At 35.5% G+C, this 65,137-nt stretch overlaps 1 protein-coding gene across 1 annotated transcript; it reads right to left on the bottom strand.

Annotated features, from left to right (window-relative positions):
* Nucleotides 1-16,355: 16,355 nt before the first annotated feature.
* Nucleotides 16,356-40,748, bottom strand: LOC117315099. Its single transcript, XM_033869245.1, has 10 exons — nucleotides 40,705-40,748; nucleotides 36,996-37,093; nucleotides 34,555-34,631; nucleotides 33,385-33,456; nucleotides 33,056-33,218; nucleotides 23,083-23,165; nucleotides 21,029-21,100; nucleotides 20,259-20,373; nucleotides 19,077-19,992; nucleotides 16,356-16,978 (listed from the first exon to the last, which is right to left on the bottom strand). Exons 1-9 carry the CDS (start codon nucleotides 40,746-40,748, stop codon nucleotides 19,550-19,552), a joined length of 1,167 nt encoding a protein of 388 aa, XP_033725136.1. The 3' UTR covers nucleotides 16,356-16,978; nucleotides 19,077-19,549.
* Nucleotides 40,749-65,137: the final 24,389 nt, after the last annotated feature.

Below are 65,137 nucleotides of genomic sequence, written 5' to 3'. Positions count from 1 at the left end.
GGTATGATCCTAGGGAGGTATCCTACAGATGTTGATGTGATATGATCCTAGGGAGGTATCCTACAGATGTTGATGTGGTATGATCCTAGGGAGGTATCCTACAGATGTTGATGTGATATGATCCTAGGGAGGTATCCTACAGATGTTGATGTGATATGATCCTAGGGAATTATCCTACAGATGTTGATGTGGTATGATCCTAGGGAGGTATCCTACAGATGTTGATGTGATATGATCCTAGGGAGGTATCCTACAGATGTTGATGTGATATGATCCTAGGGAGGTATCCTACAGATGTTGATGCGATATGATCCTAGGGAGGTATCCTACAGATGTTGATGCGATATGATCCTAGGGAGGTATCCTACAGATGTTGATGTGATATGATCCTAGGGAGGTATCCTACAGATGTTGATGTGATATGATCCTAGGGAGGTATCCTACAGATGTTGATGTGATATGATCCTAGGGAGGTATCCTACAGATGTCGATGTGATATGATCCTAGGGAGGTATCCTACAGATGTCGATGTGATATGATCCTAGGGAGGTATCCTACAGATGTCGATGTGATATGATCCTAGGGAGGTATCCTACAGATGTCGATGTGGTATGATCCTAGGGAGGTATCCTACAGATGTCGATGTGATATGATCCTAGGGAGGTATCCTACAGATGTCGATGTGATATGATCCTAGGGAGGTATCCTACAGATGTTGATGTGATATGATCCTAGGGAGGTATCCTACAGATGTTGATGTGATATGATCCTAGGGAGGTATCCTTTTCTGTGCTGTTTTTGTCTTGGTGTGTGTCAGGACTATTCTTAAAGGTTGGGAACACTCCCAGTTTTGGCTCTCAATTTAGACATGGATCAGTAATTTTAAAAAAGGCAATTGGTGTGCAAAAGCAGCTTAAATGTGTTGTTTTAAGGGAAAGTTTGTTAAGGAGTGGTATATAATTGATTGTGTAAGAAGAACAGTGTATGGTCATTTATCAGTATGGGTATACTGATTACTGATCAAGATGGGTATACTGATTACTGATCAGTATAGGTATACTGATTACTGATCAAGATGGGTATACTGATTACTGATCAAGAATAATTCGCTAGAAAAATCAGTAATAAATGGCTGAGAACTAATTATTCATGACAACAATCAGAAGAATTCTTAAAATCAGAGAAGAATCGGCAAAACATATATGTTTATATAATTTAAACATGCTACAGTGTATATGTTTATATAATTTAAACATGCTACAGTGTATATGTTTATATAATTTAAACATGCTACAGTGTATATGTTTATATAATTTAAACATGCTACAGTGTATATGTTTATATAATTTAAACATGCTACAGTGTATATGTTTATATAATTTAAACATACTACAATGTATATGTTTATAAATTAAATATACTACAATGTATATGTTAATTAAGAAATAATTAGCGATGATTCATGTATTGTTGCAGGATATATAACGAGGACGAGGATATTTTGCAATTAAATTAATAACGAAGGCCGCAGGCCTGAGTTATTAATTAAAATGCAAAATATCCAACTCCGAGTTAGATATCCTGCAACAATACACGAGTCAAAGTTGATTATTTCTATTCTACCATGTACTGTTTACTTCTGAGATCTACCTCTTTCTAATAGAAAAAACGGCAAAGAAACCCCGGGAAAAACTTGTGTAATTTATTTCTTGAGTATTGCATTATTTTGTTGATAAAATATACACTTCTTTACAGGCACTACAGTACTACAATCAAGAACATCTATCATATGGCATTGATTTTTTAAAATTAAAAACAAAAAGGGGATGAAAAAAAAACGGCCTTCGTAGGATTCAAACTCGCGTCGTGATAAAAAATGAGCAAAGACTAACCCATTAGCCCACTCGGCTACAGTAACCGTATTCTTTCTGGGTGAATATTAGATACATAACATTGTAACAGCCGTGACTCACGAGCGTGTGTTATTGACACGAGCATGTATTATTGGAAAATAATACATGGTTTTAAACCAATCAAAACTGGCATTGCATAGCAAACATGGTAGAATATAATTTAAACATGCTTCAATATATATGTTTATATAATTGAAACATGCTACAGTGTATATGTTTAAATAACGTTAACATGCTACAGTGTATATGTTTATAAATTAAATATACTACAATGTATATGTTTATAAATTAAATATACTACAATGTATATAAAGAACTTTAACATGTATGTTTATTGAAGCTATGGTCCTATAATTCTCACAGAAATGCAGAAAAATTTGATAATGCTCCTGAGATATCCAACCTGTAGTAGTGTTGTCGCATTCTAAATTCAAATTTTGCACTTTCAGTGGGACCTGTTCTTGTGACGTCATGACTACAAGCGACCGTATATTGCACCATGAGGATATTTACCTTTTACACAAAAGAGCTACATAAATTGTGACAAATTATATTAATCAGTTGGGTTTTTTTTTATCCAGACATAATATTTTTTTGACATCAAAATACACTTAATTAATATAGTGACATGAAACAAAATGACGTCATTTAGTGGTGACTTCCCGAACATTGTTCTTCATATCTCTACACAAATGGGAATTATTTGAGAGTTATGATCTGATAGCTATTTGTGTTTGGTAAGGTTATAAATCTGCTATATGTTTATTTAGTTTAGATTCCCTGTATGATACAATACGGTCTGTTGTGTTTTTTTACAATTAGAGCCATTTTTCAGATTCTTTTGTTGAAAATAATTTGTGTTTGTACATAAAGATATAAAAAGTTGTTTCATCTATTTACCATAACTGAACAGTATGAAAAATATGTATAAACTTAACTCTACACAAAACTGTTATGGTAGTAAGATGAGTTATATCGAGTGTTTCTGCTCTAAGACGGAAGTTAACTGACCAAATAATCACACTATTTAAACTTCCTTTATCCTAATTGATTTTTGATAGTAGATTTTTTGATAAATACTAGAATTTTTGTAGTCAATTTGCTTTGAACACTATTGTGTCATCCATTTTTTTTTTTTTTTTTTTTTAAATCATCTTTGTATATAAAAACTTTGTATTTACTTGTAAAGCTGGTGCTTTTTGATGACCTGTTTTTTATATCATAATTCTAGACATAAAGTTTCACATCTGATGAAGCAAATGGTCATCTGATGTGGTTACAGAGGATAGAAATGTTATCATTATCGGAGAGATTATTATGTTATATATTATTATTATGACAGGAATCTGTCGTCTACAACATATTATCATCGTTTCATATAGAACAAAGAACTGTATTTCTACCACAATAAGTGGGTGTTATTCAACTCCCAAGTCATAAAATAATCATTACAACTGTTGAATAACATTCAGTTTATACCACACGTAGAATAAACCCGAAACGTGTTTTGATTGGTTGACACGGACGCGAAATTAGACTTGGCCACGTTCCCCTTTGATTCAAGCCGATATCATTGTGGGAGAAACAGGTCACAGGACTCGTGATTTTTGGATATGGAATTTATTTTACACTAGTAAGTTATTTTTTAAAAGTTACAAAAAACACTCGCTAAAGCTTGTGACTTTTGTAACTTTAAAAAAATAACTTACTCGAGTGAAATAAATTCCATATCCAACAACCACTCGTTGTGTAACCTCTATTTATATGATTTCAAACTATAGTACAATGTGTCTGATTTCCATGTAAAATAAAGAAAACCACATTAAACATACTTCAAACATCACTAAAGCAGTAAGTATATATATATACATAACTGTCAGTCATTTTTAGCTCACCTGGACCGAAGGTCCGGTGAGCTTATGCCATGGTGCAGCGTCCGTCGTCCGTCGTCCGGTGTCCGGTGTCCGTCGTCCGTCGTCCGTCCGTCAACATTTGCTTCAAATCGCTACTAGTCATCAAGTTCTTATTGGATTTTGACCAAATTTGGTCAGAAACATCCTTGGCAGAAGGGGATCAGATTTTGCATAAATGGTGACTCTGACCCCCAAGGGGCCTGAGGGGCGGGGCCCAATAGGGGAAATTGAGGCAATTCCTTTAAATCGCTACTAGTCATAAAGTTATGAATGGATTTGAACCCAATTTGGTCAGAAACATCCTTTGGGGAAGGGGAACAGATTTTGCATAAATGGTGACTCTGACCCCCAAGGGGCCAAAGGGGCGGGGCCTAATGGGGAAATTAAGGCAATTCCTTCAAATCGCTACTAGTCATAAAGTTATGAATGGATTTGAACCCAATTTGGTCAGAAACATCCTTTGGGGAAGGGGAACAGATTTTGCATAAATGGTGACTCTGACCCCCAAGGGGCCAAAGGGGCGGGGCCTAATGGGGAAATAGAGGTAATTCCTTCAAATCGCTACTAGTCATAAAGTTATGAATGGATTTGAACCCAATGTGGTCAGAAACATCCTTCAGGGAAGGGGATCAGATTTTGCATAAATGGTGACTCTGACCCCCAAGGGGCCCGAGGGGCAGGGCCCAATAGGGGAAATTAAGGCAATTCCTTTAAATCGCTACTAGTCATAAAGTTATGAATGGATTTGAACCCAATTTGGTCAGAAACATCCTTTGGGGAAGGGGAACAGATTTTGCATAAATGGTGACTCTGACCCCCAAGGGGCCAAAGGGGCGGGGCCTAATGGGGAAATAGAGGTAATTCCTTCAAATCGCTACTAGTCATAAAGTTATGAATGGATTTGAACCCAATTTGGTCAGAAACATCCTTTGGGGAAGGGGAATCAGATTTTGCATAAATGGTGACTCTGACCCCCAAGGGGCCTGAGGGGCAGGGCCCAATAGGGGAAATTAAGGCAATTCCTTTAAATCGCTACTTGTCATAAAGTTATGAATGGATTTGAACCCAATTTGGTCAGAAACATCCTTTGGGGAAGGGGAACAGATTTTGCATAAATGGTGACTCTGACCCCCAAGGGGCCAAAGGGGCGGGGCCTAATGGGGAAATAGAGGTAATTCCTTCAAATCGCTACTAGTCATAAAGTTATGAATGGATTTGAACCCAATTTGGTCAGAAACATCCTTTGGGGAAGGGGAACAGATTTTGCATAAATGGTTACTCTGACCCCCAAGGGGCCAAAAGGGCGGGGCCCATTAGGGGAAATAGAGGTAATTCCTTCAAATCGCTACTAGTCCTAAAGTTATGAATGGATTTGAACCCAATTTGGTCAGAAACATCCTTCAGGGAAGGGGAACAGATTTTGCATAAATGGTGACTCTGACCCCCAAGGGGCCAAAGGGGCGGGGCCTAATGGGGAAATAGAGGTAATTCCTTCAAATCGCTACTAGTCATAAAGTTATGAATGGATTTGAACCCAATTTGGTCAGAAACATTCTTGGGGGAAGGGGAACAGATTTTGCATAAATGGTGACTCTGACCCCCAAGGGGCCTGAGGGGTGGGGCCCAATAGGAGAAATTGAGGCAATTCCTTTAAATCGCTACTTGTCATAAAGTTATGAATGGATTTGAACCCAATTTGGTCAGAAACATCCTTTGGGGATGGGGAATAGATTTTGCATAAATGGTGACTCTGACCCCCAAGGGGCCAAAGGGGCGGGGCCTAATGGGGAAATAGAGGTAATTCCTTCAAATCGCTACTTGTCATTAAGTTATGAATGGATTTGAACCCAATTTAGTCAGAAGCATTCTTGGGGGAAGGGGAACAGATTTTGCATAAATGGTGACTTTGACCCCCAAGGGGCCAAAGGGGCGGGGCCCCATATGGGAAATAGAGGTAATTCCTTTAAATCACTACTAGTCATAAAGTTATAAATGCATGTTGTAAACTCAGAGAGTCTGGACTTCATTATTTCTTTAAAGCAGTTGGGATCCCCATGCTATAACCATAAATAGCATTGTTTGAGGTTAACAAACAAAAGGAATTGAACATGAACATTATTTTGACATTTGGTCAAATCCAACCAGGTGAGCGATACAGGCCCCATGGGCCTCTTGTTCATAATATTCCTTTCCAAGACTGATTTAATTAGCTCATATCTCATCAAAATTTCAGTTTTGTCACTTTCTTCTCATATCCTATCTCAACACATTTGGTTCATTTTGATTTTTTTAGAAACAAAGATGAAATGAACTTAGTATGTTTTGGTGCTTCAACCTCCATTCCTTTCCCACCCAGGATTAAATTTAAAACATTAACTAATTATCAATCTTAATAGGATTTGTTGTATCAAATAATTGTACATGTTAATGTATAAATGCCAAGAGCATTGCTTCATAGATAAATCTAGGTTACCTTGAGATATTTGTACTAGAGTAAACTTCCTTAGAGTCGACCCCCTTTAATAATATATATATATATATTCTTTGTTTGATATGTTTCACTGTTGAGCTCTTTTAAAAGGAGACACAATTCACAACAACATGTTACCTTTGGTAACCATGCATAGTATTGTATGCTTATCATAGATTAGATATGGAATCCGTAGTTATACATATAGATACTGATGTCACAGTTAGTAGTAAGATAAACTTGTATAGATCTATGTAGGCACAGAAGAAATCCTAAGTTATTCATAATATTTTATAAATCAAGGTTACTGAGGTTGAATTATCTTATTTTATGAATATTTTCTTGTACTAAATCTCCTTAGTCTTAGTAAGTATAAACTGACTTATTTTCTCCACCAGTTTGTACTGACTTTACAATAAAACAGAAACACGTAATGTTACCCTACTGACTTTACAATAAAACAGACACACGTAATGTTACCCTACTGACTTTACAATAAAACAGGCACACGTAATGTTACCTTACTGACTTTACAATAAAACAGAAACACATAATGTTACCCTACTGACTTTACAATAAAACAGAAACACGTAATGTTACCCTACTGACTTTACAATCAAACAAACACACGTAATGTTACCCTACTGACTTTACAATAAAACAGACACACGTAATGTTACCCTACTGACTTTACAATAAAACAAACACGTAATGTTACCCTACTGACTTTACAATAAAACAGAAACACGTAATGTTACCCTACTGACTTTACAATAAAACAGAAACACGTAATGTTACCCTACTGACTTTACAATAAAACAGACACACGTAATGTTACCCTACTGACTTAACAATAAAACAGACACACGTAATGTTACCCTACTGACTTTACAATAAAACAGAAACACGTAATGTTACCCTACTGACTTTACAATAAAACAGACACACGTAATGTTACCCTACTGACTTTACAATAAAACAGACACACGTAATGTTACCCTACTGACTTTACAATAAAACAGGCACACGTAATGTTACCCTACTGACTTTACAATAAAACAAACATGTAATGTTACCCTACTGACTTTACAATAAAACAAACACGTAATGTTACCCTACTGACTTTACAATAAAACAGACACACGTAATGTTACCCTACTGACTTTACAATAAAACAGAAACACGTAATGTTACCCTACTGACTTTACAATAAAACAGACACACGTAATGTTACCCTACTGACTTTACAATAAAACAGACACACGTAATGTTACCTTACTGACTTTACAATAAAACAGAAACACGTAATGTTACCCTACTGACTTTACAATAAAACAGACACACGTAATGTTACCCTACTGACTTTACAATCAAACAGACACACGTAATGTTACCCTACTGACTTTACAATAACACAGAAACACGTAATGTTACCCTACTGACTTTACAATAAAACAGAAACACGTAATGTTACCCTACTGACTTTACAATAAAACAGAAACACGTAATGTTACCCTACTGACTTTACAATAAAACAAACACGTAATGTTACCCTACTGACTTCACAATAAAACAGAAACACGCAATGTTACCTTACTGACTTTACAATAAAACAAACACGTAATGTTACCTTACTGATTTTACAATAAAACAGACACACGTAATGTTACCCTACTGACTTTACAATAAAACAAACACGTAATGTTACCCTACTGACTTTACAATAAAACAGAAACACGTAATGTTACCCTACTGACTTTACAATAAAACAGAAACACGTAATGTTACCCTACTGACTTTACAATAAAACAGAAACACGTAATGTTACCCTACTAACTTTACAATAAAACAGAAACACGTAATGTTACCCTACTGACTTTACAATAAAACAGAAACACGTAATGTTACCCTACTGACTTTACAATAAAACAGACACACGTAATGTTACCCTACTGACTTTACAATGAAACAGACACACGTAATGTTACCCTACTGACTTTACAATAAAACAAACACGTAATGTTACCCTACTGACTTTACAATAAAACAGAAACACGCAATGTTACCTTACTGACTTTACAATAACACAGAAACACGTAATGTTACCCTACTGACTTTACAATAAAACAGAAACACGTAATGTTACCCTACTGACTTTACAATAAAACCAACACGTAATGTTACCCTACTGACTTTACAATAAAACCAACACGTAATGTTACCCTACTGACTTTACAATAAAACAGACACACGTAATGTTACCCTACTGACTTTACAATAACACAGAAACACGTAATGTTACCCTACTGACTTTACAATAAAACAGAAACACGTAATGTTACCCTACTGACTTTACAATAAAACAAACACGTAATGTTACCCTACTGACTTTACAATAAAACAAACACGTAATGTTACCCTACTGACTTTACAATAAAACAAACACGTAATGTTACCCTACTGACTTTACAATAAAACAGACACACGTAATGTTACCCTACTGACTTTACAATAAAACAGACACACGTAATGTTACCTTACTGACTTTACAATAAAACAGACACACGTAATGTTACCCTACTGACTTTACAATAAAACAGAAACACGTAATGTTACCCTACTGACTTTACAATAAAACAGAAACACGTAATGTTACCTTACTGACTTTACAATAAAACAGACACACGTAATGTTACCCTACTGACTTTACAATAAAACAGAAACACGTAATGTTACCCTACTGACTTTACAATAAAACAGAAACACGTAATGTTACCCTACTGACTTTACAATAAAACAGACACACGTAATGTTACCCTACTGACTTTACAATAAAACAGACACACGTAATGTTACCCTACTGACTTTACAATAAAACAGACACACGTAATGTTACCCCACTGACTTTACAATAAAACAGACACGTACTGTTACCTTACTGACTTGACAATAAAACAGAAACACATAATGTTACCCTTCTAACGTTTCAACGTGCCTTACACTTTAGAATCCTAACACGTGACAGTCACGTAATTGCCATGTAATGTTGCTATGCGTTTTCATGTTTGTGCAATAGAGCCATGATGCTCGTGTTAGCTTTTAGATGGTATTAGATAAAATATTATAGTAATATAACATAGAGGAATGATAAACAAAGCGTATTTGTACGGAACTCTATTGATAGTTTCCGAAGAAAATATCTTAAGATTAATTTGGAGAATATTTCTTTTCAAATTGCATTTTCTGTTGATGTCTTAACATGGACGTTCCTTCGCATTAAATTCATCAGTTAGGATTACTTTAAATCCAAGATACGAGAAGATTATTTTTCTAATCTTCTTTATAAGACGAGGAATGCTTGCTATACTGTTCCCTCTGATATAGACCACAAGTACGGTGTATGTCATATCACTATTAAAAACAATATTTTCAATTCGTTTTTGTTAGAATAAATAAGGATGTTCATATGTGATTATCTCTGTCGGAATTTTCATTTTCCGTGATTTATTTTGGAGTCGGGAAACAAATTTTTGACGTAAAAGAAAATGGATAACTGCTCCTTTTAGCCTAGTTTTATGTTTTGTATTTTAGACTGAATGTTATTGCTTTCGTTCTCGTAAACCACACGCTCATTTTATCATCACTGTGATAATATTGTCATAAACTATGGCGTCATCAGAAAGAGTGTAGTACATCATTTGTACGACTGTTTTAAACACAGTCGACAACATTTCCAATAAAAACGCATTTCTTGAATCATTTGTTTGAGTTTTCAATTAATATTGTGATTTTTTTAGCCCACCATCATCAGATGGTGGGCTATTCAAATCGCCCTGCGTCCGTGATCCGTCGTCCGTCCGTCCCTCCGTCCGTAAACAATTCTTGTTATCGCTATTTCTGAGAAAGTACTGATGGGATCTTTCTCAAATGTCATATGTAGGTTCCCCTTGGTGCCTAGTTATGCATATTGCATTTTGGGACCGATCGGAAAACAACATGGCCGATAGGCAGCCATCTTTGATTTTTAGCCCACCATCATCAGATGGTGGGCTATTCAAATCGCCCTGCGTCCGTGGTCCGTCGTCCGTCCCTCCGTCCGTCCGTCCGTCCGTAAACAATTCTTGTTATCGCTATTTCTCAGAAAGTACTAAAAGGGATCTTTCTCAAATTCCATATGTAAGTTCCCCTTGGTGCCTAGTTATGCATATCGCATTTTGAGACCTATCAGAAAACAACATGGCCGACAGGCAGCCATCTTGGATTTTGACAATTGAAGTTTGTTATCGCTATTTCTCAGAAAGTACTGAAGGGATCTTTCTCAAATTCCATATGTAAGTTCCCCTTGGTGCCTAGTTATGCATATCGCATTTTGAGACCTATCAGAAAACAGCATGGCCGACAGGCAGCCATCTTGGATTTTGACAATTGAAGTTTGTTATCGCTATTTCTCAGAAAGTACTGAAGGGATCTTTCTCAAATTTCATATGTAGGTTCCCCTTGGTGCCTAGTTATGCATATCGCATTTTGAGACCTATCGGAAAACAACATGGCCGACAGGCAGCCATCTTGGATTTTGACAATTGAAGTTTGTTATTGCTATTTCTCAGGAAATACTGAAAGATTTCTTTCTCAAATTTCATATGTAGGTTCCCCATGGTGCCTTGTTATGCATATCGCATTTTGAGACCTATCGGAAAACAACATGGCCGACAGGCAGCCATCTTGGATTTTGACAATTGAAGTTTGTTATTGCTATTTCTCAGAAAGTACTGAAGGGATCTTTCTCAAATTTCATATGTAGGTTCCCCTTGGTGCCTTGTTATGCATATCGCATTTTGAGACCTATCAGAATAAAACATGGCCGACAGGCATCCATCTTGGATTTTGACAATTGAAGTTTGTTATCGCTATTTCTCAGGAAGTACTGAAGGGATCTTTCTCAAATTTCATATGTAGGTTCCTCTTGGTGCTTAGTTATGCATATCGCATTTTGAGACCTATCGGTAAACAACATGGCCGACAGGCAGCCATCTTGGATTTTGACAATTGAAGATTGTTATCGCTATTTCTCAGAAAGTACTGAAGGGATCTTTCTCAAATTTCATATGTAGGTTCCCCTTTGTGCCTAGTTATGCATATCGCATTTTGAGACCTATCAGAAAACAACATGGCCGACAGGCAGCCATCTTGGATTTTGACAATTGAAGTTTGTTATTGCTATTTCTCAGAAAGTACTGAAGGGATCTTTCTCAAATTTCATATGTAGGTTCCCCTTGGTGCCTTGTTATGCATATCGCATTTTGAGACCTATCAGAATAAAACATGGCCGACAGGCATCCATCTTGGATTTTGACAATTGAAGTTTGTTATCGCTATTTCTCAGGAAGTACTGAAGGGATCTTTCTCAAATTTCATATGTAGGTTCCTCTTGGTGCCTTGTTATGCATATCGCATTTTGAGACCTATCGGTAAACAACATGGCCGACAGGCAGCCATCTTGGATTTTGACAATTGAAGATTGTTATCGCTATTTCTCAGAAAGTACTGAAGGGATTCTTTCTCAAATTTCATATGTAGGTTCCCCTTGGTGCCTAGTTATGCATATCGCATTTTGAGACCTATCGGAAAACAACATGGCCGACAGGCAGCCATCTTGGATTTTGACAATTGAAGTTTGTTATTGCTATTTCTCAGGAAGTACTGAAAGATTTCTTTCTCAAATTTCATATGTAGGTTCCCCTTGGTGCCTTGTTATGCATATCGCATTTTGAGACCTATCGGTAAACAACATGGCCGACAGGCATCCATCTTGGATTTTGACAATTGAAGTTTGTTATCGCTATTTCTCAGGAAGTACTGAAGGGATCTTTCTCAAATTTCATATGTAGGTTCCTCTTGGTGCTTAGTTATGCATATCGCATTTTGAGACCTATCGGTAAACAACATGGCCGACAGGCAGCCATCTTGGATTTTGACAATTGAAGATTGTTATCGCTATTTCTCAGAAAGTACTGAAGGGATCTTTCTCAAATTTCATATGTAGGTTCCCCTTGGTGCCTAGTTATGCATATCGCATTTTGAGACCTATCGGAAAACAACATGGCCGACAGGCAGCCATCTTGGATTTTGACAATTGAAGTTTGTTATCTGCTATTTCTCAGAAAGTACTGAAGGATTCTTTCTCAAATTTCATATATAGGTTCCCCATGGTGCCTAGTTATGCATATCGCATATTGAGACCTATCGGAAAACAACATGGCCGACAGGCAGCCATCTTGGATTTTGACAATTGAAGTTTGTTATTGCTATTTCTCAGAAAGTACTGAAGGGATCTTTCTCAAATTTCATATGTAGGTTCCCCTTGGTGCCTTGTTATGCATATCGCATTTTGAGACCTATCGGTAAACAACATGGCCGACAGGCAGCCATCTTGGATTTTGACAATTGAAGATTGTTATCGCTATTTCTCAGAAAGTACTGAAGGGATCTTTCTCAAATTTCATATGAAGGTTCCCCTTGGATGCCTAGTTATGCATATTGCATTTTGAGACCTATCGGAAAACAACATGGCCGACAGGCAGCCATCTTGGATTTTGACAATTGAAGTTTGTTATCGCTATTTCTCAGAAAGTACTGAAGGGATCTTGCTCAAACTTTTTTGTAAGTTCCCCTTGGTCTGTTGTTCTGCATATTGCATCTTGGGACTTATAGGAAAACAACATGGCTGACAGGCAGCCACCTTGGATTTTGTCAATGGAAGTTTGTTATAGCTATTTATCAGAAATTGCTGAAGGGATCTTTCTGAAATTTCATTTGTAGGTTGCCCTCTGTGCCTAGTTATGCATATTGGATTTTGAGACCAGTCAGAAAACAACCTGGCTGACAGGCAGCCATCTTGGATTTTGACAATTGAAGTTTGTTATCGCTATTTTACAGAAGGTACTGAAGGGATCTTTCTCAAATTTCATATATAGGTTCCCCTTGGTCCCTGGTGTTGCATTTTGGGACCAAACCGAAAACAACATGGCCGACAGACAGCCATTATCGCTAAATCTTAAATTTTATATATAGGTTCCCCTTGTTTGAAAAGTACTAGAGGGCTGTTTCTGAATTTACACAGATTAGTAAGACTTAGAGGAAGGGAAAAGTAGGGAAAAGATCAATCTGACATGGAACCTATAAAGATCATTCAATGGTGGGCGCCAAGATCCCTCTGGGATCTCTTGTTATAATTGAAGTTTGTTATCGCTATTTCTGAGAATATACTGAAGGGATCTTTCTCAAATTTCATATGTAGGCTCCCTTTGGTGCCTAGTTATGCATATTGCATTTTGAGACCGATCGGAAAACAACATGGCCGACAGGCAGCCATCTTGGATTTTGACAATTGAAGTTTGTTATCGCTATTTCTGAGGAAGTATTGAAGGGATCTTTCTCAAATTTCATATGTAGGTTTCCCTTGGTGCCTAGTTATGCATATTGCATTTTGAGACCGATCGGAAAACAACATGGCCGACAGGCAGCCATCTTGGATTTTGACAATTGGAGTTTGTTATCGCTATTTCTGAGGAAGTACTGAAGGGATCTTTCTCAAATTTCATATGTAGGTTTCCTTTGGTGCCTAGTTATGCATATCGCATTTTGGGACTGATCGGAAAACAACATGGCCGACAGGCAGCCATCTTGGATTTTGACAATTGAAGTTTGTTATCGCTATTTCTGAGAAATTACTGAAGGGATCTTTCTCAAATTTCATATGTAGGTTCCCTTTGGTGCCCAGTTATGCATATTGCATTTTGGGACCGATCGGAAAACAACATGGCCGACAGGCAGCCATCTTGGATTTTGACAATTGAAGATTTTTATCGCTATTCCTGAGGAAGTACCGAAGGGATCTTTCTCAAATTTCATATGTAGGTTCCCTTTGGTGCTTAGTTATGCATATTGCATTTTGGGATTAATCGGAAAACAACATGGCCAACAGGCAGCCATCTTGGATTTTGACAATTGAAGTTTGTTATTGCTATTTCTGAGGAAGTACTGAAGGGATCGTTCTCAAATTTCATATGTAGGTTCTCCTTCGTCCGTTGTATTGCATTTTTGGACCAATCTGAAAACATTGTTGATAGACAACCATTATCGCCAAATCTCAAATTTCATATATAAGTTTCCCTTCTTTAAAAAGCACTGGAGGGATGTTTCTCAATTTATACAGATTATTAAGAGGAAGGGAAAAAAAGAGAAAAGATCAATCTGACATGGAACCTATGAAGATTATTCAATGGTGGGCGCCAAGATCCCTCTGGGATCTCTTGTTTTATTTATTAGAAGTTATTTGACATTGCTTTATAACAAGTGTTTTTTTCTGTGACAGTTTTCGAGTTCTTCTTCGTCATTCTGATGCATGGTGACGACACCGGTAATACATATAGTTTAGGTATATTTTATTTTTCTAACTTCCCTTGGATTTCCACAGTTTTAAACAGATTAGCATAATGGATTAGCCCATCCACATCAATTGACACAGAATTTGCGCAAAAAAGCACAAGAATAAAATTACCGCGAAATTTTACAATATAAAAGTCAAGGTCAGTTATGATAAAAGTTTATCAGATTCATTGCGAAGCAAACTTTTACCATACAACTATATTCATTTCTGCAAGTGCATTCTGGGAAATCTGAAATCGCCAGTAGCAGACGCTACTTCCCATATATCGTGAAAGTGGAGCAATTGTCCTAATAATTTTGGATCTCCTGGCCTACGGGAAAATACTCTCGAAATAACTTGACCAGTAACAAGTCACGGGGTCAAATGCGTTTAAAATTTCAAGTGATTTCTTTGGTGAACGGGTTCCAAGTTGGCAGCGACAACTCGCACTTAACAAGTACATCATAAATGGATTAGGATGACGTTACACAAATCGGATTACCAAACAAGCATTTGAATATAGAAAGTTGTTTCAAAAAGCGAAGTAACCACCCGAAACTCACATCAACTGTTTTAAGATCGTTCTAATATCACCAATTAGCTCATCCGGCTTTCCAAATGCCAGTACCCAAAATTGATCACGGGCTGATTTCTCTTTTCAGTATATTCTCCACTTCCAATAAGCATATTTTGTAATATATTATAATCTAAGAATGAGCATTGGGATTTCTATGAAGAAAAGAATTTCAACAGTCTTATTTTTTTTCTTTCAGCCGAAAACACAATCATAGGCCCCCGCACGCGCCATTTTCTTGTCGCTTGCAAAAAACAGACATATAGGTATCGCAATGTCGTCAGCGGTGTCCACACAGAGGTTTCCGTGGGCCAATCAAACTTCATACAGATCTTCGATACCAAAATGCTCGCTAGGGATTGCTTTTCAGGTCTGACGGTCAAGGTCACTGTTTCTAAAAATAGAAAATTCGTTTCCTTGTGATAACTGAAGTTCCGTGGGTAGTTCAAATCAAAACTTCATGCAGATCTTCCTTACCAAACTGCTTACTTGAGATTGCTTTTCAGGTCCGAAGGTCGAAGGTCAATGTCACTGTTATTAAGAATAGAAAATTTGTTTCATCGTGATAACTTAAGTTAATTTGGGCCCATCAAATTCAATTTTCATGCAGTTTTCCTCACCACAAGTGCTTGCATGGGATTGTTTTTTACCTGGTCCAAACATCAAATGTCAAGGTCACTGTTACTATAAATAGATAATTTGTTACACTGCAATAACTTCAGTTCTCCTGGGCCGATCAAATTCAAACTTCTTGAGGTGCTCATTTACCGAAAGCTCCTGCACTATATTGCTGAAGTGTGTTGAGTGATGCTGGTCTTCTTTACTTTTAACATAATTTCTTGAAGTGAAAAACGTATCTATTTCTTCATAATCATCCAATTTACTGCGCAAGTGACACATCCATTCCGTGAAATTCTTTTTATCAATTTAGATAATGAACAATATTCTAGACTTTGAAATCTAGTGTCATAAGTGTGGATATCTTCGAAACGAGTTAAAGTTTTTACTGTGATAATAGTGTGAATAGAGTAATAATATATCACAGAACTCGGATACCATCAGTATTCAATGTTTATAAGAAAATTAGTATCTTTTTATTTGACAGGTTTTTGATTTGTCCGATCTGAGTTTAGCATGCATTACACGTCTTCATACACCAGAATTTGTAGTGAATGCAAATCATAACTCTGACCAAATATACATGGGATTGACACCTAGAATCTACGTCAACACAGCGGGCAGCCTCATGGTGTTGGTGGTGATCGTGGTGATGACTGTCATAGTCGCTGTGGTGGCTGTGATGTGATGAATGTGTCGTGGTCTTTGACACATGCGTGTGGTGGTGATGTGCTGTTGGTAATGGCGTAGTCTCCGGCGCATGCGTGTGGTGGTGATGTGCTGTTGGTAATGGCGTAGTCTCCGGCGCATGCGTGTGGTGGTGATGTGTTGTTGGCTGAATAATTGTCTCTGGCGCATGCGTATGTTGTTCTTGCAATGTAGTTGTTATGATCGTCATTGTAGTCGTTTCTGTCGGAACAGAGGACGACAATGATATCGTCGTCGACGGTGTTGTCATTGCATTCTCGCTATTATGTTTACTGGTGACAGGTGTACGCTCGGTCATAGTGTGGTTATTGACCATCTGTGAAGGATGGGCTGTGGTCGACAGTTGTGAGAGATCTGTAAAACAATTTTTTCCCTTTATCATTTTTTTTTTCAACAATTCAAAATATTTATATTTAGAATTTTTTCGTTAATTGTCACATGTTGTCATGAAATTTAGCATATTGATTACTTGTTGTGCCACTAGATCTAGTACATAGCCACTATAATATAACAAAAACCTGCCTATATATTAAGGACACTTTCATATATAGTAATACTGTCTATTAAGGACACTTATATAACAAAATACTGTCTTTTTAGGACACTATTACATAACAAAATATTGTCTTTTTAGGACACTATTACATAACAAAATACTGTCTTTTTAGGACACTATTACATAACAAAATACTGTCTTTTTAGGACACTATTACATAACAAAATACTGTCTTTTTAGGACACTATTACAAAATAAAATACTGTCTTTTTAGGACACTATTACATAACAAAATACTGTCTTTTTAGGACACTATTACATAACAAAATACTGTCTTTTTAGGACACCATTACATAATAAAATACTGTCTTTTTAGGACGCCATTACATAACAAAATACTGTCTTTTTAGGACACCATTACATAACAAAATACTGTCTTTTTAGGACACTGTTACATAACAAAATACTGTCTTTTTAGGACACTATTACATAACAAAATACTGTCTTTTTAGGACACTATTACATAACAAAATACTGTCTTTTTAGGACACTATTACATAACAAAATACTATCTTTTTAGGACACTATTACATAACAAAATACTGTCTTTTTAGGACACTATTACATAACAAAATACTGTCTATTAAGGACATTGTAATATAACAAAATCCTGTCCAATGAGGACCCACATTTCGGTAACTCCTGGAACAATTTTATTGCATATTAATTTGTATACAGATAATTCCTATTATATAAAAACGCTTCTTGATTATGCTCCCTTTATTGACCTTTAGAGACAGCTTAATATTTGTTGGTTACGCTCCTTTTAATGACCTTTATAGACAGGTTGATATTTGTTGATTATATTTCCTTTAGTGACCTTTATAGACAGGTTGATATTTGTTGATTATGCTCCCTTTAGTGACCTTTATAGACAGGTTGATATTTGTTGATTATATTCCCTTTAATGACCTTTATAGACAGGTTGATATTTGTTGGTTACGCTCCTTTTAATGACCTTTATAGACAGGTTGATATTTGTTGGTTACGCTCCCTTTAATGACCTTTATAGACAGGTTGATATTTGTTGATTATATTTCCTTTAATGACCTTTATAGACAGGTTGATATTTGTTGGTTACGCTCCCTTTAATGACCTTTATAGGCAGGTTGATATTTGTTGATTATATTCCCTTTAATGACCTCTATAGACAGGTTGATATTTGTTGATTATGCTCCCTTTAATGACCTTTATAGACAGGTTGATATTTGTTGATTATGCTCCCTTTAATGACCTTTATAGACAGCTTGATATTTGTTGATTATATTCCCTTTAATGACCTTTATAGACAGCTTGATATTTTTTGATTATATTCCCTTTAATGACCTTTATAGACAGGTTGATATTTGTTGGTTACGCTCCCTTTAATGAACTTTATAGACAGGTTGATATTTGTTGGTTACGCTCCCTTTAGTGACCTTTATAGACAGGTTGATATTTGTTGATTATATTTCCTTTAGTGACCTTTATAGACAGGTAGATATTTGTTGGTTACGCTCCTTTTAATGACCTTTATAGACAGGTTTATATTTGTTGATTATATTTCCTTTAGTGACCTTTATAGACAGGTTGATATTTGTTGGTTACGCTCCCTTTAGTGACCTTTATAGAAAGGTTGATATTTGTTGGTTACGCTCCTTTTAATGACCTTTATAGCCAGGTTGATATTTGTTGGTTACGCTCCCTTTAGTGACCTTTATAGAAAGGTTGATATTTGTTGGTTACGCTCCTTTTAATGACCTTTATAGCCAGGTTGATATTTGTTTTTAACACGCAATGACAATAGAAGATTAGCTGTTACAAAGGGTCCCTTAAATCTTGCCTCATACAATACTGTACTAGTCTACAGTGAGCGAAATTCCCCAGAACTACAAAAGCATGTTAAGACATACCCACCGCATCTGTTACAGGTCCTGTAACAGCCGAACTGTTCTATCAGTTGTTCATCCCCACACAGGTTGAACACTTCTTGGAGCTTTGGACAAGTGTCATCTCCGTCAACACACGACCCATGTGCAGCAATGGTTGTTGACTTTCTGCTGGAATTCGGTTGTCCAAACTGTAACCAATGACTATGACCGTCGCCACTGACTTCACATAGACCACATAACACAGGGCAAACTGGGGAAGCGGCGGACACATCCGATACACAAATGTTTAAATTCTCCTGCAAAGTCTCACAGTCAGAAGCGTCCTCACATAAAAATGGCGGCTTTGGCAATGTGGTAGATTTGGCAGTTTGCGCGAGGGGATCGACAGTAGATGGACCGTCAGATGGGCATTTCTTGCAGGAGTATGGACATACATCCTTGGCAGATTGTGGATCGCTGCATATATTGAGGAATGTTAGCAGGTGTGCACAAGTAGGGCTATCTATGCAACCCATGTAAGAGTCCATAGTAGTCGTTGGAGTGGTAGTTGCAGTGGTAGTTGGAGTGGTGGTCGGAGTGGTAGTCGGAGTGGTAGTTGAAGTGGTAGTGGTAGTTTGAGTGGTAAATGGAGTTGGAGTGGTTTGTGCCAACTGTCCACAAGACTGACATGTCTGAGGACATAATACCGTGCGTTTTTTCCTCGTTACACATGATGCTGGCGAAATGTAGGGACAACACTCCACACTCTGGGCTGTCCTCACATACCGGCGTAGGGGCAGGGGTTCGCGGTGTGCATACTTCACAAGATACTGGGCAGATATGTCTGGACGACGTGGGGTCCTCACAGAGGTTAAAGGTGCTTGTTAGGTAATGGCACTGAGGTCCTTCCGTACATCTGTCAGGGATAGGGGTCGTTGTGGGTAACGTTGTCACTGCTGGATCTATCAAATGATGAAGTCTACTTTTTCATAATCCTGTATACACATGTGTTATAGGAGAATTTGTATTATTTGAAACGAAAAAAAAATCTCGGATTTTATAAGGTTGTTGAAATTGTCTGAATATCAACTGTTTGTTGACTTTCCCTCGTGATATTTTCACGTTACATCTGATTGGGTGACTTTCCCTCGTGATATTTTCACGTTACATCTGATTGGGTGACTTTCCCACGTGATATTTTCCCGTTACATTTAGTTCGTTAACCTACCCTCGTGACATAGTTTCCCGTTACAGTTGGTAGTATTACAACAGCCGAGACAGAAGTCACTTCCTCTTACGTTTCTCCCCACTAGCATACTTGATGTGGCGGCTGCATCACACACCTGAATCAACAATCGCCATTATATATACTAAACAATAAAGGAATTATTTTTGTAAAAAAACAACAACAACAAAATAACAAACAACTCTTTACACTCTTGTCGATTATCGGGACATGTCCTAAAATGACGAGACAGTTGTACGTCGTAGTTCTGTATTGAGTAGTTATAATCCTGTATATTTTACTGGGTATATAAAATGTTGTCCACACGTGTGTATATTTTACTGGGTATATAAAATGTTGTCCACACGTGTGTATATTTTACTGGGTATATAAAATGTTGTCCACACGTGTGTATATTGTATTATCATTCACCTTTAGGTGTTGTTTTACTGTGGTGCAAGAATTGTACCTCCTGTCCCTAAGGTACCATGTAAACCTTTATGTATTTTTTTATGAATGACTTTGATGGTGGAATGATAAGATACTGAGCAACAACTTTCTTCTTCCCTATTTCTCCCTTACATGCCTCGCTTTTAGCCTTTAATAGAGTATTCACCCCTGTGAGGAAGACGATCGGTCCTGTCCTCTGGCCGACCGTTATTTTAGATATGACGCTTTTCTTCTTCTTTTAGATAATCACTGTCAATCTGTCATCAATTTTGACGATTACAACCTTGTATGTAATTGATCACAGTGGTAATGTTTATACTTACCGCTTGGTGTCGACATCCCAGGTTGTACCTGATCTCCCCATTTACGTTAAGCTGTTTCTGTGTATAACACGCCTAAAATATATAAAGTTACGATCATCCAGAGAGTGATATTGTACAAATGAATTACAAAGTCACGATCATCCAGAGAGTGATATTGTACAAATGATATACAAAGTCACGATCGTCCAGAGAGTGATATTGTACAAATGATATACAAAGTCACGATCGTCCAGAGAGTGATATTGTACAAATGAAATACAAAGTCACGATCGTCCAGAGAGTGATATTGTACAAATGAAATACAAAGTCACGATCGTCCAGAGAGTGATATTGTACAAATGAATTACAAGGTCACGATCGTCCAGAGAGTGATATTGTACAAATGAATTACAAAGTCACAATCGTCCAGAGAGTGATATTGTACAAATGAAATACAAAGTCACGATCATCCAGAGAGTGATATTGTACAAATGAATTACAAAGTCACAATCGTCCAGAGAGTGATATTGTACAAATGAAATACAAAGTCACGATCATCCAGAGAGTGATATTGTACAAATGAAATACAAAGTCACGATCGTCCAGAGAGTGATATTGTACAAATGAATTACAAAGTCACGATCGTCCAGAGAGTGATATTGTACAAATGAATTACAAAGTCACGATCGTCCAGAGAGTGATATTGTACAAATGATATACAAAGTCACGATCGTCCAGAGAGTGATATTGTACAAATGAAATACAAAGTCACGATCGTCCAGAGAGTGATATTGTACAAATGAATTACAAAGTCACGATCGTCCAGAGAGTGATATTGTACAAATGAAATACAAAGTTACGATCGTCCAGAGAGTGATATTGTACAAATGAATTACAAAGTCATGAAAACCCGGAGTTTTAATGAAATTTTCATTTTGTATAAAGATATGAAATATGTATCCGTTAATAATGACCGATGGAACACAACTGGCAGCCTTTTGTAGAGGTTTGTGTCATGAACAAAAATTAACGTCACGAATATTTCAAGTTGTGTTTTACAAATATTGGCAACACTGTGGTGTACATCGCTATAATATATCTGTAATTAGTGAAAACTGTTGTCCAGACCTCATTTAAATATGAATTCTCACATATATAGTATCACCTATTATCATTTATATATTCTCGTGTATATATTCTCTTTTTTTGCTTCCGTAAAATATTGCGTAATGTAAAATAACTCGCAGTGTAAGTAATATAATAAAAAGGACTGTCGGACTCAATAGGTACCCGCCCTATACACGCCTACACAGTGTGTCAGGTCAAGTTGATTTTACACTGAATTTGAAAGTAAATAGACAATCACGTGACTAAATGTTATATTAGTCATTTTCTCAATCCAACCACGTGTTGTGTATTCATAAATTGAACATAGTGTTTTCTTTTGAACTATGTAGGATAGTAACATCGGGCATGTGCAAGACACGCATATGGGTTTGCGAACTCTCGATTTTCACCTTGTGGATGATGTGCTGTACATGTACACACAATATATGACTAGGAAAAGTCCAAAAGTAAATAAATAAATAGATAAATTAATAAAAAATTTACGAATAACAGAAATTGAGCGCAACAAGGCAGGGACCCATCTTTAAAAATCAGACTATTATATGTAATAAATAACAATTTCCTCCAATATGAGTTTAAGTATAATTTTGAGATGTATATAAATATCTATGACATTCAATTATATGTATGATGTTTTAGAGGAGGATAAAGGTTCACATCAAAACAAATTACCACGTTGTAAAGATATAGACATATGCTTACAACCCATTATATATTAAAACTAGATCACCATGTGCACACCACCAGGCTATTGACTATATAAATTTATAACCTTTATTACGTTATATGGTACATTTACAGGGCGTTGGAGACGCAACAGATATGATGATTAGGCTCACCTTCCCGTTACAAGTCACCGACACGTGTTTACGCCTTGTAACTGTCACGATGTGTGAACATGTGTGAACCCCTTTTGAAAAGTTCTGACCTGTTTAATAAAACTCTACCTCGTCTACCGTGCATGTTGTGACCGTCTCACAGTTGTTGGGATCCTCGATTCCCGTACAATGTAGACAGCGCTTCAGATCTTCTGTTAAAATGAACGTTACCATGGAAATTATTAATGTATCATATATATATACATATCAGTAATGTTTTGGATTTATGGTAGCGTTGAGTATGTGTTGTTCCATTGTATCTGGTATGGTAACATTATATTGTGCTGTAAATCCTTAATCTTTTCAATGTTATACCCTAACAGTATACGGATGTATCATCTTCGTTTGATTTGGTGTGTTTTATGGTCCATCGAAAGTTTTAATCATTTAGGACAGAACTCTCTTACAATTGGCGCTCGCAGAAAACATCAAATTAGATCGAAGACATCGGTTTAATACATTTTAAAATTCTAAAACAAAGTAATTAATGATTCAGAATTTATTAGAAATGTTTTCTGTGCCAGAAAATGTTAATGTTCTGGTTTTTGATCGATTAGAGCTGACGAGTCAAAACAAAAATCGATTTTGCAATATCATGGATTCCATTTAGCCTAACGTAAGATAAACTTATCAATAGATTTGGTAGACAGCTTGAAAAGGTTCCATTGCCTGCAGCACATGTTACGACTACGTTCCCTCTACCTTAGAACTTTCTGTATATAACTGCGAAATCTCAATGATTTCTCTCTCGTCGAAACAATAACTGAGAGTCACTTCAATTCTTGAAATATCAACACATGTCAAAGGCCTGATTCACTGTAATGGTACCATTTCTATATTCATTTTGAATAACGACGTAAATGTATTTGGCACCTTTGATTGGCTTCGTCGGCTACCTAGTTTTCGATGCAGATCAATATGTAGTGAGAGTAGAATAGGAGCTTATTTTGCTGCACCTCTGGAGTATACAGTTTTTAATTGTATAATCATTAGATAACAGCTTTGTATGTACGACTTTCCGGGTAACAACAGAAAACTTGTAGAGCGGTTGATACATGGAATAGTCTCCCGATACATAATATAAACGTCAGTTTGAAAAACTAGTGGATGCTAACTTTAAGGTATGGTGTTCCGTTAGGGCCAAATTCCCAATATCGCTCCTTCGCTCCTTCGACCTAAACGCGAAGGAGCGAAGGAGCGAAAACACGATGGCGAAGGAGCGAAGGAGCGAAAACACGATGGCAAAGAAGCGAAGTTCCATCGCTCCTTCGCCATCGTGTTTTCGCTCCTTCGCCATCGTATTTTTGCTCCTTCGCTTCTTCGCTCCTTCGCTCCTTCGCCATCGTGTTTTCGCTCCTTCGCTCCTTCGCGTTTAGGTCGAAGGAGCGAAGGAGCGATATTGGAAATTTGGCCCTAACGGAACACCATATTAAGGATAAAATATATGATTATTTATATTCTGTTATAGAATTATGTTTCTACGTTATAATTTGTGAAATAGTAACTGATATGGACATGGAAGTTTTAAGACTGCGCCCATTAAATTGCATTAAACAGCTCATATTCAGAATGGTGCTGCATTGTCGTTAAGCGTGATGTCATTAGAATTCGAAATAGATACTAATTAGTTATCATTGTGCAGTGTGTATCTTAACAATTATGTACAATGTAGACGAATACAAAAAAATCTATTCTGTTTGTACTCAAATATATGTCCGTGCTTCAATAGAAAAAAAAAAAAAAAAAAAAATGTATATTATAAAAGATGCTTTGTATAAAAATTGTATGACACGTACGTGCCCTGATCGGGCCTCGAACTCACGATCTACGGCACATAATTGCCTTACAAGAAATACTTGCAGCTGAGATTAAAACATATGTAATTGTCTTTCGTTAAACCCTTTCCCTACAACATATCGCTATATATACATAAAAAGTTAGATATCATACAATACATTATCTCAAACCACACTTATCATGAGAGATAGCACAGTAGACTTAACAGGTGGTTTGTTTTCCAAATTGTCACAATAGAAGGACCTGGTGAGGGATATTGTCACAGTAGAATGACCTGGTGAGGGATATTGTCACAGTAGAATGACCTGGTGAGGGATATTGTCACAGTAGAATGACCTGGTGAGGGATATTGTCACAGTAGAATGACCTGGTGAGGGATATTGTCACAGTAGAATGACCAGGTCAGGGATATTGTAACAGTAGAATGACCAGGTCAGGGATATTGTCACAGTAGAATGACCAGGTCAGGGATGTTGTCACAGTAGAATGACCTGGTGAGGGATATTGTCACAGTAGAATGACCAGGTCAGGGATATTGTCACAGTAGAATGACCCGATCAGGGATATTGTCACAGTAGAATGACCAGGTCAGGGATATTGTCACAGTAGAATGACCTGGTGAGGGATATTGTCACAGTAGAATGACCTGGTGAGGGATATTGTCACAGTAGAATGACCTGGTGAGGGATATTGTCATAGTAGAATGACCAGGTGAGGGATATTGTCACAGTAGAATGACCAGGTCAGGGATATTGTCACAGTAGAATGACCCGGTGAGGGATATTGTCACAGTAGAATGACCTGGTGAGGGATAATGTCACAGTAGAATGACCTGGCGAGGGATATTGTCACAGTAGAATGACCAGGTCAGGGATATTGTCACAGTAGAATGACCAGGTCAGCGATATTGTCACAGTAGAATGACCAGGTCAGGGATGTTGTCACAGTAGAATGACCTGGTGAGGGATATTGTCACAGTAGAATGACCAGGTCAGGGATATTGTCACAGTAGAATGACCCGATCAGGGATATTGTCACAGTAGAATGACCAGGTCAGGGATATTGTCACAGTAGAATGACCTGGTGAGGGATATTGTCACAGTAGAATGACCCGATCAGGGATATTGTCACAGTAGAATGACCTGGTGAGGGATATTGTCACAGTAGAATGACCTGGTGAGGGATATTGTCATAGTAGAATGACCAGGTGAGGGATATTGTCACAGTAGAATGACCAGGTCAGGGATATTGTCACAGTAGAATGACCTGGTGAGGGATATTGTCACAGTAGAATGACCTGGTGAGGGATATTGTCACAGTAGAATGACCAGGTCAGGGATATTGTCATAGTAGAATGACCTGGTGAGGGATATTGTCACAGTAGAATGACCTGGTGAGGGATATTGTCACAGTAGAATGACCTGGTGAGGGATGTTGTCACAGTAGAATGACCCAGTGCGGGTTATTGTCACAGTAGAATGACCTGGTGAGGGTTATTGTCACAGTAGAATGACCCTGTGCGTGATATCGTCACAGTAGAATGACCCAGTGAGTGATATTGTCACAGTAGAATGACCCGGTGAGGGATATTGTCACAGTAGAATGACCAGGTCAGGGATATTGTCACAGTAGAATGACTCGGTGAGTGATATTGTCACAGTAGAATGACCCGATGAGGGATATTGTCACAGTAGAATGACCCGGTCAGGGATATTGTCACAGTAGAATGACCTGGGGAGAGATATTGTCACAGTAGAATGACCTGGTGAGGGATATTGTCACAGTAGAATGACCAGGTCAGGGATATTGTCACAGTAGAATGACCAGGTCAGGGATATTGTCATAGTAGAATGACCTGGTGAGGGATATTGTCACAGTAGAATGACCTGGTGAGGGATATTGTCACAGTAGAATGACCTGGTGAGGGATATTGTCACAGTAGAATGACCTGGTGAGGGATATTGTCACAGTAGAATGACACAGTGAGGGATATTGTCACAGTATAATGACCCAGTGAGGGTTATTGTCACAGTATAATGACCCGGTGAGTGATATTGTCACAGTAGAATGACCCAGTGAGTGATATTGTCACAGTAGAATGACCCGGTGAGGGATATTGTCACAGTAGAATGACCAGGTCAGGGATATTGTCACAGTAGAATGACCCGGTGAGTGATATTGTCACAGTAGAATGACCCGGTGAGGGATATTGTCACAGTAGAATGACCAGGTCAGGGATATTGTCACAGTAGAATGACCTGGTGAGAGATATTGTCACAGTAGAATGACCAGGTCAGGGATATTGTCACAGTAGAATGACCCGGTGAGTGATATTGTCACAGTAGAATGACCCGATGAGGGATATTGTCACAGTAGAATGACCCGGTCAGGGATATTGTCACAGTAGAATGACCCGGTGAGTGATATTGTCACAGTAGAATGACCCGATGAGGGATATTGTCACAGTAGAATGACCCGGTGAGGGCTGTTGTCACAGTAGAATGACCCGATGAGGGATATTGTCACAGTAGAATGACCCGATGAGGGATATTGTCACAGTAGAATGACCCGGTCAGGGATATTGTTACAGTAAAATGACCAGGTGAGGGATGTTGTCACAGTAGAATGACCCGGTGAGTGATATTGTCACAGTAGAATGACCTGGTGAGGGATGTTGTCACAGTAGAATGACCCGATGAGGGATATTGTCACAGTAGAATGACCAGGTCAGGGATATTGTCACAGTAGAATGACCCGGTGAAGGATATTGTCACAGTAGAATGACCTGGTGAGGGATAGTGTCACAGTAGAATGACCTGGTGAGGGATATTGTCACAGTAGAATGACCTGGTGAGGGATGTTGTCACAGTAGAATGACCAGGTCAGGGATATTGTCACAGTAGAATGACCCGGTGAGAATTGTCGTTGAAGGGTTTGTATGAGGTACATCATTGTATTCACACAGATTCAATATCGAAGATATATATATTTTCACACTTTGTGGATGATTTTTCCTACGCCGATGGCAGTGGTTAGTACTAACCGCTATTCTAAGCTCACTGCTTGTACATTGTCCATCACATTCTGTGCCTTGGTTAGTTTTCTCCTGGTCATTCCGTCCATCACATCCCGTCCATCACATTCTGTGCCTTAGTTAGTGTTCTCCTGGTCATTCCGTCCATCACATTCTGTGCCTTAGTCAGTGTTCTCCTGGTCATTCCGTCCATCACATTCTGTGCCTTAGTTAGTGTTCTCCTGGTCATTCCGTCCATCACATTCTGTGCCTTAGTTAGCGTTCTCCTGGTCATTCCGTCCATCACATTCTGTGCCTTAGTCAGTGTTCTCCTGGTCATTCCGTCCATCACAGTCTGTGCCTTAGTTAGTGTTCTCCTGGCCATTCCGTCCATCACATTCTGTGCCTTAGTCAGTGTTCTCCTGGTCATTCCGTCCATCACAGTCTGTGCCTTAGTTAGCGTTCTCCTGGTCATTCCGTCCATCACATTCTGTGCCTTAGTCAGTGTTCTCCTGGTCATTCCGTCCATCACATTCTGTGCCTTAGTTAGTGTTCTCCTGGCCATTCCGTCCATCACATTCTGTGCCTTAGTCAGTGTTCTCCTGGTCATTCCGTCCATCACAGTCTGTGCCTTAGTCAGTGTTCTCCCGGTCATTCCGTCCATCACATTCTGTGCCTTAGTTAGCGTTCTCCTGGTCATTCCGTCCATCACATTCTGTGCCTTAGTCAGTGTTCTCCTGGTCATTCCGTCCATCACAGTCTGTGCCTTAGTTAGTGTTCTCCTGGTCATTCCGTCCATCACATTCTGTGCCTTAGTTAGTGTTCTCCTGGTCATTCCGTCCATCACATTCTGTGCCTTAGTCAGTGTTCTCCTGGTCATTCCGTCCATCACAGTCTGTGCCTTAGTTAGTGTTCTCCTGGTCATTCCGTCCATCACATTCTGTGCCTTAGTTAGTGTTCTCCTGGTCATTCCGTCCATCACATTCTGTGCCTTAGTTAGTGTTCTCCTGGTCATTCCGTCCATCACATTCTGTGCCTTAGTTAGTGTTCTCCTGGTCATTCCGTCCATCACATTCTGTGCCTTAGTCAGTGTTCTCCTGGTCATTCCGTCCATCACAGTCTGTGCCTTAGTTAGTGTTCTCCTGGTCATTCCGTCCATCACATTCTGTGCCTTAGTTAGTGTTCTCCCGGTCATTCCGTCCATCACATTCTGTGCCTTAGTTAGTGTTCTCCCGGTCATTCCGTCCATCACATTCTGTGCCTTAGTTAGTGTTCTCCTGGTCATTCCGTCCATCACAGTCTGTGCCTTAGTTAGTGTTCTCCTGGTCATTCCGTCCATCACAGTCTGTGCCTTAGTTAGTGTTCTCCTGGTCATTCCGTCCATCACATTCTGTGCCTTAGTTAGTGTTCTCCTGGTCATTCCGTCCCATCACATTCTGTGCCTTAGTTAGTGTTCTCCTGGTCATTCCGTCCATCACAGTCTGTGCCTTAGTTAGCGTTCTCCTGGTCATTCCGTCCATCACAGTCTGTGCCTTAGTTAGTGTTCTTTTGGTCATTCCGTCCATCACATTCTGTGCCTTGGTTAATCTTGGTCATTTCGTTCGTCCTTGAATGTCCGTTTCTCTGGTGCTGTCGGCGTCGGAAAAGATCGAATAAGTCTTTCACATCGTAATTTCTGAGAGGATGAGAAGCGAGGCGTGAAGTCTTGTACTGCTGGCGAACAGGTGCAATTAATGTATTCTGCTATGCTGGTCCTACATTTCAGATCTTTATGTTGCTGATAAAATGTGGTTGTTGACAAATGCGTTTGGTATAGGAGTAGCAGATTTCGAAAACTTTGAAGTACATATGTATCAACTGATCAATGTAATAAAGTCTGCGGTGCTATCAATGAAGCAAATTAATGAAAAACTATCAATTTGCAAATTTTATATTAACAGGTATTGTTTTGTCTCTACGCTACATGGTTGAACTTGAATTTTGCAAAACATGGTCACTATGACCTAATTTTCGAAAAATGACAAAGAATAATGACAATATTTTAGCATTGCCATAGGAATATGAACATTGACATCTGGAATGAGCAATAGATGCTGAACTTGAATTTTGCAAAATTAGGTCACTATGACATATTTTTCTGAAATTAAAGAAGTTCCCAAATATCACAAGAAGCTCCTCATATTTATCTGAAAATTGTTTATCTTTGAAATTTCCAAATTTGGATTTTAAAGTAGGAAATTGGAATTAGGAGAAAATTGAGTCTTTATGGACAAACAAAATGGCTGACAGTTGGCCATCTTGGATTTTGAAATTTGAAGTTTGTTATCCCTGTTTCTTCATAAGTAATGAAGGATGAATGTTATCACTACTACTTGTTAAGTACGAGAGTTCTCAAACTTAATGAGTTCATTCAATTTTAGTCTTGTCTGGTATTCAAAATGACCGACAGGAAGTAATGTTGGATTTTGGATTTTCTCATAAAGTTCCTCTTAGTCCTGTATTAGAATTCATACATCTATCTTGAGTTTCATCTTGTTATCAAATGATTAAGAGGAAAAGGGAAAAAGGTAAAAGTAGAGAAGAGATCAGACCTTTTTACAGCCATTTTTTAATGGTGAGCGCGAAATTTCCAGTCTACCAAGTTACATTTCAGTTGTGTATACATGCAGGTTGGAAAAACTCCATCTTAAATCCGTAATAGATTTGAATGTAAGGAAGAATCTGTATATATTAATACTTCAGAGTGACAGATGTGTAAAAGAATTTATCTCTTTCTCTACCAGTTCTTTTAATTTATTATAGGGAATATTATATAAGATTCGCAGCTAGTAATTCTGCATATTCGTTATTACGTTACACCCTAGGAACCCTTGGCAGATATAGTTGTCAATTCGAAATTACAGCCCTTTAAACATGAAATTTTCGACCAATCAAAACGAGCGTTACAGTTGTATTGCATCGGTGATGTTTACAAACACACATGGAGGCTCAATAACTTCTATCAATTGATCAATCAATCCGAATGTTTCCCCAAATATTGCAAGTGTCTGTTTCAGGTAAAATGCCATAGCATTATCGACAAGGTAGCTGTTTACTAGGCACCGCAATTTTACTGTTTACTGCGAAATCAAGCCTGAATGAAAAAAAGCGATTTGATTGGATAGCCTGGGATTCCAGGGCACGACATTGCCAAGGGTTCGTGGAGTGTAACGTAAGCAGAAGCCTTGGCTAGTGAAGATGTTAATATTGGTGAAAGAATAAAAAAAAATGACACTTCTCGCCTAAGCATTTGGTTGATTTGATTTTGATTTGAAATAAGTCACATGTATGCAGCTGCAAAATGAAACTGCAAATGTATATGGCCATTCTCAAGTCTAGACTGGAGATTGACAAACATTACAAATCAATTATGAATAGCTAACAAATCTTTACATATACATCATGCAGCTGACCTTCAAGAATCTTCCTGCAAAATATCAGCCTTATCACTGATTAAACATACCATAACAAAATGTTTATCAGTAAAGAAATCAAAATTTGACTCTGACTTTTGACTTTGAACGCTGACCCAATCACTTTGACATTAAGTCAGTAGGCTCTTTCATTTCTGAACAAATTTGCTTCATTATGTCATAACAAAATGTTTATCAGTGAAAATGTGCAAAATTTGAACTTGACCTTGACCACTGACTCGATAACTTGACGTTTGGTCAGTAGACTCCTTGTTGAATTCTGAACGATTTTGCTTCATCATGTGATAACAAAATGGTTATCACTGGCAAGATGCACAATTTGACCTTGACATTTGACCTTTACCTGTAACCTGATCACCTTGACCTTGGATAAGTTGACTCGTTGTTTATTTCTCGACAACTTTGCTTCATCATGTCATAAAATGTTTATCACTGAGAGGTGCACAATTTTACCTTGACCTTTCACATTGACTTCTGATTTGATCACGTAGACCCTTGGCCAGTAGACCCCTTGTCTAATTCTGAACAACTTTGCTTCATCATGTCATAACTAAATATTTATCAGTGAAGAAACGTAAAATTTTATTTTAACCTTAACCTCGTATCTGATCACCTTGACCTTTGTTAAGTAGACTCCTTGTTTAATTCTAAACAACTTTGCTTTGTCGGTATCCTTAAAAAGTTTTATCACTGAAGAGATGTACAATTTGACCTCGATCATTGACATTGAATTCTGACCTGTAGACCTTTTGTCAGTTGACTCCTTGTTAAATTCTGAAGATCTTTGCTTCAACATCCCATAACAAAATGTTACTGGTTTAGGAGATGCAAAATTTAACCTTTACCTCTGACTTTGACCTCTGATCTGATTACCTTTACCTTTCGTCAGTTGACTCAATGTTTAGTTCTGAGCAATTTTGCTTCATCATGTCATACCAAAATGTTTATCAGTAAAAAGATGCAAAATTTAACATTGACCTTTGACCCCGGTGACCTTGACTTTTGACTTTTATCTAATACCTTGACTTTGGAGTATGTATTTTTGTGAACTTAGCATCTTTAAAAAGTTTCATGTGAATCAGTCAATAGATAACAAAGTAATAGCAAGTTGTACAATTCGTGGACAGACAGACGGACGGACGAACGGAAAAGGTAATTATTTATCAGATCCAGCGAACCCTGGTCGGAGATGTTTTTGAACGTTTTTGACTTCGATCTAGGAATACTGTTTACAAATCATGATCAGAAAGACGCTTCTACGTAAGCATTTTAATGTTTTGGGCGACTTCGGATGTTCCTCCCATGTTAACATTAAAAAATATTGACCGGTTAATATTTTTATGAGCACTGACAAGTTAATCATGATTTTTGCTGGGAAACAGTCGAGCATATTTAATTCAAATTTACATAGAGTCAGGTAACAGCAACACCTATGGCCATTTTATAATAGTTTGGTGAGTGTTCGTCTTGGGCAGCTGCGATAAGTTCGTGTTTGTCTCTTTATGATAGTATACTGACGAAAACAAATCACCCGGCCAGATTTTACTCACAATGGGCGAACTAGACGTCCAACTCTTAAAAAATCTGAAAGCAGAAGTAGTAAGCACAGTTTTTGCAGACTCCATAAAATTCGTTTATGGTATTCTAAACCATTTCACGTTTTGTTTTCGGCAATATTTTGATAACTAGACAGAACTTAATTACTACTAGTTTGATGACGTGGTATATATTTGATAGTACAGATTTTGACCGTACTTACTACTAGTGTGGTCGACCGAGGGGTCACACAAGTTGAGGTTACAGAAATCTGCATCACAGCAGGTGCTACATATAGGGTATTGCTGAGCGTCCCAAGCATATTGCGGAAAATGTGTAGGTCTACTGGACTCTTGTTCACGTTTTGTTTGGAATCCAGAACAGAACTGAAATTAAAATAGAATAATGTCCCTTCGATGCAGTTTTAAATGGTACATTGTTTTGATATTCAATGCAAGAAATCCTACCACAAATATCAACATATCATTTATATAGCAATGTCTACGTTAAAATGTGTCTAGAAGAACATACAGGTTGTGGTGGTTTTCTTACCGTCTTTGATTTACAGCCGGAATCGTACGTAATGATACCATCGTCACTACTAAACCTGTCTACTGAACACACCTACAATGTAAGATAATATATAATGTAATGATGATGTCATCACTGGCATGTATTCTGGCACATACACATGAGATAATGTACACAGGTAAAGATGACACATACACATGAGATAATGAACAATTGAGCAATTGTCTGTTTGAATCCATTGATACTACTATTTTTCTTTAAACGCATTGTTAAAACAGCAGCAGCACATATAATAGACATGAGATTCCCTTTGATTAATTTTTGAGAAAGCATGAGATAACATATTGTTGTGCAATGTATAAAATATAATTGTCAAAGACAAAACCCTCCTTATCTAGTTCCAAGTGTTGAATGTTTTTTTTTCTAATCTAATATCAAACCCATACCTGTTATAACATTAGATATCGCAATGATGTATGATTTCTGATTATTTGGAATTAAAGCCGTTTTATTGCTCATTGATAAACCATTCTCAATGATAAATGATGCGGCGTTAACGGGTACCACTAGGTCGACTCGATAAATTCTTCGGATATGCTTATATTTCTGTTTATTTGGTTTACTTTATCAGAAGAATATTACCTCTAAAATTCCAAATGAAAGTCGTCCTGACAGTAGGTGACAAGAATATTTCGTTAGAAACAGTTCCATATCAAATCGCTCAGATCAGTATCATAAGCAGACGACGATCACAGGGGCTTGGTTTCTATTTTTAGAGTAAGGGAAGACCTTTGGCATCAGTGATTAGCCCCATTATGATAACTGTGTTTTTACATCAGAAAACCATCCTGACGCTTCCGATTTTCATGATGTTTTTAGACATGCTGGGTTTTTAGTGTTGTGTCTTGTATTTCTCAAAATTAGAAACAGAGTCCCTGTGACGACGTTGATCAATTTGGCAATTTCGTATCTAGAATACCGCTTATAATATCTTTCCATGAAGTGAAGGCTTCCGTACAAAGGCAACACACAATGTAAACATTTGTTAGGAAGTATTTCAATAATTTGTATATATATATATATAAATATTAGCTGTGTATTTATTTTCGGGCTATATGTAATTACCGCGAATATAGCGAAAACGACTGCCCTGTAATATGACAATATATAGAGGTTATCTGACTAACTTACCTCATGCTGTCCACACCTTGTCAGCCTAAAACAATCCCGGGGGTGTGACACGTCTCGGCAGTTGTAGCACAATGTTCCTATTGATTGTAAACCATATATAAATGTGTCCTGATGTACATGAGGACAAACCACAAACAATACCAACATTATAACGGAACATTTAAAGTCGATAACACGAGGGTAAACCTGTGAACAATATAGTGTGAAGACCATTGAAAAAGGAGAATAAGACCAAATGATAAAATTTGTTGAAAATGTAGCATAATAATATTCTGTATGAAATGCTAGAGCAGGACATTAGTTTTTATTTTTACTTTAATGTCTCTGGTGAAATCAGTTACATCTCAATGTTCCTGATGTAGTAACTTTGTAAAAAGTGATAACACGAGCAAAACAAATTTAATACAAAAATTTTGAATTTAATCTGTAATGCAGTCTTTGGAAACAAGCACTTTAAATGTACTTTGCGTAAAATAAGACGTCGCCGTTTATGACGTCACTTTTGATTGGCTGATCCTTAGTAAAACAATTTGACAGATGAAATATTGCATAAATAAAAATAAGCTTTTCACAGGAATTGTGTCCCATTAATGATCATAAATAAATAGTTCTGTACATACAATAACAGGATATCACAGTTCTGTGGATATACTAACAGGATATCATTGTTCTGTACATATAATAACAGGATATCATAGTTCTGTACATATAATAACAGGATATCATAGTTCTGTACATATAATAACAGGATATCATAGTTCTGTATATATAATAACATGATATCATAGTTCTGTGGATATAATAACAGGATATCATAGTTCTGTACATATAATAACAGGATATCATAGTTCTGTACATATAATAACAGGATATCATAGTTCTGTACATATAATAACAGGATATCATAGTTCTGTGGATATAATAACAGGATATCATAGTTCTGTACATATAATAACAGGATATCATTGTTATGTGCATACAATAACAGGATATCATAGTTCTGTACATACAATAACAGGATATCACAGTTCTGTACATATAATAACAGGATATCATAGTTCTGTACATATAATAACAGGATATCATAGTTCTGTACATATAATAACAGGATATCATAGTTCTGAACATATAATAACAGGATATCATAGTTCTGTGGATATACTAACAGGATATCATAGTTCTGTACATATAATAACAGGATATCATAGTTCTGTACATATAATAACAGGATATCATAGTTCTGTGGATATACTAACAGGATATCATAGTTCTGTACATACAATAACAGGATATCATAGTTCTGTGGATATACTAACAGGATATCATAGTTCTGTACATATAATAACAGGATATCATAGTTCTGTACATATAATAACAGGATATCATAGTTCTGTACATATAATAACAGGATATCATAGTTCTGTACATATAATAACAGGATATCATAGTTCTGTACATATAATAACAGGATATCATAGTTCTGTACATATAATAACAGGATATCATAGTTCTGTGCATATAATAACAGGATATCATAGTTCTGTACATATAATAACAGGATATCATAGTTCTGTACATATAATAACAGGATATCATAGTTCTGTACATATAATAACAGGATATCATAGTTCTGTACATATAATAACAGGATATCATAGTTCTGTACATATAATAACAGGATATCATAGTTCTGTGCATATAATAACAGGATATCATAGTTCTGTACATATAATAACAGGATATCATAGTTCTGTATATATAATAACATGATATCATAGTTCTGTACATATAATAACAGGATATCATAGTTCTGTATATATAATAACATGATATCATAGTTCTGTACATATAATAACAGGATATCATAGTTATGTACATATAATAACAGGATATCATAGTTCTGTACATATAATAACAGGATATCATAGTTCTGTGGATATTATAACAGGATATCATAGTTCTGTACATATAATAACAGGATATCATAGTTCTGTACATATAATAACAGGATATCATAGTTCTGTGGATATACTAACAGGATATCATAGTTCTGTACATATAATAACAGGATATCATAGTTCTGTACATATAATAACAGGATATCATAGTTCTGTACATATAATAACAGGATATCATAGTTCTGTACATATAATAACCGGATATCATAGTTCTGTACATATAATAACAGGATATCATAGTTCTGTACATATAATAACAGGATATCATAGTTCTGAACATATACTAACAGGATATCATATTTCAACGGTACTACTAATGCAATAAACTCTACCAACAGATTTAATACAAAACGTTGTGTTACTGGCCTAATTCCTGTATGGTAGCGTGTTTAATGTTATGAGTTCAGATAACGGTTTGGTGTATTTTCAGATTTACTGTCATGTTAGTATCTATTTAAAAATACACAAAAATCAAATGCTCACCATTTGTACTGCTAGATATAGAGGAAACTTGCAACAGTAAACCTGCAAAATAAATAAAACACTTAAAAGTTTGTGTTTTTTCCTGGTTAGAGCTAAAACTGAATAATAGTGATTAAATGTCTTAAACATAATAAGGGCATAAAAGGAAGTTAAGATTGATTGACATGAACGTCTGTGACTGCGTAATAGACCGGATAGACTGAAATATGTCGAATCACATAAATGGAAAAATGTAAATGTTGGTCAAATCACATAAATAGAACAATGTAAATATAGACCATATCACACAAATATAATATAGTATTAGATACAACTGTGTAAATATAAGTCAAATCACATTAATAAAACAGTGTAAATATAGGTCAAATCAAATATAGGTCAAATCACATAAATAAAACAGTGTAAATATAGGTCAAATCACATAAATAAAACAGTGTAAATATAGGTCAAATCACATAAATAAAACAGTGTAAATATAGGTCAAATCACATGAATAAAGCAGTGTAAATAAAGGTCAAATCACATTAATAAAACTGTGTAAATATATGTCATATCACATAAATAAAACAGTGTAAACATATCTCATATCACATAAATAAAACAGTGTAAATATAGGTCAAATCACATAAATAAAACAGTGTAAATATATGTCATATCACATAAATAAAACAGTGTAAATATAGGTCAAATCACATAAATAAAACAGTGTAAATATTTGTCATATCACATAAATAAAACAGTGTAAATATTTGTCAAATCAAATATAGGTCAAATCACATAAATAAAACAGTGTAAATATAGGTCAAATCACATAAATAAAACAGTGTAAATATAGGTCATATCACATAAATAAAACAGTGTAAATATAGGTCAAATCACAAATAAAACAGTGTAAATATAGGTCAAATCATAAATAAAACAGTTTAAATATAGGTCAAATCACATAAATAAAACAGTGTAAATATAGGTCAAATCACATAAATAAAACAGTGTAAATATAGGTCAAATCACATAAATAAAACAGTGTAAATTAAGGTCACATCACATTCATACAGCTGTGTGAATATAGATCAAATCACATAAATAAAACAGTGTAAATATAGGTCAAATCACAAAAATAAAACAGTGTAAATAAAGGTCAAATCACATTCATACAGCTGTGTAAATATAGGTCAAATCACATAAATAAAACAGTGTAAATATTTGTCAAATCAAATATAGGTCAAATCACATAAATAAAACAGTGTAAATATAGGTCAAATCACATAAATAAAACAGTGTAAATATAGGTCATATCACATAAATAAAACAGTGTAAATATAGGTCAAATCACAAATAAAACAGTGTAAATATAGGTCAAATCATAAATAAAACAGTGTAAATATAGGTCAAATCACATAAATAAAACAGTGTAAATATAGGTCAAATTACATAAATAAAACAGTGTAAATATAGGTCAAATCACATAAATAAAACAGTGTAAATTAAGGTCACATCGCATTCATACAGCTGTGTGAATATAGATCAAATCACATAAATAAAACAGTGTAAATATAGGTCAAATCACATAGATAAAACAGTTTAAATAAAGGTCAAATCACATTCATACAGCTGTGTAAATATAGGTCAAATCACATAAATAAAACAGTGTAAATAAAGGTCAAATCACATTCATACAGCTGTGTAAATATAGGTCAAATCACATCAATAAAACAGTGTAAATATAGGTCAAATCACATAAATAAAACAGTGTAAATATAGGTCAAATCACATAAATAAAATTGTGTAAATATAGGTCAAATCACATAAATAAAACTATGCAAGATTAGGTAAATCAGATGAATAGAGCTATTATGAAACACATTGAATCATCAATGTGAAATGTTAGCATTTGACGACCTGCTAAAGTCTTATCATGGATTTTTTTGATCTTGTAGATGTCTGGCGGGAGCAAAATCAAAAAGTCGATTTATTTTGGAATGGTCGAAATAGGAAACAAGCAGCATAAGACTATTATCTGGTATCTTCTGATTTGTTTTCTTACTTCTGAAATCCAGAGTGGAATAGGGTCAGACGATTGTCCAGTAAGAATAGTATTGGAATTTATAAAACAAAAGTAAAAAAAGGGAAAGGGAACATGGAAGAACTATATATACCACAAAAATACATATCTTTATGATATTTAAGGATTAACATAAATTACTTTTTCTGTTATACAGTCATAACAGAAAAAACTGGAGTGTACTCTAAATAAACAGCGAAGCGGTTTATGAAGAGAGTACACTCCAGTTTTTTATGTTATGACTGTATAACAGAAAAAAATAATTTATGTTAATTCTTATAATTTAATTTCGTCTTATACACACCAAGATATTTCACTTTCTTTGGCGAACTCTTTTCTGTGATAAATTATTACGCAACGTCATCAGCCAATCAAAAATGACGTTACATTTCGCAACGTCAAAAATTTTGTTATGGAGGTATAACAAAATTATTTCAGCCAATGAAAATGCGTGTTTCATACAAAATTAAATTATATATATATATTCATATTATATGAATTATTTATTATTTCTATTTTTAAATATTATCACTTTTGTATCTTTTCAACAACTGAATATCTTCATAAACACATCAATGGAATAATGATACACTAACTTACCAGTCACACCAAACAGTAAGTATGGAATCATTTGTAATGTTATGTCAGCACGGGAAGGCCGCTTAGCATGTCCAACGACAAAATCTGCTAGGTACCTCTAACCCTGACCCATCTAATCTTACCGGTGATAACCTTATTTTTATCAGGCCAATTCCAAATGATTAAAGACGTCTGTCCTCTTGACATTCATGTGAATTTGGTCCTAATTTACAGATCCCAGCCGATTCAATAATCAATGTAATGTTCCAAATACATGTATCACGATTGGAGCCTAATTTAGGTCCTGCTAGATTTGATAATCAAGGTCATGTTCCAAATAGTACGGTTTACGTTACAGATGTCGACTTCTTACAGAGTAAGTAACAACACCAGGCTTTGTCACCATATGGGAGTTGAATGGTCGAAGTCATAGTCCCATTGGGTTTTTTTCAGTGTGCAGTATGAGGTCAAAGGTGTCGGATTTTCGATGGAATTTGTCAACAAATGTATATTCAAATCGATAAGTGTGCAGTACCATCACGGCGGGAAACCTTTACGTTACCAATAAAGACTGATATAAAGTGATCAAGCACATGTAAGTCTCAAAACAATCCAATTTGATTTTCCTGGCTAGTCTAGGTTGTCGCATGAACAAAGTTTCCACATCCCGACCCCTCTCTTACAGTAGTAATTATTGGGCCTGGTCATACTATTGTATTTTATTACAGTAGTAATTATGGGGCCTGGTCATACTATTGTATTTTATTACAGTAGTAATTATTGGGCCTGGTCATGCTATTGTATTTTATTACAGTAGTAATTATGGGGCCTGGTCATACTATTGTATTTTATTACAGTAGTCATTATTGGGCCTGGTCATGCTATTGTATTTTATTACAGTAGTAATTATTGGGCCTGGTCATGCTATTGTATTTTATTACAGTAGTAATTATTGGGCCTGGTCATACTATTGTATTTTATTACAGTAGTAATTATTGGGCCTGGTCATGCTATTGTATTTTATTAACCCGACTGATTCCTAAACTTGTCCAGCTATATTATTACTACCGGTCCTTTTGACAACACGAAGCCTCGCTGTCAAATTTGTCCATTCTACCATTCCCGTTTACAATACAGATGATTAAAACAAATGTCTCCAATACATGAATATGTAAATACCATCTGAGGTAGAGTAGATTTAACTGATTTCTTTAGAAAAAAAATGTCTGCCAACTTCCTTACATATATCTCGCAAACTGTACAAACATATTCATGTTCGTGCTGAATTGATGCTACATAGCCTTGTTAGAACTGCCATCCTTTAACAGATATATTATCTATATATGATACATTATTAAAACATACCACAACACAATAAATCGTAAAATTAGACATTAACATATTGTTCGTTCTGTTATGATAATCATACACAAGAAAATATTCTTTTTACATTTGTGTTTTCACGAGACACAAATTGCACGAAACAGGAGAAAAGTCAATCTGATACTTCGTCAGTCTAAAAATCGTATAGATATTCTACTGTTAAGTGTAGATACTGTGAATGATCAAATGATAGAAATGTTCTCACTTCTTTATCTAGAAACAATTGACAAATGTTATCGGGAATATTTATCCAATGCAATTGAATCTATTTCCTCACTAGTCACATTTTACTTATTGCAATGTAAGCAAGACAAAACAATTCCAGGTGAATAGTTCAATGTAGTGTTCCTATTCCTAGTGACACACTTCATTTCATATAAACAGTATCCGCATCACGGAGATTCCTTCTAATGATTATTACATGTCAGTAATCTCCGGGGATTAGAAAGGAGAACCGATATTCCATTTGATGACGTAGTTTCATGTTTCTCGTGCAGATAACACATATGTGGGAAATTATTGATTCTGTACCAATACGATCAGCTGGCCATTACCTGAGCTAGCTGAAATACCTTGATAATGTGACAGGTATAGAGGATTGAGCTCATATTACAAACCATTTCACTGGTACCAGTTGTATACTAAAGATATTTACTAGTACTATCGCATCACTTGCTTGTCAGGGAAGACCTCACCATGTTCATGCCGGGGTTAATCTTTCACAAGTATTATCTTATTAGCTTTATTTCACTAGATCATAGAGATAATCACTTGACGAACAAAATGCTGAAACTGCATGACTTTGTATCCCAGTATATAGAGTATTACTTTCAGGGGGAAATGAAATAAGACCTGAAGAGGGGTAACTGTGCCGTAGTGTTGACCTTGAGAGGGGTTACTGTGAGGTAGTGTTGACCTTGAGAGGGGTTACTGTGCCGTAGTGTTGACCTTGAGAAGGGTTTACTGTGTCGTAGTGTTGACCTTGAGAGGAGTTATTGTGCCGTAGTGTTGACCTTGAGAGGGGTTACTGTGAGGTAGTGTTGACCTTGAGAGGGGTAACTGTGAGGTAGTGTTGACCTTGAGAGGGGTTACTGTGCCGTAGTGTTGACCTTGAGAGGGGTTACTGTGCCGTAGTGTTGACCTTGAGAGGGGTTACTGTGTCGTAGTGTTGACCTTGAGAGGGGTTACTGTGAGGTAGCGTTGACCTTGAGAGGGGTTACTGTGAGGTAGTGTTGACCTTGAGAAGGGGTTACTGTGCCGTAGTATTGACCTTGAGATGGGTTACTGTGTCGTAGTGTTGACCTTGAGAGGGGTTACTGTGCCTTTGTGTTGACCTTGAGAGGGGTTTCTGTGAGGTAGTGTTGACCTTGTTACTGTGCCGTAGTGTTGACCTTGAAAGGGTTACTGTGTCGTAGTGTTGACCTTGAGATGGGTTACTGTGTCGTAGTGTTGACCTTGAGAGGGGTTACTGTGCCTTTGTGTTGACCTTGAGAGGTGTTTCTGTGAGGTAGTGTTGACCTTGTTACTGTGCCGTAGTGTTGACCTTGAGAGGGTTACTGTGTCGTAGTGTTGACCTTGAGAGGGGTTACTGTGCCTTTGTGTTGACCTTGAGAGGGGTTTCTGTGAGGTAGTGTTGACCTTGTTACTGTGAGGTAGTGTTGACCTTGAGAGGGGTTACTGTGCCGTAGTGTTGACCTTGAGAGGGTTTACTGTGTCGTAGTGTTGACCTTGAGAGGAGTTATTGTGCCGTAGTGTTGACCTTGAGAGGGGTTACTGTGTCGTAGTGTTGACCTTGAGAGGGGTTATTGTGCCGTAGTGTTGACCTTGAGAGGGGTTACTGTGAGGTAGTGTTGACCTTGAGAGGGGTTACTGTGCCGTAGTGTTGACCTTGAGAGGGGTTACTGTGAGGTAGTGTTGACTTTGAGAGGAGTTACTGTGTCGTAGTGTTGACCTTGAGAGGGGTTACTGTGCCTTTGTGTTGACCTTGAGAGGGGTTACTGTGCCGTAGTGTTGACCTTGAGAGGGGTTACTGTGTCGTAGTGTTGACCTTGAGAGGGGTTACTGTGAGGTAGTGTTGACCTTGAGAGGGGTTACTGTGCCGTAGTGTTGACCTTGAGAGGGGTTACTGTGAGGTAGTGTTGACCTTGAGAGGGGTTACTGTGAGGTAGTGTTGACCTTGAGAGGGGTTACTGTGCCTTTGTGTTGACCTTGAGAGGGTTTACTGTGTCGTAGTGTTGACTTTGAGAGGAGTTACTGTGTCGTAGTGATGACCTTGAGAGGGGTTAATGTGAGGTAGTGTTGACCTTGAGAGGGGTTACTGTGCCTTTGTGTTGACCTTGAAAGGGGTTACTGTGGCTTTGTATTGACCTTGAGAGGGGCTACTGTATCGTAGTGTTGACCTTGAGAGGGGTAACTGTGCCGTAGTGTTGACCTTGAGAGGGGTTACTGTGCCGTAGTGTTGACCTTGAGAGGGGTTACTGTGTCGTAGTGTTGACCTTGAGAGGGGTTACTGTGTCGTAGTGTTGACCTTGAGAGGGGTTACTGTGAGGTAGTGTTGACCTTGAGAGGGGTTACTGTGCCGTAGTGTTGACCTTGAGACGGGTTACTGTGTCGTAGTGTTGACCTTGAGAGGGGTTACTCTGCCTTTGTGTTGACCTTAAGAGGGGTTTCTGTGAGGTAGTGTTGACCTTGTTACTGTGCCGTAGTGTTGACCTTGAGAGGGTTACTGTGTCGTAGTGTTGACCTTGAGAGGGGTTACTGTGCCGTAGTGTTGACCTTGAGAGGGGTTACTGTTAGGTAGTGTTGACCTTGAGACGGGTTACTGTGAGGTAGTGTTGACCTTGAGTGGGATTACTGTGCCTTTGTGTTGACCTTGAGAGGGGTTTCTGTGAGGTAGTGTTGACCTTGAGAAGGGTTACTGTGCCGTAGTGTTGACCTTGAGAGGGGTTACTGTGCCGTAGTGTTGACCTTGAGAGGGGTTACTGTGTCGTAGTGTTGACCTTGAAAGGGGTTACTGTGCCTTTGTGTTGACCTTGAGAGGGGTTTCTGTGAGGTAGTATTGACCTTGAGAGGGGTTACTGTACCGTAGTGTTGACCTTGAGAGGGGTAACTGTGCCGTAGTGTTGACCTTGAGAGGGGTTACTGTGAGGTAGTGTTGACCTGGAGAGGGTTACTGTGTCGTAGTGTTGACCTTGAGAGGGGTTACTGTGCCGTAGTGTTGACCTTGAGAGGGGTTACTGTGAGGTAGTGTTGACCTTGAGAGGGGTTACTGTGAGGTAGTGTTGACCTTGAGTGGGGTTACTGTATCATAGTGTTGACCTTGAGAGGGGTTACTGTGCCGTAGTGTTGACCTTGAGAGGGGTTACCGTGAGGCAGTGTTGACCTTGAGAGGGGTTACTGTGCCTTTGTGTTGACCTTGAGAGGGGTTTCTGTGAGGTAGTGTTGACCTTGAGAGGGGTTACTGTACCGTAGTGTTGACCTTGAGAGGGGTTACTGTGCCTTTGTGTTGACCTTGAGAGGGGTTACCGTGAGGCAGTGTTGACCTTGAGAGGGGTTACTGTGCCTTTGTGTTGACCTTGAGAGGGGTTTCTGTGAGGTAGTGTTGACCTTAAGAGGGGTTACTATACCGTAGTGTTGACCTTGAGAGGGGTTACTGTGCCATAGTGTTGACCTTGAGAGGGGTTACTGTGAGGTAGTTTTGACCTTGAGAGGGGTTACTGTGCTGTAGTGTTGACCTTGAGAGGGGTTACTGTGCCTTTGTGTTGACCTTGAGAGGGGTAACTGTGCCTTTGTGTTGACATTGAGAGAGGTTACTGTGCCTTTGCGTTGACCTTGAGAGGGGTTACTGTGCCTTTGTGTTGACCTTGATAGGGTTACTGTGCCGTAGTGTTGACCTTGAGAGGGTTACTGTGCCTTTGTGTTGACCTTGAGAGGGGTTACTGTGTCGTAGTGTTGACCTTGAGAGGGGTTACTGTGAGGCAGTGTTGACCTTGAGAGGAGTTTCTGTGCCGTTGTGACTCCCTTCTTTAAAGTTATTACACCTTTACAATACTTATACCCTGTTACCAGTGGCACAACTCCCTTTACGCACGGTATGTGAAGAACACACATGTCAAAACAACAAACAGAAATAGACCTGGGCTGTAGACTTTCATCTTGGAAATGCTCCATTTCCAAACTACGATACGTCGAGTGGTATATTGCCATTTAAGATTCCATATCATTGAAATAATTATGATATAAAATGAATATGAATATATATATAATTCCACATGATTCGCGAATGTTTGCGAACCTTAACCAGAATTCTATGCCGTATGAGATTGATATATCTCGTCACGAATTCTTTATTTTGCATCGCTCGGTGAAACTGGACTGGTTTCATGAATTTCTTATGACAAACATAAATCTACATGTCCTTTACGTGGTACATTATTCCCCCTGGTTGATATTCCTGGTGTTAAAGCTCTACAAGATAGATTGTGTAGGTGTTTCTTACAAAGCCTTTCCCTAGAATATACAGTTATATTACCTTAGCCGTCATGTTACATGGCAACCTAGAGCAGATATCATATTAGAAAAGACATTATGATGCACGACAGCGGCGTGTACCCAATGTCGACATACCGTACAGGTAAGTGATCAGTAAAGGTAGTATATTATTGTCATCGTAATGATTAAGGACATAACATACATATATATTGGGGGAATACTTCCATAATACATGTAGTAATACCATACAATACTGATTAACTTTTACATAGATATTATCGGGACTGATTCAGCTTTTCAGACGAGTGTATACATGTGTATAAGGAATATGCTTGTATTTATATAGCAAAGGATATTGTGTGGTTTGTATAGTAAGGGTTATTGTGTGTGTTTGTACAGAAAGGGTTATTGTGTGTGTTGTACAGAAAGGGTTATTGTGTGTGTTTGTATAGAAAGGGTTATTGTGTGGGTTTGTATTGCTATGGTTATTGTGTGTGTTTGTATAGTAAGGCTTATTGTGTGGGTTTGTATAGAAAGGGTTATTGTGTGTGTTTGTATAGCTATGGTTATTGTGTGTGTTTGTATAGAAAGGGTTATTGTGTGTGTTTGTATAGAAAGGGTTATTGTGTGTGTTTGTACAGAAAGGGTTATTGTGTGTGTTTGTATAGTAAGGGTTATTGTGTGGGTTTGTATGGCTATGGTTATTCTGTGTGTTTGTATAGAAAGGGTTATTGTGTGTGTTTGTATAGACAGGGTTATTGTGTGTGTTTGTATAGCTATGGTTATTGTGTGTGTTTGTATAGCTATGGTTATTGTGTGGGTTTGTATAGAAAGGGTTATTGTGTGTGTTTGTACAGAAAGGGTTATTGTGTGGGTTTGTATAGCTATGGTTATTATGTGTGTTTGTATAGAAAGGGTTATTGTGTGAGTGTTTGTATAGTAAGGGTTATTGTGTGTGTTTGTATAGAAAGGGTTATTTTGTGTGTTTGTACAGAAAGGGTTATTGTGTGTGTTTGTATAGAAAGGGTTATTATGTGTGTTTGTATAGAAAGGGTTATTGTGTGTGTTTGTACAGAAAGGGTTATTGTGTGTGTTTGTACAGAAAGGGTTATTGTGTGTGTTTGTACAGAAAGGGTTATTGTGTGTGTTTGTATAGAAATGGTTACTGTGTGTGTTTGTATAGAAAGGGTTACTGTGTGTGTTTGTACAGAAAGGGTTATGGTGTGTGTTTGTACAGAAAGGGTTATTGTGTGTGTTTGTATAGCTATGGTTATTATGTGTGTTTGTATAGAAAGGGTTATTGTGTGTGCTTGTATAGCAAGGTTTATTATTATTGTTTATTATTCAATAATAAAAACATTTATAAGCATTGCATATAGCACCGTAACATGTTTGATACATATATAATATATTCCCTAGCATTCACCGTAATGTGTTATATATGTAATATATTCCCTAGAATTCACCGTATTGTGTTAGATATATATGTAATATATTCCCTAGAATTCACCGTAATGTGTTATATATATATGTAATATATTCCCTAGAATTCACCGTAATGTGTTATATATATATGTAATATATTCCCTAGAATTCACCGTAATGTGTTATATATATATGTAATATATTCCCTAGAATTCACCGTAATGTGTTATATATATATGTAATATATTCCCTAGAATTCATCGTATTGTGTTATATATATATGTAATATAGTCCCTAGAATTCACCGTAATGTGTTATATATATATGTAATATATTCCCTAGAATTCATCGTATTGTGTTATATATATATGTAATATAGTCCCTAGAATTCACCGTAATGTGTTATATATATATGTAATATATTCCCTAGAATTCACCGTAATGTGTTATATATATATGTAATATATTCCCTAGAATTCACAGTAATGTGTTATATATATATGTAATATAGTCCCTAGAATTCACCGTAATGTGTTATATATATATGTAATATAGTCCCCAGAATTCACCGTAATGTGTTATATATATATGTAATATAGTCCCTAGAATTCACATTAATGTGTTATATATATATGTAATATATTCCCTAGAATTCACCGTAATGTGTTATATATATATGTAATATATTCCCTAGAATTCACAGTAATGTGTTATATATATATGTAATATAGTCCCTAGAATTCACCGTAATGTGTTATATATATATGTAATATATTCCCTAGAATTCACCGTAATGTGTTATATATATATGTAATATAGTCCCTAGAATTCACCGTAATGTGTTATATATATATGTAATATATTCCCTAGAATTCACCGTAATGTGTTATATATATGTAATATAGTCCCCAGAATTCACCGTAATGTGTTATATATATATGTAATATAGTCCCTAGAATTCACATTAATGTGTTATATATATATGTAATATATTCCCTAGAATTCACCGTATTGTGTTATATATATATGTAATATAGTCCCTAGAATTCACCGTAATGTGTTATATATATATGTAATATAGTCCCCAGAATTCACCGTAATGTGTTATATATATATGTAATATAGTCCCTAGAATTCACATTAATGTGTTATATATATATGTAATATATTCCCTAGAATTCAACGTAATGTGTTATATATGTAATATATTCCCTAGAATTCACCGTAATGTGTTATATATGTAATATATTCCCTAGAGATCACAGTAATGTGTTAGATATATATGTAATATATTCCTTAGAGATCACAGTAATGTGTTAGATATATATATATATATATATATATGTAATACAGTCCCTTGAGATCACCATAACGTGTTAGATATATGTAATAGAGCCCCTCGAGATCTGTGAAATGTGTTTGATTGATGACTCAGTATGGCAGACCTTATATTGCATGTCATGAACATTTTGTTATTTTATTCTTTACAAACATTAAACTGACTTGATCAATTATGAAATCTCCCGACATAAACAGAATATTCTTTACGCATAAAACATCTGAATATTTATTTAATTTTTATTTCAGAATTATGTACTAATTCTAGGCCGAGTTCTATGACGTTCAACACCGGCAAATACAAAAACACAAATAACAGTATTTGTTGGATTGTCTACGCAGACAGACAGAGAGACGAGTTACCAATGAGACGAGTTAACAAATGTGAGAGGTGAACTGTAAATGTGATAAATATGGCTCGCCTTGTGACTGGCTGTTTTGATGTTGTCTTCGTCATCCACACCTGACAGTAGCAACAGCTGAACACCACAATAGCGTCTATTACCATTGGCTTCAGTGAGAACGGCAGGTAGTGCTATCGCCAAGGTAAGTAATGTTACTGGCTTTGCGATCAGAGATGTGTGTACATATTAAGTACATATTTACATATAAAACTTCTTCTAAGGTATGTCACTTTGTGTTTAAGACCGGATCTTATTTATACCATATTATGGAGAATGATGCATCATGTCTTATCAATATAGATACGTAATACATGGTACGTTAGACTACATATATGCTTTAGTTTCGTACTTTATATTGAAAGTTAGACTATTTGTGTTTTAGTTTCGTACTTTATTTCGACTTTATATTCTATATTGTGGTTTAAGGGTTTCTATTTGAAAACATTTTTTTTAATCCAGATGTTTTGAAACAAGAGTGGTACGAGCATTTTAGTAGACTTGCATGTCCTGAAATTCAACCACATTTTAATTACAACTTTTTATATTGAAATGCCTTGATTAACATGAGTGATTAAAGTTTTAATAATGTGGATGCCATATGTGTTCATCCATTGACTGTACTTGAAGTATTTCTACAATGAGCTGTGGTAAAGTAGGGTGACATGATTTGTTGGTATAGCAAAATGATGGGAAAATGTATATATGTTATACAGCATCATCGAAAGCGAGAGTTATCTAAAACATTTTAAATGTGTTACTGTCTTTACATTATATAAAAGTGGAAAAGAGACAGACTATTGATGGATGATTATAGAGATATTTCATTAACGCCCGTGCTACAGAACATTTTAGAAAATGTTTTATTCTTCCGATTAACTACGAAGTACGATGAAATTAATTTCCCTCATAAATTGGGGTTTAGGGAACAATGTGGTAGTTTAACAGCCGCTTTCATTGTTAGGGAATCTATCCATTACTATATTGAGAACAATCAAACGTTTACACAACTTCTCTTGTTAATGAAAAGGCGCTCAACACTGTATGGAATAAGGGGTCTACATTTTAGGATGTAATGGTAAATTCTGGAGAATTTAATATAATTCATTTGTTGAGGTTAAAGCATCGATGCTTTTCGATGGCAAACTTAGTCCTATGTACTCCATAGGTCAAAGGTCAAGGCCGATTATCTCTGTTTGGTGTATCCTCTTCATACTTTAATTCTGATAACAGGTCTTTGGTAATATGTCAGTCCAAACGTCAATGTCCAATAGTACAAAATGTTTTTTTTTTTTCAAAATGAGTTCTGATCAAACGGTTCTCTGATCAAATTCCAATATCTTCACAGAAAACGTACGCTGGGATAACGTTTACCAGTAACTTACAATCGATAGTAGTAGTAGTAGTAGTTAGTAGTGGTAGTAGTGGTAGTAGTAGTAGTAGTGGTAGTAGTAGTAGTAGTAGTAGTAGTAGTATTGATGTTTGTGTAAAAGTAAGAACTATCTTAAACTGACTTATGTGTATGGCTTGAAACCTATATCATGTTTTAATATTGTTAAAAGTTTTATATATTCAAGTATGCTGTATGGATGCGAGCTTTGGGACTCTTCTACTAAGAATGCTGTAGAAGATTTAGAACATAAGTACGCGTGTAGACGCTGTATTGGTCTCCCTTGTAGTAACAACTTAATGTTTAGGATCATTTGAAATGTGGGGCGAAGTGGAGAGACGGACATTGCTATTTTGGAATAAAGTATAAAACTATTTTAATTACTAGGCTTTGCCATCAACAATTGTTACAGGACTCCTGTCGATAAAAGTGGTTAAATTTAATATAGAATCACTAATTAATGACTACGTCCTGGATATATTCATACCTCCAACAATGTGCTGAAAGCGTTTCATCAATAGATTTGTGTATGATTTTTTTATGGGGAGCAAGAAATAAAATAAAAATGTATGCTGCTTTTCATAGCAATACAGGGTAAACCCTACATTACGCTTGCGCACTGAGCAAATATCCCAGCAGCATGTATGGGACCTCGTAGTTTACACACTCGATATATTGTGAAAATGAAGGAGTTAAATGCAAATCGTGCGATAAAACAAGTAAATATACAATTCTGCATTTCTAACTAGAATGTATTTATATTCATGCCGTGATAAATTGATGGATGGTGTTGTTAATGGTTTAGAAGTACTGTCACATGTAAAAAAATTCAGAATGAAGATCAATGTAGTCTTTTACTTGGTGATAGCTCTAATGTATGTTATCAAATATAGAATGGGAAGCAATAGTATCAAATATGTCTTTATCATAATTAGCTTAATATACATAATATGAATATAAAAGTTCTTTTATAATCTGCAAATTATTGTACAAGAAGAAAATACATGTAGAAATGTTTTTTTATGATTAGCCTAAGTATAATACAAGTATATGTCTATTCAAGATATTTATAACGTGATGCATATCATCATGTCCATCATTAAGTCAAGGCACGTTGTATAACGTGTAAACTGTTTGACATACAAACTCTCTGTTAAAGAGGAAATATGGAATGTCTTTCTAATCCGTTGCTAAACTCTGATTTAATTGTGCTATTCGCATGTGTGTCATTTATATAATCACTTTCGTGTCCCCAGCTCGCTTTCCTTTTGATGATGGTTTTGATTATCAATTGTACAACAGTTCTTAATTATATTTTTATTATCAAATATGAAAATCAAAAATGATATAGGAGTCCGTCAGGTTGTCAAGAATATGAATAGGCGTATCACTAAAGAAACTTGCTTTTTGGTTATTCAGTACATTGATATATCCCACTGAACTATGCATATTGTTTTGGTTTGATGACTGACCAGATACAATGCTCGAGTGTGTAAACAAAGTCAATCTAACTAGCTTATAAACATTGCTATAATGCCGTTTGAGGAACCCGAAACGAAAGTCAATCTACCTTATTTATAGACATTGTTATAATGCCGTAAAGGGAAACCCAGAGAAATAGAGTCAATTTACCTTACATATAAACATTGTTATAATGCCATGTGAGATATTTTCGAACATATCGTGTTGAAATGATAGCAACCTGACTGATAAGCATGATAGTGGTTCGACCGTTGTCAGTATAATGTGACCGGGTGGGGTGCCTTGTTAGGTGTTTCGGCAACAGTTGGAATATCCCTAGAAAAAAACTTTGTCACTCTTCGTGCATTTCTTTTATGAAGCTATCATGAAATTTATGAAGACAGATATCATAGATTTTGCTAAGCTCTACAAGTTTAACGTTTAGATATTTTTAAATGAAAAATAAATTGAACAAGTCTTTTCACTTGAGATTTTATTATTCATTTAGTGCGCAGTATTTGTTTTTTTTAAATACAATTTGAGAGAACAAATGGTACAGAAAATATTTGGATTAAAGGTTGTTTGTGTGGACAACGCCAATATCAACCCAATTTTTTCCTGCAATAAGAATGTTCAGGTTTCAGTCAATGTATCACGCTCCACAGTCTAACACAGATTTGTCCTAACACCTGTCGGTAAATCAATACAGAGTTTCTAACACACGTTTCTATCTAAGTTGAGAGTCATGTCGAGGTCTTGGTCGTTAATTTGCAGAGGTACATTTACAAATGTACAGAAATGTTTATTACAGAAGGTTTCTAAAGGGTGGTTGCACGAAAATCAATAACCGTGATGTGCAGTACCTACTGGAAACGCTAAAGCCGACATTTTTTTGACTCCCCCAATTTGCATAAGATACTTCATTGAATAGCAAAGTGTTATACAAAAGATATACACCAGAGACAAATACGAATTAAATTGTTTTAAACACCCAAGGAGGCGATTGATGGAACTAATATCAATCGAAAGAAATTTCAAAATCTAAATAGATAGGTGCAATAGGCCCAATTTTCAACAAACTTGATGATTTTTAACATTAAAGAATGTACAGTTTGACTGTAACTTGAGGGATCTCGTACGTTGGCATTATTACACTAATAATACATTTGTCAATGCTAAGGTAATGTATATGGACAGCTCCAGACATTAACCTTTACTACAGAAATAATTCCCGACATTATCAATGACGCAGTTATAACGATAATTATCAACTATAAAGAGAACCTTGCAGACTAGAGCGGATATTACACAGATACGTTAGCACAGAAAATATATTTGTATCTATTATCAAAAACGGAGGATGTTGATTGCAATGTAATGCGTACAAAGAAGTAATAAATGTCAGACAGAACAGTCGTGATTACAACAGGCTCCATATGTCTACAGGCTTTACATATAAGGATTTATGTAAGGTCAGCCCAGATGTTCATCTACATGTATCTCATCGTTATGGCCATAGGTCTACAGGCTTTATATACAAAGTCATCCCAGATGTTTATCTAACTCATTGCCATGTCTGTAGGTCTACAGGCTTTATATACAAAGTCATCCCAGATGTTTATCTAACTCATTGCCATGTCTGTAGGTCTACAGGCTTTATATACAAAGTCATCCCAGATGTTTACCTAACTCATTGCCATGTCTGTAGGTCTACAGGCTTTATATACAAAGTCAGCCCAGATGTTTATCTAACTCATTGCCATGTCTGTAGGTCTACAGGCTTTATATATAAAGTCAGCCCAGATGTTTATCTAACTCATTGCCATGTCTGTAGGTCTACAGGCTTTATATATAAAGTCAGCCCAGATGTTTATCTAACTCATTGTCATGTCTGTAGGTCTACAGGCTTTATATACAAAGTCAGCCCAGATGTTTATCTAACTCATTGCCATGTCTGTAGGTCTACAGGCTTTATATACAAAGTCAGCCCAGATGTTTATCTAACTCATTGCCATGTCTGTAGGTCTACAGGCTTTATATATAAAGTCAGCCCAGATGTTTATCTAACTCATTGCCATGTCTGTAGGTCTACAGGCTTTATATATAAAGTCAGCCCAGATGTTTATCTAACTCATTGCCATGTCTGTAGGTCTACAGGCTTTATATATAAAGTCAGCCCAGATGTTTATCTAACTCATTGCCATGTCTGTAGGTCTACAGGCTTTATATATAAAGTCAGCCCAGATGTTTATCTAACTCATTGCCATGTCTGTAGGTCTACAGGCTTTATATATAAAGTCAGCCCAGATGTTTACCTAACTCATTGCCATGTCTGTAGGTCTACAGGCTTTATATACAAAGTCAGCCCAGATGTTTATCTAACTCATTGCCATGTCTGTAGGTCTACAGGCTTTATATACAAAGTCATCCCAGATGTTTATCTAACTCATTGCCATGTCTGTAGGTCTACAGGCTTTATATATAAAGTCAGCCCAGATGTTTATCTAACTCATTGCCATGTCTGTAGGTCTACAGGCTTTATATATAAAGTCAGCCCAGATGTTTATCTAACTCATTGCCATGTCTGTAGGTCTACAGGCTTTATATATAAAGTCAGCCCAGATGTTTATCTAACTCATTGCCATGTCTGTAGGTCTACAGGCTTTATATACAAAGTCAGCCCAGATGTTTATCTAACTCATTGCCATGTCTGTAGGTCTACAGGCTTTATATATGAAGTCAGCCCAGATGTTTATCTAACTCATTGCCATGTCTGTAGGTCTACAGGCTTTATATACAAAGTCATCCCAGATGTTTATCTAACTCATTGCCATGTCCGTAGATTACAGAATGGTTAAGCCAAGTTGTCATTTATTCGTGGAGCAATATTCATCCAGTATTTTACCAAATTATGTTTATAAGATATCTTATTTAAAGTTTATATCTTACATAATATAAAAAATATATCATAAAAGATATAAGATATCCTTTGTCTTTTATAAGGTATCTTTTCTTTATGAGATATCTTATAAAGTATATATGATATCTCATAAAAGATATAAGATATCTTATAAAGAAAAGTTTAGAAGATATCTTATAAAGAACGATACTCACGTGAGACCGGCAAAACCTAAACGTTCGAAAATGACTGTTCCCTCTTTAAGGTAACTCCCGTTTTGTTGGAATACACGCGGAACATACACAATCAACCGTCTGTCTCGCGACCACGATCGGCTAGGAACGGAGCAGGTTTCGTGTTCGAGCAAACATGAATATATGGCAATTATAATTCTGTTTCAAACCATTATATGTAGTTTCAGCTTCATCTCGGATCCTTCATCGATTGGAGAAGAGTTCATTATCACAAATTAAAATCTCGTTCTTTAAAAGATATCTTATATAATTTCCTTTATAAAATATCTTACATAATATATAAGTTATCTTGTATAATATATAAGATATCTTAAAAAATATATGATATCTTATTTATTTTTCTTTATAAGATATATTATATCTTTTATGAGATATCTTATATATTATATAAGATATCTTATAAAGAAAAGTATATAAGATATCTCATTTATTATATAAGCTATATTATAAAGTATATCAGATATCTTATAAAGTATATAGGATATCTTTATATAATTTGGTAAAATCGTGGATCAACGTTGCTCCGTGAATAAATGACAACTTGGCTTGCCATACTACAGACACTATATCAGGTTAGCCCAAGTGTTTATCTAACTCACCGCCATGTCCGTAGATCTATCAGATAACGCGTAAGCAACTGGATAATTATTTTGTGTTGTTTTTAAATCCACTTTTGATTTACCTTTTAATATATATTTTCATGTAATGATATTACTTTCAATGCAACGCAGTCTCATATATTTTACATTAGATTTTAGATCCAAACCACAAACAGGACAACTTCAATCACATCACATAATCGGCATGTTATCAAGTAAATTCATTATGTAATAATTGTGCCTTTATCAGCTTTTCATTGACTGTGTCAATCGGAGAAATAGATTGTGATTTCATTATATGAACAATGTATTTACATGAATAATCTAAAATGGTGCAAAAAAAAAAAAAAAAAAAAAAACCCAACTGCCTCCAATTTGTGTCAACTACGCTTTCTACGTTTTGCGGTAAAAGGTACATTTATTTGTTTTCATTTCATAACAGATTTAATGAAACTCATTTTAATTTTCGCTCACCAAAGTTCGAAGAAAAAAATCTTTAGGGGTGTTTATAAACGATCGTTCTTGTCTGTTATAATAATACATTAATTAATTAATTAACAAAGATTTGTCATCGGCATAACTACATCTAATAACTCGACAACAATTGTTTGGTCTCCTCGAAGTTATTTCGTTGTATAAGTGAATTTGAAATTTCAGACTTTGACCCTTTGTTTTCAGGTGTACATTGTAGGATTTAATTTATTATCTGTGGGTCAGTAACAAACTATAACAGTGCCCAAAACTTTCATAATACAGAAACAGTAAAAGATGATTATATTGTAAAATGGAAAAATGACTCTAAAAATAATTGTATAGCTCTATATAGATACTGTATTTGATTAGCTAATACACAAACTGATCAAATCTCTTGAGCTGAAATAGATAATGTTATACGAAATATGGGCAATATTTTTGCAACGGCTGCCTCTAATGTATTTGGCAAGAAATACATGTATAAAGGTACTAACACCAACAATAAGAAAACAAACAAATAAATAAACATGGAGCACTAATAAATATAACAAGTTGAGGATAGAATTCCATGCATCAATAAAAGGGAATACAACAGGGTTTAAAATTAAGCAAATAGGAAAAAAATAAAATCTAAAAGTATATAATATTAGAAAGAAAGAAATAAGTGTTTCAAAACATTCCTTAACACAATGGAACATAAAATTAGAAACGCTTCTGAAGCTGATCCAAAATATCTGAGGACTATCTTAAATAAACTATTAGGCTGGGGTAAAGAAAACGAAGCTGACCTTTTCGTACAAGAATTATTTGATTTATTTCGAGAATTCGTAATGAATGACGAAAATGACGATTTAACATATGAAATGTTAAGGTTTTGTGGTTTAGATGGAATCGTTAATGAACATATTAAACACACTCTACAAACATATCTGCCCATATATTACAGGTATAGTCCCAACGGATTGGACAATTGGAATTATCAAACCTGTTTATAAAAACAAAGGTGATAAACACAATCTTGATAACTACAAATTACTTTGGTATCGTGCCTAGGTAAATTGCTTACATCTATTATTAACAATAGGCTGAATAAACTAGGAAATGAAATTAATCTTATATCTCGAGCACAATCTGGTTTTAGAAAAGGACACTCAACCACTAAAAATGTGTTCATACTACATTTTCTTATCTCTATCTATTTCTCTAAAAATAAAAAAAAACTATACTGTTAATTTATTTTTTTTAAAAAACCCCAAAAACGTTTGATACGGTGTGGCGTATCGGATTATCGAGAAAAACGCAGTCCTCTTATCTCGCGGGTAAAGTTCTCAATAATTTATATAATAATACTAAATCATGTGTTTGAAACGGAAGGGTAACGTCGGTTTAAAACAAGACGAAAATATGTCACCGTTTTTGTTTTCTATATACAAACTAATGTATCTTGTTTGCAAGAAATTGATAGTTTATGTGAACATACTCTTGGTGTATATGTCAGATTATTTGTTATTTTATATGATATTGTATTGATGTCCAAATCGCCTGAAGGTTTACAAAGTGCTCTTGATTGTTCAAAATTATTGTGAACACTGTAAATTAAGAGTTAATACCAATAAGACAAAATTATTTAAAAAAAAAAACGTAAAATAAGACGACAGTTTCACTTTACCATATTTGTTGAGCAAATAAATCGGGAAGATTCTTATCCTTATTTGGCATACTATTTAACTATAACGGTTAATTTGCAATTGCAATGACAGAATTAGCTGAACAAGCAAAGAAAGCATTATTTGCATTGCATACAAAAATAAGAAACATCTCATTATCTACAGACTTGCAACTTAAATTATTCGATTCACTGGTTTCCCCCATTTTACTTTATGGCTGTGAAATATGGAGATACGAAACTACGAACTAAGGATCAGGAGTTTACAAGTCACAATGGACAGACTATTTCAGAACTAAGGATAAGGGGTTTACAAGTCACAATGGACAGACTATTTCAGAACTAAGGATAAGGGGTTTACAAGTCACAATGGACAGACTATTTCAGAACTAAGGATAAGGGGTTTACAAGTCACAATGGACAGACTATTTGAGAACTAAGGATCGGGAGTTTACAAGTCACAATGGACAGACTATTTCAGAACTAAGGATAAGGGGTTTACAAGTCACAATGGACAGACTATTTCAGAACTAAGGATAAGGGGTTTACAAGTCACAATGGACAGACTATTTCAGAACTAAGGATCGGGAGTTTACAAGTCACAATGGACAGACTATTTCAGAACTAAGGATAAGGGGTTTACAAGTCACAATGGACAGACTATTTCAGAACTAAGGATCGGGGGTTTACAAGTCACAATGGACAGACTATTTCAGAACTAAGGATCGGGAGTTTACAAGTCACAATGGACAGACTATTTCAGAACTAAGGATAAGGGGTTTACAAGTCACAATGGACAGACTATTTCAGAACTAAGGATAAGGGGTTTACAAGTCACAATGGACAGACTATTTCAGAACTAAGGATCGGGAGTTTACAAGTCACAATGGACAGACTATTTCAGAACTAAGGATAAGGGGTTTACAAGTCACAATGGACAGACTATTTCAGAACTAAGGATCGGGGGTTTACAAGTCACAATGGACAGACTATTTGAGAACTAAGGATAGGGGTTTACAAGTCACAATGGACAGACTATTTCAGAACTAAGGATCGGGGGTTTACAAGTCACAATGGACAGACTATTTCAGAACTAAGGATCGGGAGTTTACAAGTCACAATGGACAGACTATTTCAGAACTAAGGATAAGGGGTTTACAAGTCACAATGGACAGACTATTTCAGAACTAAGGATCGGGAGTTTACAAGTCACAATGGACAGACTATTTCAGAACTAAGGATCGGGGGTTTACAAGTCACAATGGACAGACTATTTCAGAACTAAGGATCGGGAGTTTACAAGTCACAATGGACAGACTATTTCAGAACTAAGGATAAGGGGTTTACAAGTCACAATGGACAGACTATTTCAGAACTAAGGGTCGGGAGTTTACAAGTCAAAATGGACAGACTATTTCAGAACTAAGGATCGGGGGTTTACAAGTCACAATGGACAGACTATTTCAGAACTAAGGATAAGGGGTTTACAAGTCACAATGGACAGACTATTTCAGAACTAAGGATCGGGAGTTTACAAGTCACAATGGACAGACTATTTCAGAACTAAGGATCGGGAGTTTACAAGTCAAAATGGACAGACTATTTCAGAACTAAGGATCGGGAGTTTACAAGTCAAAATGGACAGACTATTTCAGAACTAAGGATCAGGAGTTTACAAGTCAAAATGGACAGACTATTTGAGAACTAAGGATAAGGGGTTTACAAGTCACAATGGACAGACTATTTCAGAACTAAGGATCGGGAGTTTACATGTCATAATTGGATAGACTATTTCAGAGCCATGTTGACATATTTAGAATATAGAACGACAGAATTTACTTGACAAAGCTGATTTCGTTATACCATGTCAATGCTGACATTTCAGTTAAATTCAGTTCAGTTAATGACACTATAAAATTGTCTTTGAGTGGCAATTAATTAAATATCTGTTGCTCGTTTTCAGGATGACTGAATATCTTTGATGAATATTCGGAAGGAGAAATCAGAGATGGCGGGAAAACGCAAGACAAATACGCTGTATAGGAAATCAGACAAGAAACACAATAAACGTAAGTATCAGAGGCATAATTAACGTATGTATCAGAGATATAATTAACGTATGTATCAGAGAAATGATTAACGTATGTATCAGAGATATAATTAACGTATGTATCAGAGGCATAATTAACGTATGTATCAGAGATATAATTAACGTATGTATCAGAGAAATGATTAACGTATGTATTACAGGCATAATTAACGTATGTATCAGAGATATAATTAACGTATGTATCAGAGAAATAATTAACGTATGTATCAGAGATATAATTAACGTATGTATCAGTGATATAATTAACGTATGTATCAGAGATATAATTAACGTATGTATCAGTGATATAATTAACGTATGTATCAGAGATATAATTAACGTATGTATCAGAGAAATGATTAACGTATGTATCAGTGATATAATTAACGTATGTATCAGAGATATAATTAACGTATGTATCAGAGAAATGATTAACGTATGTATCAGAGAAATGATTAACGTATGTATCAGAGAAATGATTAACGTATGTATCAGAGAAATGATTAACGTATGTATCAGAGATATAATTAACGTATGTATCAGAGAAATGATTAACGTATGTATCAGAGAAATGATTAACGTATGTATCAGAGATATAATTAACGTATGTATCAGAGATATAATTAACGTATGTATCAGAGATATAATTAACGTATGTATCAGAGATATAATTAACGTATGTATCAGAGAAATGATTAACGTATGTATTACAGGCATAATTAACGTATGTATCAGAGAAATAATTAACGTATGTATCAGAGATATAATTAACGTATGCATCAGAGGCATAATTAACGTATGTATCAGAGAAATAATTAACGTATGTATTACAGGCATAATTAACGTATGTATCAGAGAAATAATTAACGTATGTATCAGAGGCATAATTAACGTATGTATCAGAGATATAATTAACGTATGTATCAGAGATATAATTAACGTATGTATCAGAGATATAATTAACGTATGTATCAGAGATATAATTAACGTATGTATCAGAGATATAATTAACGTATGTATCAGAGGCATAATTAACGTATGTATCAGAGATATAATTAACGTATGTATCAGAGATATAATTAACGTATGTATCAGAGAAATGATTAACGTATGTATCAGAGATATAATTAACGTATGTATCAGAGAAATGATTAACGTATGTATCAGAGGCATAATCAACGTATGTATCAGTGATATAATTAACGTATGTATCAGAGAAATGATTAACGTATGTATCAGAGATATAATTAACGTATGTATCAGAGGCATAATCAACGTATGTATCAGAGATATAATTAACGTATGTATCAGAGAAATGATTAACGTATGTATCAGAGAAATAATTAACGTATGTATCAGAGATATAATTAACGTATGTATCAGAGGCATAATTAACGTATGTATCAGAGAAATGATTAACGTATGTATCAGAGAAATGATTAACGTATGTATCAGAGATATAATTAACGTATGTATCAGAGGCATAATCAACGTATGTATCAGTGATATAATTAACGTATGTATCAGAGATATAATTAACGTATGTATCAGAGATATAATTAACGTATGTATCAGAGAAATGATTAACGTAAGTATCAGAGAAATGATTAACGTATGTATCAGAGATATAATTAACGTATGTATCAGAGAAATGATTAACCTATGTATCAGAGATATAATTAACGTATGTATCAGAGAAATGATTAACGTATGTATCAGAGAAATGATTAACGTATGTATCAGAGATATAATTAACGTATGTATCAGAGGCATAATTAACGTATGTATCAGAGATATAATTAACGTATGTATCAGAGATATAATTAACGTATGTATCAGAGATATAATTAACGTATGTATCAGAGAAATGATTAACGTATGTATCAGAGAAATAATTAACGTATGTATCAGAGAAATAATTAACGTATGTATCAGAGAAATAATTAACGTATGTATCAGAGATATAATTAACGTATGTATCAGAGAAATGATTAACGTATGTATCAGAGGCATAATTAACGTATGTATCAGAGATATAATTAACGTATGTATCAGAGATATAATTAACGTATGTATCAGAGAAATGATTTACGTATGTATCAGAGATATAATTAACGTATGTATCAGAGGCATAATTAACGTATGTATCAGAGATATAATTAATGTATGTATCAGAGATATAATTAACGTATGTATCAGAGAAATGATTTACGTATGTATCAGAGATATAATTAACGTATGTATCAGAGAAATAATTAACGTATGTATCAGAGATATAATTAACGTATGTATCAGAGAAATAATTAACGTATGTATCAGAGATATAATTAACGTATGTATCAGAGAAATAATTAACGTATGTATCAGAGATATAATTAACGTATGTATCAGAGGCATAATCAACGTATGTATCAGTGATATAATTAACGTATGTATCAGAGAAATGATTAACGTATGTATCAGAGAAATGATTAACGTATGTATCAGAGAAATGATTAACGTATGTATCAGAGAAATGATTAACGTATGTATCAGAGGCATAATTAACGTATGTATCATAGATATAATTAACGTATGTATCAGAGGCATAATTAACGTATGTATCAGTGATATAATTAACGTATGTATCAGAGAAATGATTAACGTATGTATCAGAGGCATAATTAACGTATGTATTACAGGCATCATTAACGTATGTATCAGAGATATAATTAATGTATGTATCAGAGATATAATTAACGTATGTATCAGAGAAATGATTAACGTATGTATCAGAGATATAATTAATGTATGTATCAGAGATATAATTAACGTATGTAGCAGAGAAATGATTTACGTATGTATCAGAGAAATGATTAACGTATGTATCAGAGGCATAATTAACGTATGTATTACAGGCATAATTAACGTATGTATCAGAGATATAATTAACGTATGTATTACAGGCCTAATTAACGTATGTATCAGAGGCATAATTAACGTATGTATTACAGGCATAATTAACGTATGTATCAGAGATATAATTAACGTATGTATCAGAGATATAATTAACGTATGTATCAGAGGCATAATTAACGTATGTATCAGAGATATAATTAACGTATGTATCAGAGATATAATTAACGTATGTATCAGAGGCATAATTAACGTATGTATCAGAGGCATAATTAACGTATGTATCAGAGAAATGATTAACGTATGTATCAGAGAAATGATTAACGTATGTATCAGAGATATAATTAACCTATGTATCAGAGATATAATTAACGTATGTATTACAGGCATAATTAACGTATGTATCAGAGGCATAATTAACGTATGTATTACAGGCATAATTAACGTATGTATCAGAGATATAATTAACGTATGTATCAGAGATATAATTAACGTATGTATCAGAGGCATAATTAACGTATCTATCAGAGATATAATTAACGTATGTATCAGAGATATAATTAACGTATGTATCAGAGGCATAATTAACGTATGTATCAGAGGCATAATTAACGTATGTATCAGAGAAATGATTAACGTATGTATCAGAGAAATGATTAACGTATGTATCAGAGATATAATTAACGTATGTATCAGAGATATAATTAACGTATGCATCAGAGGCATAATTAACGTATGTATCAGAGGCATAATTAACGTATGTATCAGAGAAATGATTAACGTATGTATCAGAGAAATGATTAACGTATGTATCAGAGATATAATTAACGTATGTATCAGAGGCATAATCAACGTATGTATCAGTGATATAATTAACGTATGTATCAGAGATATAATTAAGGTATGTATCAGAGAAATAATTAACGTATGTATCAGAGATATAATTAACGTATGTATCAGAGGCATAATCAACGTATGTATCAGAGGCATAATTAACGTATGTATCAGAGATATAATTAACGTATGTATCAGAGATATAATTAACGTATGTATCAGAGGCATAATTAACGTATGTATCAGAGATATAATTAACGTATGTATCAGAGAAATAATTAACGTATGTATCAGAGAAATGATTAACGTATGTATCAGAGAAATGATTAACGTATGTATCGGAGATATAATTAACGTATGTATCAGAGAAATGATTAACGTATGTATCAGAGATATAATTAACGTATGTATCAGAGAAATGATTAACCTATGTATCAGAGATTTAATTAACGTATGTATCAGAGAAATGATTAACGTATGTATCAGAGAAATGATTAACGTATGTATCAGAGATATAATTAACGTATGTATCAGAGGCATAATTAACGTATGTATCAGAGATATAATTAACGTATGTATCAGAGATATAATTAACGTATGTATCAGAGATATAATTAACGTATGTATCAGAGAAATGATTAACGTATGTATCAGAGAAATAATTAACGTATGTATCAGAGAAATAATTAACGTATGTATCAGAGAAATAATTAACGTATGTATCAGAGATATAATTAACGTATGTATCAGAGAAATGATTAACGTATGTATCAGAGGCATAATTAACGTATGTATCAGAGATATAATTAACGTATGTATCAGAGATATAATTAACGTATGTATCAGAGGCATAATTAACGTATGTATCAGAGAAATAATTAACGTATGTATCAGAGATATAATTAACGTATGTATCAGAGGCATAATTAACGTATGTATTAGAGATATAATTAACGTATGTATCAGAGATATAATTAACGTATGTATCAGAGGCATAATTAACGTATGTATCAGAGATATAATTAACGTATGTATCAGAGATATAATTAACTGATGTATCAGAGGCATAATTAACGTATGTATCAGAGAAATGATTAACGTATGTATCAGAGAAATGATTAACGTATGTATCAGAGAAACGATTAACGTATGTATCAGAGATATAATTAACGTATGTATCAGAGATATAATTAACGTATGTATTACAGGCATAATTAACGTATGTATCAGAGGCATAATTAACGTATGTATTACAGGCATAATTAACGTATGTATCAGAGATATAATTAACGTATGTATCAGAGGCATAATTAACGTATGTATCAGAGATAATAATTAACGTATGTATCAGAGATATAATTAACGTATGTATCAGAGGCATAATTAACGTATGTATCAGAGGCATAATTAACGTATTGTATCAGAGAAATGATTAACGTATGTATCAGAGAAATGATTAACGTATGTATCAGAGATATAATTAACGTATGTATCAGAGATATAATTAACGTATGCATCAGAGGCATAATTAACGTATGTATCAGAGGCATAATTAACGTATGTATCAGAGAAATGATTAACGTATGTATCAGAGAAATGATTAACGTATGTATCAGAGATATAATTAACGTATGTATCAGAGGCATAATCAACGTATGTATCAGAGGCATAATTAACGTATGTATCAGAGATATGATTAACGTATGTATCAGAGAAATGATTAACGTATGTATCAGAGGCATAATTAACGTATGTATCAGAGATGTATCCGAGACATACTTAACGTATGTATCAGAGGCATAATTAACGTATGTATCAGAGAAGTAATTAACGTAACTATCAGAGATATAATTAACGTATGTATCAGAGATATAATTAACGTATGTATCAGAGATATAATTA

The sequence above is a fragment of the Pecten maximus genome, chromosome 17 (assembly GCF_902652985.1).
Source record: "Pecten maximus chromosome 17, xPecMax1.1, whole genome shotgun sequence".
Classification (NCBI taxonomy): domain Eukaryota; kingdom Metazoa; phylum Mollusca; class Bivalvia; order Pectinida; family Pectinidae; genus Pecten; species Pecten maximus.
The sequence above is the reverse complement of the archived record's forward strand: the minus strand, read 5'-3'. Positions and strand labels throughout refer to the sequence as shown.

What these genes read in the sequence shown, in the direction of transcription:
- LOC117315099 (XM_033869245.1), bottom strand. Translation starts at nt 40,748, where the DNA reads ATGGACAAATTTGACAGCGAGGCTTCGTGTTGTCAAAAGGACCG. An exon ending in TCGTGTTGTCAAAAGGACCG is followed by an intron (nt 37,094 to 40,704) that starts GTAGTAATAATA and finishes ACTATTATTCAG; the next exon opens with TTTTAGCTCTAACCAGGAAA. An exon ending in CGGGAAACTATGTCACGAGG is followed by an intron (nt 19,993 to 20,258) that starts GTAGGTTAACGA and finishes ATCATTTGATAG; the next exon opens with ATCCAGCAGTGACAACGTTA.